Source organism: Pygocentrus nattereri, chromosome 18 (assembly GCF_015220715.1).
Source record: "Pygocentrus nattereri isolate fPygNat1 chromosome 18, fPygNat1.pri, whole genome shotgun sequence".
Classification (NCBI taxonomy): domain Eukaryota; kingdom Metazoa; phylum Chordata; class Actinopteri; order Characiformes; family Serrasalmidae; genus Pygocentrus; species Pygocentrus nattereri.
Genome location: NC_051228.1, coordinates 1945803 through 2016847, shown reverse-complemented (window position 1 = coordinate 2016847; position 71045 = coordinate 1945803). Strand labels below are relative to the sequence as shown.

The window sequence follows — 71045 nt, the reverse complement described above, 5'->3', positions numbered from 1 at the left end:
TTTATTGTTGGATGCACTGCAGGAGTTTCCGAGCATTTACTATTGATCTATTTCATTCATGTGTTTGCTTGCTCAGAGTGGTAGTTTGTGAAAAAACAAGCTTACAAATGTTTGTAAACAGAGGGATTCAGAGGGTTTGGAGGGAAGCGGTTCAGACGTCTTTACAGTGGTGGTGATGGGAACCAGGCGTCGCCATGACTACAACACAGATATAGACACTTTATTTACCATCCAGAACCACCAGAGAACCTACACGAGTCTTCTGAGCTTATATGGAATGTCGATGATGGAAAACAGTGGAAAATCTGGAATAATGAGTTTTCTTTGGGGACTATTTTGCCGCACAGCGCCCTGCATGTCTCCCTCCACCATGAATGGAGTTGAAGTTCTCTAAACTCTCATAAAACAGCGTCTCAGTCATCAGGCAGTGAATTCAGAACCAGTTCATGTAGGAACTTTCTGTGAGGAGCTTTTAGAGGGACGTCTGGTTCCCATCACCACCACTGTGAACGGTTCTGACTATCTAGAACAGAGCGTTTCACACCAAACCGCTCTGATTACATCTTCCCCAGAAATTCTGAGGTGTAAAACGCACTGATCTGAACGTGGAGACTGAACTGCCTCGATCTTGGCATGTTTTGGTTTGATTGTGTAGAAAATAAATGCGCTAAGAACATTTACTGTTTATATTCTACTGCTGTGTAAACGTTCTGTGCTTTTTAATTTTTTTTTTTTGTTTATCTGCCTGTTTTCTCAGTCTAATGCATGAGAAAGGTGAGGACTCTCACGGCTGGTTTTATTTTTGTAAATCTGGTTAAAAATAGCTCGACTGACAGTTTTGTCACCCTCTAATTTGCTCCTTATTTAGAAGTGTGGGGTCGTGGGAAACGGGGGGGGAAATTGCGAGGGAAATTTTCCAGCCAAGGGAAAGCAAACTGCAGATGTTTCCCATAATGCCCTCATAAGTTTTGTGCTTTTTTCCCTCTTGCTTTCTTCTACAATCGTTCACATATGACTGCGGGTTAATGCAGAACAGGAGGCCGCTGATTGACCGCAGATACGAGAGCGAGAACTGGAGCGATACGTCGGTGAAAGATTGAGATATGTGTTATCTCCCGAACGGCTCCCGAGCACCTCCGATTCCCTCGCTGTCCTGAACGTTCCCGACAGCAATTTCTTGCTTTGTTTATCTAGGTCATTACTCGCGCGCGCCTTATAATGCACGGCGTTAAAGCGTAATTTGCGAAGGCGTGAGAGTGGAATATAAAGCACGACTCATTTATCTCACAAATGGCACAGCATAAAGGAAAACCGCTGTCGCCGGGACGGTAATATTTCAGCCTCCTTTATTCATACGGCCTCATACCTTGCATTTCAATGAGCCTCCAGAATGTAAATGTCGTATTTCTTCCACTTTCCATCTCGGCTTTCTCCTCAGGACAAAAGCCAGGCCTTCAGGCTCGCTCCGTCAGCCTGGCTGTGTCTGATGGGAGCATGTGTTGGTGGCACTTAGAGGTGTTGCTTGAGAAGTTTCCAGATAAAAAAAACCACCGTCACAGCTGTCAAGGCCTCGTCAGCTCTGCTAGTTTAGCGCCCCTCTTCCCCACAGTGCTGTCGAACAGCGCAGTGTTGATCCACAACCATCTGCTCTCCTCCGCAACCTCATAGGCTGTTGGCGTGAACTCGCACGTCCTAAAAACGCTGTGACGAGGCGACGGAGGCAGCTCTGTAAAGGTGATTATATCCACCCAGGCAAAGTCAACAACATGTGTTTTCACCATTCCGTCGTATGTGGGTCGTTCTCCATCTGGGGTGGGAATTCAGGTGGATACACCTTTTAAAAATGCTCTTTCATCCCAAAACGAAATCTTAAAACATCTTCTGTTATCATACATGCAGTGAGGAGAGCGTTTTCTCTTATTTTCACTTCATCAGTACAGCATGTAATTTGATAGCACACTTTTGCACAACATCGTCACTTCACTCAAAGCTGCTGAAACCGCTTTTGTAGTGGAAGCAGTATCTGGCTAAGATGTAATCAGGGCGGTTTGGTGTGAAACGCTCTGTTCTAGATAGTCAGAGCTGTTCACAGTGGTGGTGATGGGAACCAGACGTCCCTCTAAAAGCTCCTACAGAAAGTTCCTACATGAACTGGTTCTGAATTCACTGCCTGATGACTGAGACGCTGTTTTATGAGAGTTTAGAGAACTTCAACTCCATTCATGGTGGAGGGAGACATGCAGGGCGCTGTGCGGCAAAATAGTCCCCAAAGAAAACTCATTATTCCAGATTTTCAACTATTTTCCATCGTCAACGTTCCATATAAGCTCAGAAGACTCGTGTAGGTTCTCTGGTGGTTCTGGATGGTAAATAAAGTGTCTATATCTGTGTTGTAGTCATGGCGACGCCTGGTTCCCATCACCACCACTGTAAAGACGTCTGAACCGCTTCACACCAAACCCTCTGAGTCGCTCTGTTTACAGCTCAGACACTGAACTATGCAGAAAATTCCTTTTCTAGAACATATATCTGAAACCAGGCTGGAGGCTTCTCTGCTAGAGCTTTGACAGGATCTATTGAGATTTACTCACAATATTCACCCCCAACATACAACCTTCAACACCTTCTGCTGTCCAGCTGGTCTGTAGAGTGAGTGACCAGGCTGAACTCTGACGCCTCCTCAGAGACGGAGGCTTAAAGCGGATTAAAGTTCGGGGTCGAGGTTTTTCTCTGTGTGTGTGAACAAGATGAAATCCTTAGAGGTGAAACAGAAATTTTCTCTCTCTCTCTCTCTCTCTTCTCTTTTTGTCTCTCTCTCTGTCTCTCTCTCTCTCTCTCTCTCTCTCTTTCCTCTCTCTCGCTTTCGCCCCCTCTCTCTCGCTTTCGCCCCCTCTCTCTCTTTCCTCTCTCTCTTTCTCTCTCTCTCTCTTTCTCTCTCCCCCTCTCTCTCTCTCTCTCTCGCTTTCTCCCCCTCTCTCTCTCTCTCTCTCCCTCTCTCTCTCTCTCTCTCTGTCTCTCTCTGTCTCTGTCTTTCTCTCTCTCTCTTGCTTTCGCCCCCTCTCTCTCTCTCTCTCTCTTCTCTCTTTGTCTCTCTCTCTCTGTCTGTCTCTCTCTGTCTCTCTCTCGCTTTCGCCCCCCCCTCTCTCTCTCTCTCTCTCTCCCTCTCTCTCTCTCTCTGTCTGTCTCTCTCCCCCTCTCTCTCTGTCTGTCTCTATATCTCTCTCGCTTTCACTCTCTCCCCCTCTCTCTCGCTTTCACCCCCCCCCCCCCCTCTCTCCCTTTACTCTTCTATTTCTCACTCGTTCATTTATTTTATTAAAGTCATTCAGGCATGACAGGCTATTTTCTCTAGTTTTAGCGCTGGAGCTACAAGGCTAATGCAGCTAATAAGTAATGGAAGCTTGTATCCCAGCAATTAGCATGACGCTAACCGCACACCTGAATAATCCCTCACCTCCCTGAAAGTGTGTGGAGCTGTTAGTTAATGTGTAATAGATGCGATGAGGTGGTTTGGGTCTCTGTGTGACTCCCTCTGATCTATAAACCTGACTGGAGTCAGATATCTGGTGGCTAATTCCAGAAGAAAGTGGCGAACTGTTCAGCTAAACTGATCGGGACCCCAGGACAGAGCCTGAGAGGCTGAGGAGCTTTAGAGACACATCAGCTCTTCGCTCCTCATTCCGGCACACAGGCAGTAGACAAAGCCGTGAGATCATCGCCCAGCGAGTCAAACTTTCCGGCCCATCTCCGGCCCTCAGCCCTGCCTGAGTAGAACTCCTTGAGTCCTTCTAAGGGAATGTTGTGTCTGGGTCCGTTTCGCTCCATGCTGTGTTACATGTCATTATTTTCCATCCTGTCACCTGCATCACTTCTCAAAGCGTTAGTTCAGTGAAAACCCCGAGTGCAGTCCTTCAGCCATGTTTATAAGCTTCCTTTACTTGTTAGCAATATTAGCCTCATAGCTTTAGTGTTCAAACTAACGAAGCAAACTTCAGACACCAAACGGGTCTTGGCTGATTGATTATATTTGGGGTAAGGAGGGAAACTATCGCTTTAAACTCTCTCTCAGACGGGCTTGTGAAAGGGTGTGGCTCAGCAGTTGTGCTCATTTTCAATCGGAATACTGGCCCAGTCTGGAGTCACGGCTCACTCGTTCATAAATTTACCCTAAATGAAAACAGAAAGCTCAGAAACTGCGTAAAGGGCCATTTCCATTTCCAAATCAGTCCTTTGAAAGCCACTCGTGCTCATTGAGGTCGAATGCCGCTGTTTTGAGCGCGCAGCTCTGTGTAATTGATTTTCAGGCCGTGCTGTGGAGAAGCAGGAGTGAAAAAGCTGAGGCATCTGAGGAATTCTGAGGACAAAAGCATTAGCCTGCTGGGCCAACAGGGGGCTAGTCACAGTCTGCTTTAGGCTGGACACTGGAAATCTTTTAGAGTTTTCAGCTGGGAAATGTTTTCATGTCATTCAGTTCAGTTATACAGCATTAAATATATGCTAAAAGTTATGACTGCAACATAAAAAATGTGCAAAAGTTATGAATGCAGCATAAAATATGTGCAAAAGTTATGACTTCAGTATAAAATATGTGCTACGTTATGATTTCAGTATAAAATATATGCTAAAAGTTATGATTTCAGTATAAAATATGTGCTAAAAGTTATGATTTCAGTATAAAATATATGCTAAAAGTTATGATTTCAGTATAAAATATATGCTAAAAGTTATGACTTCAGTATAAAATATGTGCTACGTTATGATTTCAGTATAAAATATGTGCTAAAAGTTATGAGCAGTAATAATATCAGATTAAAATCGAATACTGTGCCTTTAAGCACTGATCGCAGCAGCTTGGCAGTATTCACCCCACGGTGTTTCATCCTCTGGGGACTTACCTCCCTGCAGGCCGGCCAGGTCAGGGGAAAAAGTCTGCTCTCTTCAGGCTGAGCGGAATGCTGAATTACACATCGCTCAATCTTGCCAAATTGTTTGCAGCATGAAAGAGAATTCCCGATGAAATAAACATTCAGGATGAATAATTTACTCCCGCACACACTCACGCACTCCTTACTGCGCTCGGGTGAACTGAGATAAGCCAGATATCAGGTCCTTTTTCAGCGTCCTGCTGTAAAAATCTCTAAACTCTGTTATTTACATGAACGTCAAACAGAGGGAAAGCGCTCTCCTCTCGCGCTCTGTTTATCTCACTGATAAAGGATTTATTTGGAGTCACGAAGCATAAACAGCACCGCGGAAATGATGTACATAAAAAGTTTTTCTTCTTGTTCGGAGAAGTTTCCTGATGACAGAGATGGAATATTTACATACATGCATAATAAATATGAGACGTTATTATTGCATATACAGCACAAAAGCCAGAGACCATCATTCATTCATTCAATTTCCAGTCCAAATGACTATTAAATACACGTTATTCATTTTTCAGTCGATATTCCTGTGGATGCTACATATAAGATAATCCGTAAGGAAGGAGAAAGTCAAAGAACACAAAAAACTGGAGTTTAAGAAACTCATTTAAAGCCATGGAGAAAATGTGGCTCCTAACAACCACCTGAACGAGTCATGGCCATGACTTAGTAAAGCATAAGGTATCCTAGATCCTACTATGTGACCACGATTTAGTAAGGCATGGAAACGAGATCCAAATGCATGGCCACGGCTTAGTAAAACGTGGGAACGAGATAATTAAATTGTGTCTGTGACTTAGTAGCACGTGGGAACAAGATAACTAAGTTGTGGACATGACTTAGTAAGGCGTGGGAGCAAGATCCTAATGCATGGCCACAACTTAGTAAGGCATGGGAACTAGATAATTAATTTGTGGCCACGATTTAGTAAGGCATGGGATCGAGGTAATTAAGCCTTGACCACAGCTTAACAAGGCATGATCTTGTTCCCACACTAAGTCATGGGAAATGATGTGTTATGTTGTAAGTCGTGGCCATGCATAAGGATCTCATTCCCACATGTTGATAAGCCGTTATTTTTATTTCGACGTGATGTCCAGAAGCTCAGCGTTCCCTCCAGAGGGAGAAACTCTCTCCCACAGAACCCACTTATCTCAGCTGCCTGAAACGCCTCGTTGGAATTCCAGCCCTTTTCCTTTGTTACAAGATGACATCATCTCGTAACACAGTCCTTACTGCCCGCCTACCGACTAGCTGGGCCCCCTCACACAGCGCACAGCAGCTACTGGAGGAGGAAGAGTGAGTTCAGTGCTGTAGCGTGTGGAGTGTTTGCTTCACTCTGGATCAAACTCATCAGAACCGACGGAGCTCACAGCTGCTCAGGAGACAGGCGTCTGTCTGCAGACTGCAGGACAGGGGTGAAATGTGAGCGTTTCAGACAGCGGGTGACCAGGGATGCACAGTATGAGGAGAATAATGTGGTTTTGGACCATTGAAGTGTAAATCTGTTCTAGTAGAGCCCAAAAAAAGTGTTAACGTTGAAAATGAACATAAGACCCCTTTATAAGACCCGAGAAGGCATTAAGGCAGTTAAATCCCGGACTATGCTTGTATGTGCTTATAATTGCATTTGTCCAGGACTCCCGGTCCTAATCCCAGGATTACATCCAAAAATAATCATTTCTCTGCTTGATTCTTTCTTTATGTTTGCAGGTTTGCTGATTGGCTCTGGATGTGCCCTGTATCCTCTTGGCTGGGACAGTGAAGAGGTCAGACAGACCTGCAGCAACACCTCCAACCAGTTTCAGCTCGGTAAGAAGATCAAACGCAGGCACGAGCCTCTTTCTGCATGCTCTCTAGTGGACGTGGTGCCAGCATAGTGGATATTGATGCATTTTTTAATATAATAAAGTACCTTTTCCCTATAACTCTGTCATCAGATGAACTAGGACTGTCGTCTCTCTGTGTCTGAAATGTTCTGACGGAAAGCAATTCACACTTCTCCACGAAGACAGCTGAGCTGAGATAAAAACAGACTGCAGGTTTCTTCATATGAAACAGTCCAGTATAACAAAGTGCAAAAATGGGATAGAAACACAATAAAAGATGCTTTTATAAATGTTGACATACTCACTGACCTACAACAAAGAAGAGCCGTTTTGTCAAGTCAAAATGAAACCACCTTTGGAGCCACAACATTTTACTGAACATTTCACCATCTTGGCTGTAAATAATATATTGACAAAAGTTTTCACTCCCCCATCCAAATCACTGAATTCAGGTGTTCCAGTCACTTCCATGGCCACAGGTGTATAAAGCCGAGCCCCTCGGCCTGCAGACTGCTTCTACAGACATTAGTGAAAGAATGGGTCGCTCTCAGGAGCTCAGTGAATTCCAGCGTGGTGCCGTGATCGGACGCCACCTGTGCAGCAAGTCCAGTCGTGAAATTTCCTCACTACTAAATATTCCACAGTCAACTGTCAGTGGGATTATAACAAAGTGGAAGCGATTGGGAACGACAGCAACTCAGCCACGAAGTGGTCGGCCACGTAAAATGACAGAGCGGTCAGCGGATGCTGAGGGGCATAGTGCGCAGAGGTCACCGACTTTCTGCAGAGTCAATCACTACAGACCTCCAAACTTCATGTGGCCTTCAGATCAGCTCAAGAACAGCGTAGAGAGCTTCATGGAATGGGTTTCCATGGCCGAGCAGCTGCATCCAAGCCTTACATCACCAAGCGCAGTGCAAAGCGTGGAATGCAGTGGAGTAAAGCGCCGCCACTGGACTCTAGAGCAGTGGAGACGTGTTCTCTGGAGTGACCAATCATGCTTCTCCGTCTGGAAATCCGATGGACGAGTCTGGGTTTGGCGGTTGTCAGGAGACTTTACTTGTCTGACTGCATTGTGCCGAGTGTAAAGTTTGGTGGAGGGGGGATCATGGTGTGGGGTTGTTTTTCAGGAGTTGGGCTCGGCCCCTTAGTTCCAGTGAAAGGAGCTCTTAAAGCTTCAGCACCAAGAGATTTTGGACAATTTCACGCTCCCAACTTTGTGGGAACAGTTTGGGGACGGCCCCTTCCTGTTCCAACATGACTGCACACCAGTGCACAAAGCAGGTCCATAAAGACACGGATGAGCCAGTTTGGTGTGGAAGAACTTGACTGGCCTACACAGAGTCCTGACCTCAACCCCATAGAACACCTTTGGGATGAATTAGAGCGGAGACTGTGAGCCAGGCCTTCTCGTCCAACATCAGTGTCTGACCTCACAAATGTGCTTCTGGAAGAACAGCCAAAAATTCCCATGAACACTCCTAAACCTTGTGGAAAGCCTTCCCAGAAGAGTTGAAGCTGTTGTATCTGCAAAGGGTGGGCCGACATCATATTAAAGCCTGTGGATTCAGTCAGTCCAGTTCATATGCGTGTGAAGCCAGACGAGTGAATACTTTTGGGATATAGTGTATGTCTCAGTGTGTACTCATGTACCGAAAAACACAGACTTGCTCTGCTCTGCTTTAATTTTCAGCTCAGCTGTAGCTGCTTTTCTCACATCTCCAGCAGGAAACTTTTCCCTGTAAAACGTCTCTCAATGTTTGACTTTTTACGAGGCTGAAGTCGCTTCTCATTCGCCAGCTTCTTGTTCGAATTTTCCCATTCCACCTCAAATGGTGCCTGAGGTGCCTGAATGTAGCTAACTGCTGCACCATTTAAGGTGGAATGGGAAAATTCTAACAGGAAGATGGCGAATGAGAAGCTTTGTGACTTTTTAGTGATAGTGACAGATTCTCGCTGCAGATTAAACATATCAGGAAACCAGCTGGAGTGACTATAAATGTAAATAACTTAATTTGTCTACTAGCTGGGCGAGACTGTTGTCTGCGTTGCTATGGTGACCAGCCGTCTGCGCTGATCTTCAGGGTTAAAGGGTGAATCAGTAGTTCTACATTAACTCCAGCGTTTAAGATCATTTACTGTTAAACTGTGTTGAAGGATCAGCAGAGCTTTATTTTACTGTAGAGGAGGATTATTTTATTATTACCTTGATTCAGCTGTGGAGCCTCAACAGTACAGCAGAAGAATTCACAGCGTGTTTGTGTGTTTGTATGTAACTGCAGGTTCTTGTGAAATCGGCTGGGCGTTTTACTGCACGGGTGCCGGAGCTGCGGTTGCTATGCTGATTTGTACGTGGTTGTCCTGCTTTGCCGGGAAGAAGCAGAAACAGTATCCATACTGATGCTACACCAGAACCCACACCAGCAGGAGCAGCTGCCGTCAGGGACTAATGAGAGACCAGACTTCACTTTACGGCCTCTGAGTTTCCTCATGAAAACATAAGCGCCATTGTTTCATGACTGTCCGTTAACGTTTGACCTGCCCTTTGGGATCCAAAGGGCATACGCCAGTACAGCTCACCAAACCACACACACGGCTTAAGGCTGCATCATCAGCCGGATAATCCTTCAATCTTAAAGCTAAAGACTCTTGTTTATAATACCCGTTTTATTTTTCGCATTTATTTGGCGTACAATAACTGTTTGTCCTCACTATGTAACTGAACCTACTCTGCTACAGTGTGTGTTGTTTGTTTTTTATTATAATGGACGTTATATTCTGTATTTATATTAATATCTTGTTGTTGGCCTTAAATATCTCCACATGCAATAAACATCGTTTGAACTGGAGGGTTTGTTCAGAACAGAGAATAACCTCGTCATTATGTACTGTAACGTCTGAAACAGCTTCGATGTTTGTTTTGAAGTATTTATCCTGGCGTTTTGCCTGAAAATAAATCACCCGTTTTGTTGTGTTTGTAAATAAATACGGTTACATGACCAAAACGCAGTGAGCGGAGAATCACATCCCCCCAGTTTGGTTATTCACAGAAGAAAGTGCTGGATTGAACGTACTTGAATTAAATGTGTACATCAGTCCTACATTAATAAAATACATCATCACAATTACATAACTAAACTGAAGGGCTGTCCGTCTGTCTGTCTGTCTCTCTATCTATCTATGTCTGTTTATCTATCTGTCAATCTGTCTGTCTGTCTGCCTATCTATCTATATGTCTGTCTGTCTGCCCATCTATCTGTTTGCCTATCTATCTGTCTGTCTGTCTATCTATCTGTCTGTCTATCTGTCTGTGTCTATCTATCTGTCTGTCTATCTGTATGTCTATCTGTATGTCTATCTGTCTGTCTGTCTATCTATCTATCTGTCTGTCTATCTGTCTGTCTATCTGTCTGTCTCTCTATCTATCTGTATGTCTGCCTATCTGTGTATCTATCTGTCTATCTGTCTATCTGTCATTCTGTCTATCTGTATGTCTATCTATCTGTCTGTCTGTATCTATCTATCTGTCTGTCTATCTGTCTGTCTATCTGTCTGTCTCTCTATCTATCTGTATGTCTGCCTATCTGTGTATCTATCTATCTGTCAATCTGTCTGTCTGTCTGCCTATCTATCTATATGTCTGTCTGTCTGCCCATCTATCTGTTTGCCTATCTATCTGTCTGTCTGTCTATCTATCTGTATGTCTATCTATCTGTCTGTCTGTCTGCCTATCTATCTATATGTCTGTCTGTCTGCCCATCTATCTGTTTGCCTATCTATCTGTCTGTCTGTCTGTCTATCTGTCTGTCTATCTATCTGTCTGTCTCTCTATCTATCTGTATGTCTGCCTATCTGTGTATCTATCTATCAATCTGTCAATCTGTCTGTCTGTCTGCCTATCTATCTATATGTCTGTCTGTCTGCCCATCTATCTGTTTGCCTATCTATCTGTCTGTCTGTCTATCTGTATGTCTATCTATCTGTCTGTCTGTCTGTCTATCTGTCTGTCTATCTATCTGTCTGTCTCTCTATCTATCTGTATGTCTGCCTATCTGTGTATCTATCTATCTATCTGTCAATCTGTCTGTCTGTCTGCCTATCTATCTATATGTCTGTCTGTCTGCCCATCTATCTGTTTGCCTATCTATCTGTCTGTCTGTCTATCTATCTGTATGTCTATCTATCTGTCTGTCTGTCTGTCTATCTATCTGTCTGTCTATCTGTCTGTCTGTCTATCTGTCTGTCTCTCTATCTATCTGTATGTCTGCCTATCTGTGTATCTATCTATCTGTCTGTCTGTCTGTCCATCTGTGTCCATCTATCTGTCCGTCTATGTGTCTATCTACCTGTTTGTCTGTCTATCACTCTGTCTATGTGTCTGTGTATCTGTCTGTCTGTCTGTCTCTCTACCTGTTTGTCTGTCTGTTTGTCTATCAGTCTTTCTCTCATTCCTGCAGCGGTGTGTTTTAATCCAGGGGCTCATTTATCTCATCATGCAGTGATTCCGAGGTCTCAGCGTTGCTGTGGTTGACGGTGTAGAATTCTGGGCTGTAATGTTGAGCTCTGTAATTACCAGCGGAGTTCAGTGCTGCAGACAGATGTCAGGAACGGTGGGAAACTATCCGGAGTGTGACGTTTTCATTTAGCGCCACATGCAAACGCTGAGGAGACCAGCCGTAACTCGCTTTTCTGTTACACAAGAAATGCCAACTTGAGGATTTAGAGCAGATTAAAACAGGAATAGTTTGAACAGTTTGTATGGCACCCGCTGTGCAGCTGTGCAGACGAGCTGCTAGAATGTAGTTATTAAATAATTATAATTATTTATTAAAGTATAAATTCTACTAATGCTCACTTTTTTTACAGAAAATGTCTGCAGCATGTAATTATACCTGTGTGTGTGTTTGTGTGTGTGTGTGTGTCTGAATGTGTCTGTGTGTGTGTGTGTGTGTGTGTGTGTGTATGTGTGTGTGTGTGTATGTGTGTGTGTTTTTGTGTGTGTTGGTGTGTGTTTGTGTGTGTGTGTGTGTGTGTGTGTGTGTGTGTGTTTTTGTGTGTTGATGTGTGTTTTTGTGTGTTGGTGTGTGTGTGTGTGTGTGTGTGTGTGTGTGTATGTGTGTTTTTGTGTGTGTGTGTGTGTGTGTGTGTGTGTGTGTGTGTGTGTGCACGCACAAGCCAGGTGCGTTGTTGTGGTCTTTCAGAAACGGAGGGGACGCTATGAAATCAGACACCTCTGCTCTACACGTCTGAATATATCACATACCTGCATTTGCCGCTTCAGCTTTGCTGTAGTAGCATTCAGCAAGTAAAGGGGCGTGTCTTCTCATAACTCCTTATTCTCAACATAACCACCGAAGTGGGTGTAGCATTAACATGGAGAAGGACGTTGCATAAAATAGAAATAGAAGTAGTGTAACCCTGGAAATGGGTGTAGCATAGTAATGGAGAAGGCTATAGCATGTCATAAATAGGTGTAGTACAGATACCATAGATATGGAAACTGGTGTAGAGTAACCATGGAAACAGGTATAACATAACTATGGAAACTGGTGTAGTGTATCCATAGAAACAGGTGCACCATAACTAAGGAAACTGGTGTAATGTAACCATAAAAACGGGTGTATCATAACTGTAGAAAATGGTGTATTGTAACCATGGAAACAGGAGCAGCATAACTATAGAAACTGGTGTAGTGTGACCACAGAAACAGGTGTAGCACAACTATGGAAACTGGTGTATTGGACCCACAGACATAGGTATAGCATAACGTAAATGGGTGTAGCGCAACCATAGATACTGTAGTGTAAGCATTGAAATGGCTGTACCATAACTATGGAAACGGGTATAGCATCTCAATAGATTTGGGTTTAGTCTAACTATGGAAACGGGTATAGCATCTCAATAGATTTGGGTTTAGTCTAACTATGGAAACGGGTGTTTTTCATTTAAATTGTTATGCAGAACTTTTTTTCATTTGAAATCTTCTTTTAATAGAAATCTCACTTGAAATGCTCCCCCAAAGAGAGCAGCGTCGAAATGGTCTGATCTACATGTTCAAGGGTTTTTGGATTTCCAAGCCCTCACGTCATGCTGTGACCCATATCAGATAGCACATGTGGGAAACTCCCTTATTTATGGGAATCCACCCAGAGATCACATCTGGGTTTGATCAGAACCATGTGATTCCTACCCAACAAACCAGCAAGACCACAGCAGGCCGTATGAATAAAGGAGCAGCCAAGATGGTCCCTGTTGAGTGTCCTCAGCATGTACGAAAACAAAAAAAGGTCATTTTCTCCTTACAGTGAGTCTCATTTAGAGCCGAAATGAACATTTTAATTTGATGTTTCTTGAGGCGATGCCTAAAGGGAATGAGATTTGTTTGATGTTATGAAGATGTGAAAACAAGGAGACAAAGAAGCTGATAGCAGCATCTGCGTCCATTACCTGCTCTCGCAAAGTAACAGGGCTGATCCAGCATTGAAATAGATGGATTATGAGCCAGCGTCCTTCATCCAGCAGTGAACACGTGCCTGGAAAAACAGGTACAGAAATTCATCTCACCTTGACAAATAATAGATGTGTGTGTTTTTGTGTATTTCAACAGCTGCTTGACTATAAAAGAAAATGTTCTTAGTTGTTTATGACTGACAGCCTGAGTGTCTTTATCTCTTTATAGTGTAACCGTAGATATGGGTGTAGCGTCAGCATAGCAATGAGTGTGGTGGAGTCGTAAAAACCTGTTGCCATGGAAATGAGTGTAGGATGACTATGGAAACGGATGTATCTTAGCAATACAAATAGAAATGGGTGTAGGACGGGGGTCGGCAACCCGAGTGTTAAGAGGAGCTGTTTTGTCAAGTTTCAACAAAAATCAAACCACTTTGGGAGCTACAACGCTTCTCATTCGCCAGCTGACTGATAGAATTTTCCCGTTCCACCTTAAATGGTGCCTGAGGTGCCAGAATGTAGCTAACTGCTGCACCTTTTAAACAGCCTCATGACTTTTTAGTGTTTCAGTTTCTCTCTGCAGATTAAACGTATCAGGAAACCAGCTGGACTGACTATAAACACTAATCAGTCCATTCGTCTCCAAATGATCAATATTCGTCTTAAATCTCTCTCTTTGCCGTTTCGTAGCTACTAGCTGGGCGAGGCTGTCGTCTGTGTTGCTATGGTGACCAGCCGTCTGCGCTGATCTTCAGGGTTAAAGGGTGAATCAGCAGTTCTACATTAACTCCAGCGTTTAAGACCATTTACTGTTAAACTGAGTTGAAGGATCAGCAGAGCTTCATTTTACTGTAGAGGAGGATTATTTTATTATTACCTACTGATCTGATTCAGCTGTGGAGCCACAAGGGGGCAGTAGAAGAGCCGCATGCAGCCCCTTTTCCTCTGTAACAGCCCTTTTTTAACCTTATCTTATCTAATTTGATTAACTGTCCTAATTATATTTCTAATTTGATTTATAATTTAATGATATTCTCTTATAAATGTGTCGTTTTAATCGTGTCTGACTCTATAATTTCACTTTGCCCATTGAGTGACTGCAGTGTATGAACGGTGCTGTATAAATAAACTTGCCTTGACATACTCAAGTACTAAAATGGGTGTAGTGTAACTACGGAAACTAATGTAGCGTAATGCTGAAATATAGCCATAGGAATGGGTGTAGTGTAACCATAGAAGGGGTGTAGTGTAGCCATAGGAATGGGTGTAGCTTAACCATAGAAGGGGTGTAGTATAGCCATAGAAATGGGTGTAGCTTAACCATAGAATGGGTGTAGTGTAACCATAGGAATGGGTGTAGCTTAACCATAGAAGGGGTGTAGTATAGCCATAGAAATGGGTGTAGCTTAACCATAGAAGGGGTGTAGTGTAGCCATAGGAATGGGTGTAGCTTAACCATAGAAGGGGTGTAGTGTAGCCATAGGAAAAGCTCAGCTACTGCTTTTATTAGAAAAAATCAAGTAGGCCAGCACTGATCTGCTGGTTGGTTTAAAGTCAATTAGGTGGAGTACAGCAGCATTAACACACTCACACACACTCACACACACACACACACACACACACACACACACACACACACACACACACACACACACACACACACACACACACACACACACACACACACACACAAACACACACACACACACATGTTTATCTTGCTATATATATATGAGGTCGTTCAAAGGTTTGTATTGAATTTTGTGCTACTGTAGCTAAACAATACTACACCTAAACCTAAACCTAAACCTTAATCTTAACCTCAGGATCCAAAAGGCATTTTCTCTGCTCTTTTAGTTTTCAAATAAAAAAGTAATTCTGGTTAAAACTTCACATGCTAAAGTGAGGACCAGCGAAATGTCCTCTTGAGCAAAAATTTCATAATCCTATCATAGTGAGGACATGGATAGTGAGGTCCTCACAAGTACAGCACTACAAGAACACACACATACACACTGTAAATGTACATTTGTGTGTGTGTGTGTGTGTGTGTGTGTGTGTGCATTACCCATGAAGACTGTCAAAAAGCGAGAATCACACATTACGAGAGTAAACTTGATTCTGCTTGCTGTGTATTTATGCAGCAGAATATACAGCAGAGCAAATGACCCACATAAAAGCCCGAACTTTAACACACTCAGCAGAAAACCTCATGAATTAAATATTGTATTAATTAAACTGCCGAGGCAGAAAGACTCTGAAAGACGATGCTGCAGCGCCACAGCTCTAGCAGGCCTGATTTTCAACACCTCACTAATTCTACTTTTCCTCTGCGAACGCAAATATAACAAACATGTTTAATAGGTTTGCTGTAGGGTTTAATGCAATGGCTGAGTGGTTATGGAGTATAACACCATCTAGTGGTACAAAATGCCAATTGTGCCACCCCATTTCTCATGTATATGTATGAGTGTTCCCCTAGAATAAGAGGCGGTTAGCTGTCTTTATTCAGGCCCTTCTGACGGAAGGTTACATAGAGAACCATTAAAGGGTTTGTTTTATGTATGGAGCCCCGAAATGATTCTATTTATTAAAATATTCAGTATACACAGAAAAGATTCTATATCGTCGCTGTCGGGACCTTGTATCTCCACTTTTTCCCTATGGTAACTGTATGAAAATGTGAATATTTCATGAGGAATGAGAAGAAATGCTTGAAAATTATATTATCTTAGAATAAAATAACTTTTTGGAGGTTTTGTTTTAATAGCAACAATTAAAAAACCTGAACCCTAGGATTTTACACAGCAGTCCTCTGCAACAGCCCCCTGCCCGCCGCCCCGTCCCCCACCTACACAAGTCTTCTGAGCTTATATGGAATGTTGATGATGGAAAATAGTGGAAAATCTGGAATAATGAGTTTTCTTTGGGGACTATTTTGCGTCACAACGCCCTGCATGTCTCCCTCCACCATGAATGGGCTAAAACTTTAACGCAAACACACTGTGGGGGAGCTTTTAGAGGTGGACGTCTGGTTCCTATCACCTCCACTGTGAACAGTTCTCGCTAAGCTTCTCTAGAACGGAGCTTTTCACACCAAACCGCTCTGAGTGACTCTGTTTACATCTAAAATTATGTTGAAAATGTTCAAAAAGATGCTGGAGTTGCCCTTTAAGGTGCTGGTTTGTGCTCTGACCAAGCCAGGGCCTAGACTATATTAATAAAACATCTTCATAATGTGTTTATATTGTTTATATATTATAATGCTGAGTCTCACAATCAAAAAATCAAAACATACTAAGTGTGAGAGGCCTCGGTTTCTCTGACCGCTGCCCTGAGGGATCAGCAAGGGAGGAATTTTATTTTGGTTCAAAACTAAAAGCGCCTAACTGCCGGTTGGTGGCGGGAGCGCCCGCCCATAGCGTCACGGCGCACACCATTGGTTGAAACGAATGAGTGACAAGCGGCGAGCACCAATCCGGAGGGAGAACCGTAGCGCGAAAGTCAAATCTGTTTGACTGTTGGAGGCGGAGAGGCAGGTTTGCAGAGACGAGCTGCGGGATTTCATCTGCACTCTGAAATATTTTTCATATTTTCGGACGCCAGCTAGACACTACAGTCGGGGTAAGTCACCTATATGTTTTAAAATCCAGCCGTATCATCACTTTAATCATAAAAAAGCTATCAAAACTTCCCGCTTAGCTTAGCCAGCCGCTCACGTCAGTGGAGAATAGCGTTATGGTCAGGAACTTTAGCTAAGCTAACGTTAAATGACACAAACATGACTTTTACTGTAACGAACAGAGCATTAAAACTTAAATTTACCTCGCACAAAGTTGTTTATTCGTAGTATATAATATTATAAGCTGAAGCTGGTTTCCTAACCGCCAGCTAACTTACACATTGGAATTCCCCGCTCCACCTTAAATGGCGCGGCAGTTACGTTCTGGCGTCTCGGGCAGCAGAGTGTAACTGCTGCGGCATTTAAGGTGGAACGGGGAGTTCCAATAAGAAGCCAACTTCAGCCTCTTGAATGAGCCGTGGACTCTCAGTGAATTCATACTGTCGAGGTGAAACGTGTCTGTTGCTGATAACGTTGGTTTTATTCTGTTTCTTTCATGGGCAGGTGATCATTTAGGTCTGTAAAGAGCGGCTACAGAGACTCCACACGATGGACACGGCAGTGAAAAAGGTATATTTTACTAACATAAAATGCACACGATTAAGCCCAAACGTGAGGTTTAGTGTGTTCACTGGGTTGGAGAGAATAACTTGCATTGAAAAGGTGCTGATGGCTGAACGCTGAATACACTGTGCTGAATGTGTTCAGTATTCACCGCCTGCTTTGGTTCACTGCCACTCCCATAGTCTCGCTTTAATTCAATTTCAATGAGGTCCAGTTAAAGAAAAGTTCATAACGGCTAACCGGCATCATGGCTCAGTGCCATGTACTGTTTACTGAAGTAGCCGAGTAGGAATATCAGCGTCTTAAACAGCCGACAGCTGAACATCAGATCAAATAAAGTCCAGTTCGGTCAGATTTCACCAACATTTACTGAACATCAGATCAAATAAAGTCCAGTTCGGTCAGATTTCAACAACATTTACTGAACATCAGATCAAATAAAGTCCAGTTCGGTCAGATTTCAACACCATTTACTGAATATCAGATCAAATAAAGTCCAGTTCGGTCAGATTTCAACACCATTTACTGAACATCAGATCAAATAAACTCCAGTTTGGTCAGATTTCAACAACATTTACTGAACATCAGATCAAATAAAGTCCAGTTCGGTCAGATTTCACCAACATTTACTGAACATCAGATCAAATAAAGTCCAGTTCGGTCAGATTTCAACAACATTTACTGAACATCAGATCAAATAAAGTCCAGTTCGGTCAGATTTCACCAACATTTACTGAACATCAGATCAAATAAAGTCCAGTTCGGTCAGATTTCACCAACATTTGCTGAACATCAGATCAAATAATGTCCAGTTCGGTTACATTTCAACACCATTTACTGAACATCAGATCAAATAAACTCCAGTTCGGTCAGATTTCAACAACATTTACTGAACATCAGATCAAATAAAGTCCAGTTCGGTCAGATTTCAACAACATTTACTGAATATCAGATCAAATAAAGTCCAGTTCGGTCAGATTTCAACACCATTTACTGAACATCAGATCAAATAAACTCCAGTTTGGTCAGATTTCACCAACATTTACTGAACATCAGATCAAATAATGTCCAGTTCGGTTACATTTCAACACCATTTACTGAACATCAGATCAAATAAACTCCAGTTCGGTCAGATTTCAACAACATTTACTGAACATCAGATCAAATAAAGTCCAGTTCGGTCAGATTTCAACAACATTTACTGAATATCAGATCAAATAAAGTCCAGTTCGGTCAGATTTCAACACCATTTACTGAACATCAGATCAAATAAACTCCAGTTTGGTCAGATTTCAACAACATTTACTGTCAGTTTCCTCTTTTTAGATCACGTCATGTGGAATAACTTCCCTCTGACTCACTTTCTTCTCTGACTGCTGTTTCTCTGCATAGGGACTCCGGGCTTGGACCGTGGTCCGCCTCTTAGTGACCTCTGAGCCAAGCGAACATTTTGCCATATCCCAAAAAACACAATATTGCACATGTGATTTTTCAGTTAACAGTACATGCATAACTTACTGGGAAATGGATGCACGAATCCAGCACAGCACAGATTCTTAGCATAGTACTTGTGAAGTTCTGTCATCTATCAAAAAACGTTTAGTTATGCTGACATTAAAAACTGATCACATTGGTTTGTCAGTCTACTCAGGCTTTAGCATGAATTTCTCACGCTGTGTGCTTCTTTTAAAGTAGTTAATGAACATTGATGGTGTTTCTCATAAATATGGTAGGTTATGTTGTTTTATTTAGTGGGTAAGTATTCTAAAATTACTCTAAAAAGTTAAAAGTAACTGTTTTCTGAATACTGATTTCTGTTTTCATTCCCAATGCTTGTATTCCAATGCATCCCAACCTTGTATGTTGATTATATTTTGAAAGAAGAGACTTTGTGTACTGTAAAACTGCTGATTCAACTCATCAGGTCTTTAATTTAGCCCTTCATAAAGTTAAAAAGGAGGTTTTACAACAGAAAAGCAGCAAAATGTTCAGTGAGCTACAGAAGAAGTATGTTTTTTGCTTTAGATCCACTTCAGTTCACTTCCAACTCTTGATCTAGCTGGATTTCCATGAGCATTACAGTCATGTGAGTTTTATCAAGGTTGGACCTCTAATTAATTTAGGGCAGTACAATCTCAGTGAACAGGGTGGTGTTTCATAGAAATATGCACGTTGTTGATAAATGCATATACAGTTGGAATATATAGCTGTTTTTAATTTTTGAGAAAAGTAAAGGGAAACTATTATATACCATACACCCCCCCCCCCTTCGCTTGCCCCTATGTATATAAACATTTACACCGATCAGGCGTAACATTCTGACCACCTCCTTGTTTCCTTGTCCATCTTATCAGCTCCACTGACCGTTCAGTTCCACTCTGTAGTTCTACAGTTACAGACTGTAGTCCATCTGTTTCTCTGATACTCTGTTACCCTGTTCTTCAGTGGTCAGGACCCCCATGGACCCTCACAGAGCAGGTACTGTTTGGGTGGTGGGTCATTCTCAGCACTGCAGTAACACTGACGTGGTGGTGGTGTGTTAGTGTGTGTTGTGCTGGTGCGAGTGGATCAGACACAGCAGTTCTGCTGGAGTTTTTAAACACCTCAGTGTCGCTGCTGGACTGAGAATAGTCCACCAGCAGCGTCCTGTGGGCAGCGTCCTGTGACCACTGATGAAGGACTAGAGGATGACTAACACAAACTGTGCAGCAGCAGATGAGCTGTCGTCTCTGACTTTACTTTCACTGTCCACTCTATTAGACACTCCTACCTTGTCGGTCCACCTTGTAGGTGTAAAGTCAGAGACGACAGCTCATCTGCTGCTGCACAGTTTGTGTTGGTCATCCTCTAGTCCTTCATCAGTGGTCACAGGACGCTGCCCACATGACGCTGTTGGTGGTCTATTCTCAGTCCAGCAGCGACACTGAGGTGTTTAAAAACTCCAGCAGCACTGCTGTGTCTGATCCACTCAGACCAGCACAACACACACTGACACACCACCACCACGTCAGTGTTACTGCAGTGCTGAGAATGACCCACCACCCAAATAATACTAATAGTACAATAGTAGTAATATAACAAAATAAATACAAAGAGCTATAAACAGTTTAAAACTATATAGGATGCTTTTGATTGTTGACAGTGGTCTCCAGGAAAGACCTTCAGTTCGGTTTTAATTTTGATGTACTGTTTTGATGTGTTTTGATTGCTATTATGTATATCTTGATATTATATTCTGTGATTGTTTTATTTCAGAGCAATAAAGAAAACACCAAGCCGCTGGCTGGTCAGAAAAGGCCCGAGTCCAGAAGTGTCATATCAAAGCAAAAGCTGGTTAAAGTTGCACCTCTGCAGTCCAAAAATGACCTTAAGAAAGAAAAGAAGGAGGAGACCCTGGAAGAAAAGCCTGAGGCGCAAGAACAAGTCAAACCGGTAACCAAGACCAACACGTCGGACCCTAACAAGCGGAAAACGCTGAGCCAGGCTTTCCGCACCGAACAGTCCGTTAGACACAGAAAACTGGTGGTGGAGGCACAAAAGCCCCCACCAACGGCGCCCCCCAAACCCATCCTGGGCACCTACAAGGGCAGAGTGGTGAAGTCTAAAATAGACTGCTTCAGGAAGCCCCCCAGTGGTGAAGAGAAAGCGGCTGAGGCAACAGCCGTCGCTAAATTCGCTAAACCAAGCGTGCCTAAACCTAAACCTGAGCTGGGAACTTTGTCCAAAATTCGATCAAAGAGTGTCACCACTTTACCTGGTGCCTCTAGACCACCACGACCTCAGCCCAGTTTGCCCAGCAGAGCAAAGTCTGTGTCAGATGCGCCGCTAAATGTGGCGGAGAAGCCAATCCAGAGGTCCATCTCTCAAAGACAAGTCCCAGCCAAAGCTCCAGCGCCCGCTCGACCCACCGTGCCTCGCCCAGCAACCGTCCCACCAAGGCCGGCTGCAGTGACCACAGCTCGTCCAGCTCCCAGCAAGATCACCTCGTTCATTAAAAAGAAGGAGCCAGCAGTGCAGAGCGTCAAACCCAAACCTGCTGCAGCTGTCACGGAGCAGAAAGCCCAGAGGCCAGCCAGCAGCACCATCAGCCAGTACAGAGTCCAAGTGGAGACCGCCGAGGAGAGGAAGTGCGTTCATCTCTGACCTTCGTTGTTGAATGATAGCTAAATCACCTTTTACCTTCTGCCTACCCTCGTTGGTCATTTCATCACAACCACTTGCTGTATCAATGCGCTTTTAGTAGAGGCGGCCGATGTGGTTTAAAGTTCATATCTCAGTGTTTTCCAGCTTTTTGATGACTTCTGTCGTACGTTCTGTCAGTGACTGATTGTTTTCTTTAGTTGGAAGATTCTTTATTTGAAGTAAGCAGCCTTTATTAAATGCTCTGAGATGCAGAGTTGGAGGTAAACAAAGCGTCGCCAAGTAGATTCAAATGAAATGACTTCAATAAGCTTTAAATCTGGGTTATATATTGGAGTAGATTGTTTCCTTATAGTCCATATTTCTGCTTTAGTTTCAGCATTAATAATCCTATTTAGGCAATTTTTAGGTTCAAAATGCATCCATGAATCTGAAGGAGCGATTTTCAGAACGTTATAATTGATTTAGAATAATTATCAGTAAATTAAACTTGTTTTTAAGTACGACTCAGACTATTTTCCAGCGCCCTGTGTTGTTTTTGTTGTCAATATTTCACTCCAGTTAACGCTGTAGGCTATACTTCCCTATAGTTTCCTTATAGTTATAATATTTACAGCGTAGTTTCATCACTAATTGTGCTATTTAGACCATTTTTTTGGGTTTGAAATGCTTTGATTAATCTGGGGGTGTGATTTTTAGAATAATAATTCTAAATATTCTATAATAATGCCGTTGTGTGTTTCAGATTTATTCCTTAATCGTGCCAAAATAATCAAATGGAATTCTTGAGGTGATTAGTAATAATTCGATAATTAAGTTTCTTAATTAAAGAAAATTAAATCTAGGGTCTTGTCGTCAAGAAATTTAGACAGTAAAATAAGGAGAAGATTTGATTTGTATGTCAACTGGGCTGTTCAGCCGTTAAGCAGCGTCATAACCTCACATGTAAATGTATTTCTTTGTAGGGCAAAGTTGGCAGAATGGTTGGCGTCAAAGGGGAAGACCTTGAAAAGACCACCGATGACCGAGAAAGCGGCTCCACCAGCAAGCAAACCTGCTCCGCCACCCAAAGCTACGCAGGAACCCAGTAAGGTAGCACAGCTCGAGCCTCAAGCAGAACCTGAGGAGAACCAGCCTGGCTGTGAGGGGACGGGTAACAATCGGCTTGAGCGTGATCTCGTCCCTCAGAGCGAGCAGGTGTTTTCCAGCAGCCCGAGCCACATCATGAACACCACACTAGACCTACTGGACAGTTCGGATGTGGATCTTCCTGTAGATCCGGAGATCAGAATGGAATCGGTACGAGACATATCATCTTAGTTTTTCCGTATTTGGCTTTATGGCAGAGTTCTTCTAAAGGTTCTTCTAAAAAGATGGTTCTTTATTAAAGCCATTCTGTGTATAGCCGAGAACACTCAATGACCCGTTTGCATGCTTAAAACGTTGTGTGGTGAAATGGTTTTTAAGACTGATGGAGAATGAGTTGTATAGGGTTCTAGATTGAACCAAAAAGGGTTCTGCTATGTTATGATGTCACGCTTTTTCAGACATGTTGGTGCTATATAGAATCATACAACACATTCTCCATCAATCTGAAGAGCCGGTTTTAAGCATGCAGATGGGCTGCTGAGTGTTTATGGTTCTATATAGAATCATTGTCTTGACTAAAGAACCCTTGAAGAACCATGATTTTTAAGTGTGCATTAGCAAAAAGGTTGTTCTGAGGTTTTAAGAGGGGAAACCGAACCTAATAGGGTTTGTGATCTGCCTGTAGGCGAGTTAGACCAATCAGAGGCAGCCAAACCTCCGTGTGTTGTGACGTCACAACCACAGCCTACTGGCAGTTGGGCACGCTGCGTTCAGGGGTCGAACCTCAAGCCAGAAAAGATGGATATTCTGGTCTTTCTGGCCAAAATAAACCAGGCTGCAATCATTATTTATAAAAATCGCAATTTATTTTGCAGTTGCAATGAAAAAAAAATCGCAATTCGATGTTTCCCCCCCCGAATCGTTCAGCCCTATGTTTTGAGTTTATTTCAAGTTGAGGTTTATTTTAAAAATGATTTCAATCCTAAATAGTAAGCCTGTAATTTTAAAGAGTTACATGTGAAATATCATGTTTGGTCATTAAGCAAATACACAGAATGACTAACTATAACAAATTAGTGTCTGTTAGTGTGATCACACCTTCTGTCCTGTCCTCTTACAGCTGGTGCTCAACTTGTGTGACAAGCTGGACGCGATGGAAATCCCTTCTTCTTGTGAGAACGGTGAGGTTCTCATCTCTAAATAAATATCATTCACTTATCAGTCACAGAAATGGAGTTTTCTGCTCTTGAGTACTGAACTACACTTGTTGTTGCCGGTTTATTAGAAGCCATTACCGTGTAACTACAGTCACTGGACATTTTATCAGAAACACCCACCGTATCGGTGTGAAGTTAGACTGTAGCCCATCTGCACAATTTGGCCCAGTCCCATTTCTCACTTTCACCCCGACCCCTTGTTTTGGAGCGCTGCCCCTTGTTCCTGAGCTACAGGGCAGTGGTTGAGATCTTCCCTCTAATAAAAGAGCATCACTTCATTATCAGCTACTAGCGCCGCTCTGTAGGCGACCCTGCCCGTCTGCAGGGACAGCAGAGGAGGGGAAAGTTCAGCTCCTCACTGCTGGGCTTTAGTTACATTTAGGGATCATACGCCTTCAAAGAGGGGGGCAGTTATTTATTATCACCCCCCCTAATTCTTCAGTGATATGAAGCTGAAGTCAGAGATTCTCCAGATTCTCATTTGACTTTTCCCGTTCAACCATTTAAAGGGGAACTCCACTGATATTTCCAAGATTGTGCATAATTAAATAGCAGAGATGTAAACAAGGTCATTCATAGAGGTTTGGTGTTCTGGAGAAACTTACCGAGTCAGAATTGTTCACAGTGGTGGTGATAGGAACCAGACGTCCACGGCTAAAAGCTCCCTCACAGAAAGTTCCTACATGAAATGGTTATGAGTACATTCCCTGATGTCTGAGACAATGTTTCATACCATCATCTGCATTACATATAAAACTCAGAAGACTTGTGTAGGTTCACTGATGGTTGTGGATGGTGAATAAAATGGCTATATTGACGTTGTAGACAATGCAAGCCCTGGTTCCTATCACCACCCGTGTAAAGAAATCTAATTGGCAGGTTTCTCTACAATGAACCATTTCACATCAAACCACTCCGAATGACTTTTTACATCTCACCGACTCCATATAGAGGTTTTAAAGTCTGTGGAAGGTTCATGGTAACTCTAGCTAGCTACTGATCCATCAGATTTTTTCATGCTTGTTATGAAGAAAAGGACCATAATACACAGAGACAACATTAAGCTAAGATAATATGATGGTTATTGTATTTTTTTACAAAATAGGGAAAATTCTCACGTTTGTGCATTTCTCTGGTCTCTTGTGCTCCGTCTTGCCAGTTTTTCTTTTTTTCTCATATCACCGCTTGGAGTCTCTGAAAAACCTCCGTCTGTAGCCCAAACACTTCGCCCCACCCCTCTATCTCAACAAGAATCGGGAACACCCCACAACCTAGACGAGAAGACACAAAACGGAGGGGTAGGGCTGGGTGGTGGGGGCGAGGGGTGAAATGGGACTGAGCCAAACTGAGCAGCAGCAGATGAGCAACAGTCTAACTGTACAGCAGCAGGGTGGAGCTACGAGTGACGGGGTTTCTGATAAAGTGGCCAGGGAGTGTATTCATTTTTCCACCTTCTCTCTTCTGCAGATGCAAAGACAGGTGATGAGGAAGTTGCGATTTTGTTTAATGTCAAGGTGGAAGAAGAAACGGTTAAAGAGTTTGAGATCCTGGAAGAGGAAGAACTGGAAGTAAAGCAAGAGTCAGCGGACGATGTCGCAGTAGACGGGCAGGAGGTCAAAGTAGAGCGCGAGGAGAAGGTTCTGGAGCGGAAAGATGTGAAGCCGTTTAATGATGAGGTCTCTGAGGAGGAGGACGATGACGGTGATGATGAGGAGATGGATTCCACACCTGCTGAGGTTACAGAAGCATCTGTGGTGAAGTACAGCGTGAAAACGACTCCGTTCCTGCAGAGGTGAGCGTGATGTTGGTGACCCTTATTACCACGGAAGTTTTTTCAGGTTGCCAATCACTGTTTTCAGTAATATGAAATGCTTTAGGACCAATGTGGAAAATTGTTCTAACATGTTAATCCTGTGCAGTTTCACAGCTTTCAAATCATTAGTAGTAAACTAGGAAGCTTCCAAGTGGAGAAGCTGCACTGGTGCTACAGGATTTTGGGATGATCCTCAGCTATCTGATAAGATATTGATTAGACGGAAAGCTTTTTAAACTGATTTTCGCAGGTCAGAAACTTAACCTTTTAGGTCCCGTAATCATAAAAATGCAAGGTTTAATAAAGATGCACTCACTTTATTAAGGGTTTCCCCACTGCACATTCAGAGCCCTGTACTGACCTAAACACGAACCAGCTGAAATTCTAGTAGTTCACATTCCACCTGCTGGATCCGCTGTAATAACAATGGTTAACGATTTAATTGACCTTGGAGTCGTTTTATGTCACTCTAAAGCATCTACTTTAGCTAATTAGCTGAAATCTTAAGTAAAGGAACAATCACAAATGAGAAAATCCTAGTTTGATATATTCTACATTGTGTAGGTTTTGATATAGGAAGTGATTCCAAAGATGAAAAACGGGATCAATGTCTGTGTTTGGGTTTATTCCCTCAGCGGAAAGCCGGAAGTGTCATTTGAACCGATTTCAGATGAAGCTTTTCTCCGGCCGTGACTTGGAAAGTGTTTGTTTTTGTCGTGCTAGTGTAAAGAAGAGGATGGAGACTGAAGGAGAAACAGCAGGCAGCGCCTCTCGCCGCAAGAGCACCATCAAAGACCTGAAATTTCTCACGCCAGTTCGCCGCTCGTCACGCATCCAGCGCAAATCCTCCCGTCTGCCGGACATGCTGACTGACCACGACCCCTGCGTCTCCTCGCTGGCTGAGCTGGTGCAGCTGGACGACGCCGACTCCAACGCCTACATCTACAGGAAGAACCCTGCGCTGCTGGACCACCTGCCCTACCAGGCTGGAGACTTGGAGAGGTTATCGGAGGAGAAAAAATAAGCTGAAGTGATGGAAAAGGTGCAGAGGTGTTTGAATGTTTTTACTAAATGAATATGCAAATTGACTAACTAGGCTCCGCCCACAAATCAATTCAGCTGTAGCTGTAATTGTTAATACTTGAGATGTAAACAGAGTGTTTGTGTGGAGGTGTCTTTACAGTGGTGGTGATAGGAACCAGGGGTCGCCATGACTACAACACTAATATAGACATTTTATTTACCATCCATAAGAGATCATAAATCATAAAACAGTGTGTCAGACACATCGAGCAGCGTATTCATAACCATCTCGTAAAAAAAAACTCCGTACCCCTCCAAATGCCTTTGTTTACATCTTCACTATTTAAATTGTGAGATATTGGTGGAATTTCCCCTTTTAAGTATTATGACAATTAATGATAAAGCTGGTCCAGCCATGAAAGAGCACCTTTGTGGGCGGAGCCTGGAGAGGGGAATTCAACTGCTCTAATGAACAAAGATGACACTGATGACTTATAATTTATCTAACACTGCTGGTGATGGATCTGCCTCCAGGTAAGCTAACAAAGCAAGCTGCTTTCCTTTTAACTGGTGAAAGAAGTATATCAAAGCTTTTACACGCCTCCTTTTAAGTTCTATTAACCTGTGGGCTGCCACAAGCACATTATTTACATCATTATTTACATTACAGCCATATTTACTAATATTGGGCAGGTTAACACTGTTGAACTGTATCCATTTACTCAGTGTGTATGTTTTAAGGTACCATCATTATGTACAACAGGGTTTCTTGACCATAAGTGGGCCACATCTGTAAAAAACATTAACTTAATAATAACAATTGAATTGTAGCCTCTTCAGCTCCTGAGGACCACCGGTGGTTCCAAACCGCACTCGGTCATGTTCTCCATAGCGTTCATACTCCATAAGCTCCATTCAGAAGCTGGGCGTCGTGTGAGGCTGTAGCTCCAGTCTAATAGACGGTGACGTCATTTTAAACCCTTATAATAAAAGAAGCTGAACTCAGTTTGTTTTTCTACTGAAAGTCGACCCGTTTTTCCCCAAATCTGGGCTCTAAACTATAAACAGACGGCGTCTCTTCAGTGATCTGCTCTGGAAACATCACTTTTAGAGAACAACACAAAGAGCATCTAGAACCAAAATACACACCCAGGACGCCTCAGCTGCTCCGTTGGGAGCGGCTGGTGTTAAATTATGTTGTATTATGCGTTTGAAGGGTAGGCACTCAAATATTTGTGGAAAATTTCCCGAAATGAAAATAAGATTATTTTATTTCAGTTTTTGGTCCTGTGGGCCTGCATGCTGGGTAGTGATGAATGTGTGAGCTTTGGGGTGGAAAAGATGTAAAATGCTACTACAGCCTGTATTAATGCTGCGTGAGTTCAGATTAACCTGAGAGTTGATGTCATTTTTATACTGCACTTTCTGATGGCTCATCTTTAGGAGGCTCGATTATGAAGCGCTGGTCATAATAATCTGTACTCGAACAGCGGAAGCCATATTTAAAGGTGATAAAGGTGAAACGTTTGCTTTGCTGTTCTCCTTGTATGTATTTTCTGTTTTCTTCCATTTCCTCTGATTTCTCCGCTGTGCTTAATGTCGACGCAGAATCCTGTCCACTCGCCGCTCCCACTGTTCTGACAATTGATCGGTCTTTGTAAAGACTGTGTTCAGGCCTTCGTTGTAAAACAGCCCTTTAAATAAATGTTCTGTCCTCGTTTTATTCTTGGCTGTTTGTCTGAAGTGATTTGTTTTCTTGCCTCCTCGGTCGCTGGCGGCGAACACGTGCACCTGCTCTTCGCCTGAAGACGCGCAGACTGAGTATCTGAATTTCACCCTAATAAGTCACAGCTTTGAGATACTAAGCCAGTGTGTTATTGTTATTGTTGTTATTATTATTATTATTATTATTATTATTATTATTATTATTATTATTATTATGAGAAGTCAATATTTTGAGGCGCAGACCCCCTGATATGGTATGAGGTGAGAGGTTTTGAGGCAGAAAGTCGTTTCTTTGAGATACCAAGTCAAATTCTTTGACCTACTACTGCCAAAAATGGAGAAGAGTAAAAAAAATGGATGGGCTTCCATAAACACAAAACCAGAATAGGGCATGATTTATTATTTTAAGCTGTTTTATGTATTTAAACAAAACTGTGTGTGTGTGTGTGTGTGTGTGTGTGTGTGTGTGTGTGTGTGTGTGTGTGTGTGTGTGTGTGTGTGTGTGTGTGTACATACTTCCTACTTTATATTTATAAAGCTAATCCATGCGTTAAATTTAGAAGAATCTCATGATTAAATGGTTCTTTACATGGTGAACAGGTCCTTCTGATTGATGGAAGATGTGTTGTGCATATAGTTCTGTATAGCACCGGAAAGGTTCTGTTGTATAGAACCATCTACAGCACGTCCTCCATCAATCTGAAGACCCTGAAGAACGTTCTTATGTAGCAGAAATAATGACCTGAAATTTTGACCTGTTGGTCATACCGACCCAGTGCAGCACGCGGTTCAACGTCAGCGCAGCAGCGTAAAACTTTGGGAGAGTCTGTTCAACATAAATGATGAACTAACCTAACTTTGTGTAAATAGAGCTCAATATAGAAATATGTCCACATATGCAGTCGAGACTGACGCGGCTTTTTTCTGAATTTCTACAAACACCATTTCATTTTATAGTAAATGAGTTTGGGCTGGTTTATGTTTATGAACAGACGCCTACAGATCAACATAGTAAAGGAGCTCATCTGTGATCCTGAGTTTAAAGCCAGTTTTTATTCAACTTAAACTTGGAACTAAGTTGTAAATAAATCTGAAACTGAAACTTTGCTTGTGTGTAAAAAGTGATTTCAGAGCCACTCGGTTCTCCCTGATGGAAACTGTTTACCTTCAGTGTTTTGTGCTTCTGATCATTTTAATAGACGTCAGCGTCACTAATTAATGACGTTCTATTAAAAGACTGGTTTACCAAGAGAGACGCTGGAGGACTTTCACCTGAAATGAGTTCATGAAGCCAGTCTGGTTATAAAAATGATAACAGGACATCAGAGCCAGAATTCCTCTTTTAGTACTTTTACTTTATACTTAAGTACATTTGAAGGGAAATACTTTAGTACTTTTACTCAAGTGGAGGTCTAAAGGGAGGAACTTCTACTTTTACTGGAGGAATATTTTATCTTGGGGGTCTCGACTTTAACTCCAGTACAGGGTTTGTGAACTTCGCCCACCTCTGTAAAATAGCCGTGACTTTTTTTGGGAAGGTTGGTTGGTGTAGTGGGTAACACCCCTGCCTTCTACTCTGTAGACTGGGGTTCAGTTCCTGCCTACACTGTACCAATAAGAGTCCTTGGGCAAGACTCCTAACACCACCTTCACCTTCCTGTGTAAAATGTAAGTCGCTCTGGATAAGAGCGTCTGCCAAATGCCATAAAAGTAAAGCAGGACCTCTCTTTAAGGGGGCGGTCGTGGGCCGGAGGTCAGGGAACCAGCCTCGTGACTGGAAGGTCGCTGGTTTGATCCCCAGAGCCGACAGTCCATGACTGAGGAGTCCTTGAGCAAGACACCTAACCCCCCACTGCTCCCCGTGCGCTGTGGATAGGGCTGCCCACCGCTCCAGGCAAGCGTGCTCACTGCCCCCTAGTGTGTGTGTTGCTCACTAGTGTGTATGTGGTGTTTCACTGCACAGATGGGTTAAATGTGGAGGTTAAATTTCCCTGTTGTGGGACTAATAAGTGTCTCTTAATCTTAAACTTTGCCCAAAAAGGGTATAAATAGCGTGTGTGTGTGTGTTAGTCGTGTCTGGGCCCACCCAAGCCCAACCACTGATGCTGGAAAGCCTTCCGCTTCGACAAAGAACTGCCCTTTAATGAACGGTTCTCATCCTTTCACAGGTGTTTTAGAGACATTTAGAGCTAGTGATGGATATTTCTGTGGTTTAGAGCAGAAAACCAACCCCCGTTTTCCCGCTGTACTCACACCAGAGTGTTCTGAGGGGGAGACGGACGGCTGGACTCAGACGTTCTTATTAACTTCTTACGACAGATTGGAAAGTAAACATCGTAAACCTGCCCAGGACTGAATTACTGTGGGGAAACGTCGTTCACATCAGTGGAGAAGGTCTGAGTGCCGGCTAAGCTACACCTTTCCTCCAAGGGAGTCAAGAATATAACACTGTATTGAAAAACGTGCAGCTAGAAAGCTAAAGGACTTATACGGGATAAACATACGGATTATGATCTGATTTAACCCTCTGCTGCACGGCGTACAATGACCATCGTAATTTCACTGAAAACATAAAATAACAAACACAGCAACACAATCTGTGGTTTCCTGTTTAGTTGGACAAATTGGACAAAAAGGGGTCTTTTACTTTGAAAGGACAAATGCCTCGTGACGTCACATGACCAGGAATCCTTACTGTGATGATGACATCACCGTACAATCCAGATTCCAGTTGAAACTGTACTCGTTTCCAGTGTTTGTAAATCCCGGCTCTACATTTCTCTGAGGACTTGGATTTGACTGCTTTTGTTTTCAATAAAAGGATAAAACGACATTTTATGCTGGTTTTTTTTATTTATTAGATTTTATATGGCGCTGTGGTTCCGTCGCGATTTACTGGAAAATTTTTAGAATTTATTTTTTCAAAAAAAAATTCTAATTTTTAAGCAATTAAAAAAAACAACCACGTTCAAACGTTTAAGATTAAAGAGTTTTATTGTCATGTGCACAGCAGAACAGGCAGCTACACTGTACAGTGAAGTTCTGACTTTGCTGTTCCTCCGTTCACCGAGTATAATATAAAGAGAATAAAGAGAGAGAGAATATAAGAATAACCCTAAAAACAGTATTAAAAAGTAAAAAATGTACAGCATTGTGTTTAATCGTGTGTTTGAGCAGTAATTCGTGCAGTAGAGGTTGAACGCGTATGGTCCGCCTCTGGTTGTTGCGCTTCGTGCAAAATATAATAATAATAATAATAATAAAAATAATAATACAATTTTTAAAAAGGCAAATTTGGTGGACCTGTCCTTCATGGGCGCCAAATTTATTCTCCAGGCCAAATCTGATTGGCTCGGCGGGTCAAAAACAACACGCAAAGCATTGTGGGGGCCCCTTCTGCGCGCTGACTCCTCCAGGCCGCGCAAAGCACTCGCGAGCGCCTCGGCCCGAGCTTCCCGAAACTTTCCCGATTCCCCGATTCCTTGTCCGGCGCGGATCCCGACCGGGAATGCGCCCCGTCTGACTGCGGATCACCTGCGGCGGGAAAATCCACCTTAAAACATGCCGAACTTCTGCGCCGCGCTGCACTGCTCGCGCATGAGCTCGCACTCCGTGCTGGCGTTCTTCAGGTTCCCGCGCGACCCGGAGAGGCGAGTACCGCCGCGCACGCAGCCGGGCTGAGCCGGGCGTTCAGGCGCCGCCGCGGAGCCCGAGGACCGTCCTAATGCGCCAGCTGCTCGCTCCAACCTCCCGTTCCACCTTAAATGCTGCAGCGGTTCCGGTCCGTGCGTCCCTGCGCCATTTAAGGTGGAGCGGAGGGTTCGTGTGAGAGGCTCCAGCTTCGTTAAGGGCGAACAGAGGAGCGTTCTCCGCACAATAGAACTGAATAGAATGCGCCCCAGAATCATTCGCGCCGTTTAAGGTGGAACGGATGGTTCGAATAAGCTTCAAGTAGCTTAAAGCGTCGTGTTATGGACGCTACGTAAACAGCGTAGCTGGCTACGCCATGAAGTATGTACTCCGTAAAATAATTGTAAATAATGTGCTCTGTGAGGTTATTTACACCGTTTAAGGTGGAACGGATAACTCGAATGAGAATAGATAATGTACTCCGAGGTTATTTACACCGTTTAAGGTGGAACGGGAAATCAGAATGAGAATAGACGATGTACTCCGAGGTTATTTACACCGTTTAAGGTGGAACGGATAACTCGAATGAGAATAGATGATGTACTCCGAGGTTATTTACACCGTTTAAGGTGGAACGGATAACTCGAATGAGAATAGATGATGTACTCCGAGGTTATTTACACCGTTTAAGGTGGAACGGGAAATCAGAATGAGAATAGATGATGTACTCCGAGGTTATTTACACCGTTTAAGGTGGAACGGATAACTCGAATGAGAATAGATGATGTACTCCGAGGTTATTTACACCGTTTAAGGTGGAACGGGAAATCAGAATGAGAATAGATGATGTACTCCGAGGTTATTTACACTGTTTAAGGTGGAACGGGAAGTCAGAATGAGAATAGATGATGTACTCCGAGGTTATTTACACTGTTTAAGGTGGAACGGGAAATCAGAATGAGAATAGATGATGTACTCCGAGGTTATTTACACTGTTTAAGGTGGAACGGGAAATCAGAATGAGAATAGATGATGTACTCTGTGAGGTTATTTGCACCGTTTAAGGTGGAACAGATAATTAGAATAAGAAGCTAACTTCGTGTCGTGTTTAGACGCTTAGCTGTCTACATTATGAGGAATCACGTTTGTTTGTTTGTTTGTTTGTTTTTATAGGTGCAAAAAGTGGGTGGAAAACTGTTGTCGCTCAGATTTGAGGGACAAAACGCCAGAACATCTGAACAAATACCACAGACTGTGCGCCAGGCACTTTGAGCCGGATCTCATTTTAAAAACGGTGAGTTTGAACGATAATCAGAATGATCAATCCTGAAGGAGCGAGAGGAACTCCGATGTGCTCGGTGTCTTCGTCCTCGCCGTACTTGGACACTTACTTACTTTATTGATCCCGAAGGAAATTTAGCAGCCCGTATCAGTCACACAACACAGGACAGTAATAGTAATAAGGATGTAAACAATTTAACAGGAAGAATAAATATAAAAAGATCGTCTACAGGCAGATATACAGCGATATAATGGCTATAACCCGAGATGATTATGGCAGCCCCCCCTACAAATTACTCACGTTATCCTTGAAATATTGGGAATTTATTCCTATAACTTTATGACTTTGTTCACTTGAAAGAGGCCCCGAATATTCTGTAATAACTCCCTCTAGGACGAACCAATGTGACCGAAACAACGTGTTTCGCCTATAGTGGGAGAGACCCTGACGGGAGTCGCAGGTAATCAAAATAGATTTCAGGAAACTCGGTTACTTTAAGTATTTAGCTAGTTTAGCTGCTGATAATAAGCTCCTTTAAATGAAGGAATACTGCCGTGGATACAATGGGGGGAGATTTGCTACAGTCAAGCCTTCGTCACTGTAGTAAAACCCCCAGCGCTCAGGGAAACGTCGGCGGGGTTTTGTGCAACGCCCCTTTGATGAGGGAAGTCCTACCTTTTAAGGTTCATGCTTGAGAGGAAAGACCGAAGCTCGGCCGTGCACGGAAGCCACCAACCGAGCAAACGATGAACACACAGGTTTAGTACCTGCATTTGATTATGAGAGCGTCTAGAACCCACTAGCTTATTTCACAATGCACTGCACTACAGTCCCCAGCATGCATTGCAATGTAATCTGCTTCAACTCTCCTACAGCAAGTCTATGGGACAGTGGTTACACCTCAATTCTGCACAATTCCACACCAGTCATATCACTAAAAACACACTGCATTTTAGCTGGTGTTCAACCAATATACTATTGAATATACATTATATATATGCATTATATACAATACACAGTATACACTTGACTAGCTCACTCGGCTCAGCAGCTCAGAAATTAAGCCCAGGTATTAATTCACCTTGCAACAAAGAAAAGATGCCAGGTGTCCAATTCATCAAATAGGTAGGTTTAGAAGACTGAGCTCTGATATCTACATTTTGAATATTTCAAGTATGTGTGTAATATTTCCAGGTCTGTTAGATACAGTTTTTGCATATTTTGAGTAAACCATGGTCAGCTCAGTTTATAGCCAACAAAAAAACCCGAAAAGAACAGGTTCTCTGGCCCACGGACTTGTTGAGATTTTTTAATACGGCCTTTTTAGTGGTTGAGGTTGACGCCCCTGGTCTAGAACATTTCTCCCCATTCGGTTCATTTTCAGAACGTATGCTTGCATGCAGTGCTTCACTCACCAGTACTTTCATCTTTCAGAGCCCTTTCAGGACGGTTCTAAAAGACACCGCCATACCCACCATCTTTGACCATCCCACCCGCAAACGGGTGAAGAATGAGGTTGGAATGTTTGTTTATTACGCCGCGTTCAGACAGCAGGTAAAAGTGGCCCAAATCTGATTTTCGTCTTGTTCTAGCTGTTCACGAAACCTTTTAAATGTGATCTGTGTGGGACATCAGGCTGAACGTATGTGCTCAATGCGGCTCATTCAGAGGTAAACAATCACAACTGCCAAAGAACGCCGGTCGCTCCTGGAGGTTCAGCTTCATCTTCACCAGCGTCTCTGGAACCATCATGAAGGTTCACTGACCGACAGCTGGGTCATCACTCAGAATGTGTTGGAGCTGTGAAAAGGGCGCGGTCACTTCTTTGGTTTGTCATCAGATTCTTTAGACTCTGAAAGTAAAGTCTAGCTGTTCTTTGACGCTGCAGCCTCGTTCTCCTGCAGCCGTGCTCGCATTTCTTTAGAAATCTCTTAAAACGTTGAGGGTTTTTGATGTATGTTTTCTAATGTTTGGACAGAAATATCAGCATAAACGTTTCAGCAGCATGAAATTATGACTGATGTTGAGCCGGATTGACATAAAAGTCGCACAGATTCCCATCTGGCTGTTCAGACGGAGTCGCCCTGCCGCAGATCGGATTTCAGTTCCACCTATGAAAGCGTCTCAAATCAGAATAGAAAACATCAGATCTTTGCTGTTCACACAGACGCACAGACACACATCTGTGCCACATGAAGAAAACGATCAGATTTTGGCCGCTTTTACCTGCTGTGTAAACGTAGCCTCAGAGGCTGTAGTTGGTCGTTTTGTAGAATCGAGTTGATTGAAAGCTTTACGACCGAGACTAGACAGAAGAACTTGTGTGTATGATGTTGATGTGATAATGTTGATAAATCTTATTTATAAATACCTGAAGTTATATGTAAATGTTTACCTGCATTCAAGCACACATTGGTGAACTGGCCACATTGTTTAAGTCTGATGAGTCTAGTGAGCATTTATTTATTTATTTGCTGCAGTTTCCTTTAGGATGAATAAAATCTGTTTTTTTTTTGTTTTTGTTTTTATTCAGCAGGCAGAAGATGAGGCCACAAAGGCAAAAGTGAGTAAAGGTGAGTTGACGTATGATATGCTTCTTTAAAGAACCATTTTTATCATGTTTGAAGAACTTCCACTTTGGGAGTCAGCAGTATGATGAAGTTGCATGGAAATATTGACAAACTACGTCACGAAATGCCTTTCAGAATACATTGTGAATATCGTCAGTACTTGTTTCGGAGGTTTCGGAACATTTCATTCAGTTTAACTGGGTTAACATTGTGTCGAAGTGTTTTTAAGTATTATATTTGTATTGCCTGCCCTCACACCACATAATATAAAAGCTCTATATGGACTTGGGCGCTCTTCCTAGCCCTGTATGTTCAAGCCAGGAGCCATTTAGAAAGTTATTGTAGGCTGTAGTTGCAGATTCTCACAAAAAAATGTCTTTTCGAGAAAGTTCTGCAGACGTGCACTCTCAGCCTGACATGCACCGCCAGCCTATTGACGATGTCGGTGACGCTCTGCCATGGAAAAACGGCAAACCGCATACTGCTGGGTAACGAGCTACACTGAATGTATAGTAACGTTGCCATACTAATAATAAGGTAATTAAATAGGGAAACTTTCAAAATAAAACCCACCACGACGTTCAGACATGAATGTTGGGTTTTATTTGAGTTTTGAGTGAATTTGAATTAATTTATTTTAGGGGCGAGAAAGGCACTTTTAAATTAAATTTATTATTATTATTATTTGCAGAATAAAACAAATCGGTTACGACTGAAACTTGCGAAAGCCAAGCTGAAGACGATTAGAACTTTTAAAATAGAACGTATTAAGGATTCTAGGAGGTTGTGACGACGTACACTCAACATAGTACCAATTACTTTTGCTGTCTCATCGACGTCGTGACGGCCTCCTAGAAAGTTGCCAGACAATGTTCGTAACTTTCTGGGGAATAACGCAGACGACGCTGTGGGCACTGAAACAGGGACATTGTCACAGCGTAACTGTTTGCTGGGCAGTTAGGAATAAAACCTGATGGTTTTGCTCCCTAATGGAAATTGGCTTGATGTTTGCCATTAGAGGCCATTAGGAAACAATCAAATGTATGTGGAACCAGTTCCAAAACACCCGATTAAATAATCAGAATCCCTTACACTGTGAGATCAACCCATCAGGAAAACATTAGCAACTACTGAAAACCACCAGGACCCAACAGACGTTTTTAATGGGTTCTATGATCGTTTTCATCAGGAAGGTACATTAAATGTAGCTCTCTGGCCGCAGCCAAAACTTACCGTGCCATTGGGCGGCTGCTGTGGCAGTGTGCGCATGTGCATGTGACGCCACTGGGGCTGAGTGCATGTCTGCAGCCATGGGTTTAAATGTTTGGGTTGTGGATTTTCTAGTAAGCCTTCAACTAATTGAACCTGTCTGTATGTTGTCTTATATCTAGTGGAAGAAAAAGAGGAGGCACCGAAAGATCCTGCCGAGAGCGCCAATGGCCAAGAGACCGATAATGGCCCTCAGGTATCAGACGAGGAGAGAGAACACAAGGAATATCTCCGGTCACTGTTTGATGTTGTGGTCATGATGGGACGGCAGAACATCCCTCTGCACGGCCATTCTGACAAAGAACCGAGGAGCAAAAGCTTCACGCCCAGCAATTTCCAGGCCCTGCTGGAGTATCGCATCAACGCCGGCGACGAATTGCTCAGAAAGAAATTCGAAACAGCGGCCGTGAACTTGGAGTACTGCTCTTCCACTCAGCTTCAGCAGATGCTGGAAGTGAGCGAGAAGTGCATTCTTGAAGATTTGCTTGCTGAAGTGAAGGAGGCTCGCTTTTTCTCCCTAGTCATGGACAACCTTGTGGAGATAACGGGAGAGAACCACCTTCCTTTGTTCATCCGCTTTGTAGACCAGATCAGCAGCTTGCGAGAGGAGTTTTTAGGGTTCTTGCGCTTTGAAGGAGACGTGGAGGGCATCGCTCAAAGCCTTGCGGTCGAAATTTCGGAGAAGTACAGCCTGAACATGGAACAGTGCAGAGGACAGGCGTATTTCTGCACTGGCATCTATGCTTTCAAAGTCAAAGCCGTGGCCATTAGACTTAGCGAGCAGTATCCGTTAGCTGTGCTCACACCAAGCTCTGCTCATTCCTTAAACATCTGCCTGGCCAACAGCATGAACTTCACAAGCGTGCAGCTCGTCATGTCAACCCTGAAAAAGATTGATGCGTTCTTCAGCAAGTCACCTTTGCTGCAGAATCAGCTGGACAATGCAATTTCCATCTACTACCAGGGCAACGAAGAGAAAGCGGCTGCTCTCAAAGAAGTTTGTCACACCAACTGGACTGAACAGCATGATGCCTTCGAGTTGGCTGTTGACCTCCTGGAGTCTTTGCTCCTCTGCATGGACAGTGTCCATGACAACGAAGAATTCAAATGGAGCGACGATGTTGCGCACAATGCGTTCGTTATATCCGAAGCGTTGTCGGATTTCGAGTTTGTCATGGCGCTGGTTGTGCTGAAGAACACATTATCCTTTTCCAGAGCCTTTGGCAAAAATCTCCAAGGACAAACCAGCGAGGTCTTCTTTGCCGCTAGCAGTTTGACGGCCGTCCTCCATTCAGTCAATGAAGTTCTCGAGAACATTGAGGTCTACCATGAGTTCTGGTTCGAAGAGGCCATCAACCTGGCTGCTGCGTTGGAAATCCCGATCAAAATCCCCAGGCTTTTCTTCAGAAAGCAACGTCCGGATGCCGGTGAGGAGATCCAGCCCGAGGCCTACTACAAAATTCATCTCACTTTTCCGGTGGTCAGCCACGTTATTAAGGAGCTCAGCGACCTTTTTTCCGAAAATCACCTCAAGGCTTTGCAGTCTCTGTCCCTGGTGCCTGCGATCATGGGCCAAATGAAGTTCAACACGGAAGAAACGAGCGCAGAAATCTACAAGGATGACCTGCCCAATCCAGACACGTTACCCACCGAGCTCAACTGCTGGAAGATCAAATGGAAACATGGCACCAAGAACGTTACCTTACCGTCCACCATCTATGAAACGCTTCAGCTGTCTGACGTGAAGTTTTTCCCCAACGTTTGCGCGCTTCTCAAAGTCCTGAGCTGCCTGCCAGTCCTTTCCCTTCCAGATGACCGATGCAGCACCGCAAGACGTCGTCTAATGGCGTACCTGCAGGACACGCCTGCCAAACACAGAAACAAAAGTCTGGCCATGTTTAACATCGGCTGTGGGCATGATTTGGACTTGATGGTTGAGACGTACCTGAAAATGTATCCCGACAAAGAGTCAACAGAGACACCTGCTTGATTTTGTGGACGAGTGTACAGGCGTATAAATACCTGTAGGAAATGCTCAAAAATGAATTCCAGTTTTTGCAGCTAAAAATAAGCAGACATGGTTGCTTTGGTGTACAGTGACCCACTACAGACACCTGGACTGTGGATCCCAGGCTCAGATTTTGCTTTATTCGGGTGGTGTGAATGTATATAATGAGAAACTGTCGGACATTAAAATGTGTTGTTTGGCCAAACATTAGAAATAATTTTGTCAGTTACACTTCAGTAAAATACTCTTTTGTGAAATTGCAATGTTCTCCACAGTTGTTTCCATGTCAACTTGTAAAATAAACATTTCCGTTTCCTCTTTGAACAAATGGACGTTTTACTTCTGACATCATTCCTGTTCTCCTTGATCAAATGGAGCAAATAAATAGCTGTGCGTGTTTCTTATAATGTGGCCAGTAAGTGGAAGCACAAGGTGGGTGTTTCTGATAAAGTGGCCAGTTAGTGGAAGCACAAGGTGGGTGTTTCTAATAAAGTGGCCAGTGAGTGGAAGCACAAGGTAGGTGTTTCTAATAAAGTGGCCAGTGAGTGGAAGCACAAGGCAGGTGTTTCTAATAAAGTGGCCAGTGAGTGGAAGCACAAGGCAGGTGTTTCTAATAAAGTGGCCAGTGAGTGGAAGCACAAGGTAGGTGTTTCTAATAAAGTGGCCAGTTAGTGGAAGCACAAGGTAGGTGTTTCTAATAAAGTGGCCAGTTAGTGGAAGCACAAGGCGGGTGTTTCTAATAAAGTGGCCAGTGAGTGGAAGCACAAGTAGGTGTTTCCAATAAAGTGGCCAGTGAGTGGAAGCCCATGGTGGGTGTTTCTAATAAAGTGGCCAGTTAATGGAAGCTCAAGATTGGTGTTTCCAATAAAGTGGCCAGTGAGTGGAAGCCCACGGTGGGTGTTTCTAATAAAGTGGCCAGTGTGGAAGGTGTGCAGGCGCTGACCTCGATACCGGCTCGTCGCGGTTCTCACCTAGCACGACAAAAGAGGTGTGCGGGGTCACGTGGGCAAATGAGCGCGCGCGCGAGGGGAGGGGGGATCCGTGGCGCCTCGTGGTGAAGTGGAAACTGAAAGGAGGGCGAACCGCAGGACCGACGCGGCTTTTCTCCGGCGTGTTCATGCGGGCCGCGCGGTGCCCGCTGTACGTGCTGTAGGCGTCGGCGCGGTCGGCGCTGCTCGGCGGGTCCCGGCGGTGTTTGGGAATCGGAGCCGGTGCCGCTGCAGCCTTTCGCGATCCTCGCTGCGGTGGGAGTCCATTTCCGCTCCACATCGGTTGTTCTTCCTGGTGGAGGAGGAGGATAAAGTAGCAGCAGCAGCAGCGCCTCGGTCTCCAGCCCCCGAGCTCGTGGCATGATCCCCCCCAGGAGATAACAGCTCGGCTTCAGGCGGTGATCCAGACTGCGGCGCGCGCTGTCGTCGCCCGGCTCGCGCCCCTCGGCCGCGGGAGACGTTTGCGCGCGTGCATTTTGATGCTGGTTGTTGGGTGAATGCATGCAGTCCAAAATGCCCGACTGCTGTGCCGCAGCGGACTGTGAGCAGAGCGCCAACCAGCCCGACATCGCCTTCTTCGGGTTCCCTCTGGACCCTGAGCGGTGAGTGCGGACCTTCTGCCGTGTTCGGGGGGCGCGTGTCGACCCTCGCTCGGCTTATTTTCTTCCACAGAGCCCAGAACGGACCGTGCTAGCCTCGCCTGCTAGTTAGCCAGCTAATTCCCCCTCTTTGATTCATTGAAGGCAGTGCCTCCTTTCCTCCTCGACCTGCCTCACGCCCGAGCCCGGGGTCACGGCACCGACCATTTACACCTCTCTAATCGAGGTTTGCAAGCACCAGCCGGTCACTCTCGTGTGCATAAAGTCATTGATTTTTAGCCTTAACTTTTTTTTTTTTCCCTGGTTTTGGTTCTCGCTCGCCATCATCAGGCCCTCCTCAAAATGGCAGGGGCTTAAAGGAGAACTCCGCCGGCTTTTCAGAGCCTCCTGTGCAGTTGGGTGGCTCAGATGTAAACAGAGCCGATCAGAGCGGTTTGCTGTGAAACTCTGTTCTAGACTAACTTACCAAGTCAGATCTGTTCACAGTGGCCGTGATGGGAACCGGACGTCTGCCTCTGAAGGCCCCCTCACAAAGTTCCTACAGGGGGTGGTCATGAATGCTTTTCACGGTGGTGGTGGTGGTGGAGGTTTAGGCCAAAAACGTTTTGTTTCAGATTATCCACTATTTTATCATCGTCAGTATAAATATGAAAACCCAGGAGACTCGTGTAGGTTCTCTGGTGGTTCTGGATGGTAAATAAAGTGTCTATATCTGTGTTGTAGTCATGGCGACGCCTGGTTCCCATCAGCACCACTGTAAAGACGGCTGAACCGTTTCACACCAAACCCTCTGAACCTCTCTGATCATCTTAACTGTTTAATATGTGGAACTTTTGAGTTCCCCTTTAATTTTGAGCACTGTTTGTAATGCAAATCTTCTCCTGGGTTTTATGTGGCACCTTTTTAAATTGGAGAGCTGTGATAGATATATGATATTTAAAAATATATATATAATTTTTATATATAATGTTTATATATATTTGAATATATATATATTATACATTATATATATATATATATATATATATATATATATATATATATATATATAATTGTTATATATAATGTTTATCTTTATTTTAATATATATTATACATCATTTATTTTTATATATATATATATATATATATATATATATATATATATATATATATATATATATATATATATAATCACAGCTCTCCAGTTTAAAAAGGTGCAACAAAGATTTGAAGAAGAAAAAAATGGCACAAAAAAGGGTGCTTTTGTTTTTTACAAGTTTTATTATATATTATAACGTTTTAAAATATAATATAAAGAAAAGCTTTTTTAAAAATTAGTGTGCAAATATTTCTATACAACTCATGGTTGTAAAGAACCCTTAGAGAACCGTCTTTAAGTGTGTACAGTGTGTTGAAACAGCATTGCTCCAGGTCCTCTGGGCAACATGCTCATAAATAGCGTGTAGCGCAAGTAGAAGATTCCAACTACAGTGGACATCAACAGTAAACAACAACGAATGAATACGTTTTTCTAAATCACTCCACGATAAGCAGAATGTTAGAGAGGCTGTTTTTTTGTCCTGTGTAAATAATGAGGTAGTTTAGTAGATTAACTATGAATATTGCTGCATGAATACTGCAACTCACATTGTTTAGCTCGGAGCACGATAGCAGCAATATAGCTGTTCGTTTTTCCCCATTCAGAAAAATTACCTTGTCCCGAAATTCCTAATATGGGCATGGCATGGTCTATCGACACTCCAGGGAAAGATGTCATCTGCTGGATATCAGTGCAGTTTTGGGTTATTTGAACCAGACAAGCCTTCCGAGATAAATACAGGGTGATTCAAAAAGATTGATCTGATTTCAAAAGATTCATTTCATTTGTAAATGGTTACAGATCAGTGCAGTGAGCTGTAAACGGTTTAAATGAGCTGAAGTTTATTATGTAGTTCTACAAGGTCTCAGTCTGAACCTCCTCCAGCTGTACGGATGACATCAACACCACAGTCAGACTCATCCCAGACTGGACTGAGCGTGTCGGGCGTCGCTGCTCTCACGGCTCTTTCAGTGGGATTTCGGAGATCATCCAGTGCTGTGGAACCAGCGCCGAACGCTCTGAGCTGCTGGAGCTTCACTGCTGATGAAAATCCCGCTGCACAGTTCTGACGGATTCACTCTTATTGACGTGGAGAACGCAGAACGTTCTGCTCTGGGGTCTCAGCTCCTCTCAGACTGAAGGAGCCGGTCAGAAACTCTATGGCCCACTCTTTCAATTGGGTTGGTTCCTCGGCGCCTCTCGGTTGTAAAAATATGACGTTGTAATTGGATGAATCCTTTTGATGAATCACCCGGTACATAAAAACGGCATCAAACGCTGGCAAATTTATTTTCGACAAGAAAGTAGAACATCAGCACAATAAAGCTGAATTATGTTCTATCTGTAGGACACATTCCTTTAACTTGTGCCAACTTCAAAAAGAAATGAAGGGTTTTAAGTGTAAATGGGGTGAGAGTCTCATTGTTTACTTTGGGGGTCTTCGTTGTAACAGCTAGCTAACTGGACTAACCCCCTCAGGAGGAAGCTGTACTTTAGCCTGGCTCGTCCTCAGTGTGAGCTGTTTATTTGCAGGGCTGTATTCTAGCCACCAAAGACGGAGGTTAAAATGATGTGGAATTGAGTTCTGTGACCTGTTAGCCATCGAAGAATAATCTTCAGGGTTAATCTGGAAACGCATCTGCCAGATTGCTGCCGAAATTGACTTGTGACGTGTAGGGAATACGAGAAGGTGACCAGAAGCATTTTCTGCTGAGCTACATAAAATATCCTTGTGATGTTTTATCCTTGCCTTCCGTCCGAAGACTGCTGGGATAGGCTCCAGCACCCCCCTGTGACCCTGAGGGAGAAGCGGCTTAGAAGATGGATGGATGGATGGATGGATGGATGGATGTTTTATCCTGTGTTAAAGTGGCTAGAGTGTGAACGAAAGCTGACCAGTGTTTATTTTCCCCCTTTATTTCCAGATGCAAACAATGGGTGGGTAACTGTGGCAGACCAGACCTCCAGACTAAAACACCTGAATACTTGCACAGAAACTTCAAACTTTGCTCGAAGCATTTTGATGCATCTTTGATACTCAAGGACGTGAGTACTCAGTTAATTAGCATTCAGTTTTTTTCCCTCAGGAACCAGGCAAGGTCATGTCATTCCTGGATCTCTGTGAATGGAGGAGAACTGAATATGTGCTAGCTAGTCAACTGTTCCTGTTGTTGTGGGGTGCTGTTTTCTGCTGTTATTTTGTTGTTTATGTCCTATTTGCGATGTGTACCTTATGATGTTTCTGAAGGCCAGTTAATGCCACCGTATGTTTACGTTTTTTTTTTGTTTTTTTTAGAACGAGCTTAAGTCTATTTTGAAGGATGATGCAGTTCCAACTATATTTAACTTCACAATCAACAAAGACGTCACACAGAGGAGCAGCAGAAAAAGAACAAAACATACGGTGAGTTCAGTAGAATCTGTTCGGTCATCACAGTGAAGTTAGAAGTACGCTCCAGTTTTAATATTTGCTTAATGAACTTACCTGCTTCGCTGTTTCAAATCCAATTAAATTCAAGCGAGACTTCAGTGTGTACAGGAAGGTACAAACATGACACAGCAAGAAATGTGTTCTAGGACACTTCCACGCCTGCCTTGTTTGGTGCGGATCAATTTAAGCTTCTTCTAGTTTGGTTTCTTATGACTGGTGAGCTCGGGGCACTTGGGGGACGTTTCGCAAAAAAGGACTTCTTTGTCGGCCAGATAACTTCAGCCCAAAGATGAGGACTGTCCAATAGGAATGTCTCTTGGCTCTTTTTCCCTGGACAGACTTGACTTTGGGCTTAAGTTGATAGCTACCTGAGAAATACTGCTTTGTGAAATACCCTCCTGTACATCAAACAGCTGAACTGTGGTCTGCAAAAAAACGGTCAAAATCTGATTGAGTTTACTGCATGTGGGAGTGTCCATGTAAGCCAGACCAGAGAGTGGGAAGTTCTAATTTGATGAGTTATGCTATTCTAAATATATTTGACCTTTTATTTCATGAAGAATTCACTAGTGAACTCTATGATCAGGTCTCAACAATTCATTACAAAGTAATACAGAAGTGTGGCTGCATATTTAAAGCTCTTTTCTTCATGTTTTCAGGTTGCTGAGGATCCTGTCAAAGCAAAGAAGACAAAAGGTTGGTAATGCAAAATTTGGTCACAGATTTTTTGTGCATGAAAAAAAAGACTAAATATGTGCTCCTCTTCAGGTAATATACAGGCTGCGGTTCCACAGCAGACAGTGGAAGAAGACACAGGAGAGAACAGTGTGACACAAAATCCTCCGTCGGATGAACCAGAGAAGGATGATCCCGCTGCTTCTAAAGCCAAGGAAACTTTGAAAGTTTACTTCAAGGAAACCTTAGCTTTCACCGGCTTCAGCATTGGCAACAATGCTGCAAAGTCGATGGGGAGTGGTCCTGTTGGACAGCTAACAGTCAACCCTATCTGCGCAGAAAAAATTGATTCAAAAGACGTGCTGAAGTTGGGAGAGGATGTGATGCGCGAAGAGATTCGTAACAGTTTGCGTTTGGCCCGCTTCTTCTCCATTCTTCTTCAAGATAAAACAAACATAGAGGGCAAAGATCAGGTCCCGGTGTTCATACGCACTGTCACCAATGACGGCTTTCCACAGAAGCACCTGATGGGATTTCTGCCCTGTGACGTAGACTCGGACAGTCTGTTCCACATGCTAGTGTCTGAGATTCGCAGCAAATGGGGGCTGCGGATGGAGCACTGTCGAGGTTTCACTTACTTGACGACAGGCGGCCTGTGTCAGAAGCTGAAAGAGCTTTCTTGCAGAATGCTGAGAGATTTCCCGCAAGTCGTTCTTGCGCCCAGTGACCCTTACGCATTCAACATGTGGCTAATTCGTTCCCTGCCGGTGCTTCCCATACAGGATGTAGTTGATACTGTAGAAGAAGTTGCTGCCATGTTGAGGCAGTCTGAGACACTGATGAAAAAACTACATGCCAAGATATCAACCACATATGGTCACATCAAAGGTGAGGTGGATCGTGTAAAAGAGGCCTGCCAGAACAACTGGGAATATGGCACCGATGCCTTCCAGACCATGTTGGACATTTTGGAGCCACTTCTGAACAGCATAGGAGAAATGTGCACCAGCGCTTTGTCGGAGGCCGACACGGCTATCGTGGAACAGCTGCTCAAGCTGAAGGACAAGCTAAAGAATTTCAACTTCATCATCTCCCTAGTGGTTCTGAAGAACACTCTGTGTTGCGTGAGCATTCTGAACCCTAGCCTGAGAGGCATAATCAGCATCAGCAGTACTTTGCAGTACACTATTTCCAATGCCTTAAAGCTGCTCAACAAACACTTGCAGGAGATTCCTATATTCCACAGAAAGTGGTTCTCCGACGCAGTGGGTCGGGCCAAGAAGTTGGGAGTGCCAGTCACTCTCCCGGTGGACACTGCCACTAATGGAGATGGTGAGGCAAAACCCCAACCCTCAGCAGAAGATTACTATAGAGAAACACTGAGTAAGATGATCCTGCAGTATCTCATCGATGAGGTCAAGAGGGTCCTGGGCATTGAGATGGTCAGAATCTTGAGATGGCTGTCTTTAGTGCCGTCGTACATGGCTGACCACAATTTCAGCATCCGCAAAGACAAGGTGGCTGATGCTAACCTGAACAACCTGGCACGCCCGGACTCCTTCTATGATGAGCTGGGCTGCTGGGAGGTGAAGTGGAGGCATGCCAGCAAGCGGAGAATCCTGCCCACCAGTGTCTTTGCCACCTTGAAAATCCCAGACATTGGCTTCTATCCTAATGTACAGAGCCTGCTGAGAGTTCTAGGTTCGATTCCTTGTATTAATGCAGATGCAGATGTCTATGGACAGTATGACATGGTGTTGGACAGATATCATTCCTACATGAAGGAGGTGCCAGTGGAGAAGCGACTGTGCAACATGGCATTTGTTTATGTCAATCAAGATGTACACTTCAACATTGAGGATATGGTGCAGTCATATGTGGAAAATCATCCAGACATACTGCAGCTGCTTTGTAAGGTAAATAGACTGTTATTCCTCAGATTTATAGTTTATGAAGTAGTAAAACTGGACCATTCATATCAGATGGTACTAGGGTGTCTTTCCACTGCTCATTCAAAAACAAGAACTGACCCAAGCAAATGTTGTAGTTCCTTGTAGTGGATAAGTGACCGTAGTGTAAACTGTAAACTTAAATGTGGCTCTATGTATTCATATAATTGTTGATTGACTGAGCCAGATATTCTTGTTTTGGGGAGTTTGATGAATATAGACCAGTGATGTGTATTTATGTGACCGTTGTTTAATTGTTAATTGTGATTTGTTAATTGCTCACTTATTGCTACTGTATTAGTCACACAGTGCAGGATTCATACTGAAGCTTTCTTATGTGTTCTCAGGACGAAGTGATGGAAGTTCAACCTTCAGGTAAAGCTTATCATTATTAAAAAAAAAAAAAATAACTTGCACCATCTAATGTACCATTGGAATGGCACTAGCTCTAAATGGGGAGGTGGGGGTCATGTCATTTTACCACAGAGTGTCTGTAATGTTTAAGACCAATTTGTGTGGAATAAGAAATCTTGGTATGTTGGAAAGTCAACTACTTAAGCATGGCTACTGAATTTATACACTGCCATCACACCAGAAATGTTTCATATGGATGCTCACAAGTACAACACACGTCCAAATATTTAATTTAATAGTGCGTTTGTTTACCCTAACAATCTACCTAGCATTATTGTTAATGTTTATGTTTAAGGACACGTTGTACATTGGCTTGATCCACAGAGAATACAAGTAAATCCGTTAGCAAACAAGACAGCAGAAGCTTCTTTTCCACCGGATATGGTGGAATATTTACTGACAGGGCAATTTACACTGGATAAATATAACCTATATACTGCCAGATACTTTACTGATACAAGGATGCGTAGTCTGTAAAAATTACAGACATGCTTGTTTTTGGATACCTGATTGTTGAGAAACTGAAAATAATTACATAACCGCCACCTCAACATGTAAAACTAATCCTTCTTAATAGTATTTTATTCTCATGTTGCTCACATTGTTTGGGGCAAAATATCTTATATAGGCTTATAAATATACGTATTTTTCTTTGCCGTACATAAAGGAACCTCTTTTTTTTTCCCTTTTCATGTCTTTGCATTTTTTTCAGTATCAGAAAACAATGCAAATGATGCTTCAAAGGAAGATTTGGAGGAATCAAGAGAAATGACCTTGGATATGGAATTGGAATTGGAGACACAGAAACCAGCTGATTGCACAGGGACTGATAAAGAGGCACTGAAGTCAGCTTTGCTGGCTGCGGTCACGGGAGCCTGCAACAGCCAAAGCAGGCAGTCTCAGGGAGGCCAGGAGGGAGAAGTAGAATATGTGACAAAATCAGAAATGAACGAAGTTTTGAAAGTATGCGAGGACGTGGTACGCGAAGGGGTTCTTTCTGAGGTCGGAAATTCTTTCTTCTCCCTGTTCATTGATCGGGCAGTGAGGTTAGGAGAAGGAGACTTTCTCCCCTTGTTTCTCAGGTTTGTGGACAGTTTTGATGTCATGCGGCTGGAGCTGCTGGGATTTGTCGATGCGAGCCTTGATACGGAATCTATGTGTGAGCGTCTTTTTGACGTCGTCACCAAAGAGTGGCGTCTTGATTTGAAATACTGCCGAGGCCAGGCTTATTTGGGTTCAGGTGAAGTCTCGTACAAGCTTAAGGCTTTTGCCTGCAAAGTACAAGAGATGCACCCTCTTGCAATATGCACTCACTGCTCTTGCTACTCTTTTAATACCTGGTGGTCAAGGTCTGTGCCTGTGGCCTCAGTTTGCCGAGCCATTGATACATTAGAAAAGATAGTGTTGTTTTTCAGCAGCATGCCTGAACTGGAAAAGGAGTTGGACCAGGTCTTAGCTGTTGGTCTAAGGGAGAGCTATGAGAAAGTCCACGAACTTCAAGGGACATTTTGTTCCTCTTGGTTAGAGAAGCATGACTCTTATGACGTGTTTGCTCTGATTCTGGAACCTTTAGCACAGTGTCTAGAGTCCTTCCAGAGCCGCAGTCCACAGAGTTGGAGTTTGTCTGTAATCACCCAAGCCAAGAAACTCCTGCAACTGATTCAGGACTTTGACTTCATTGTAGCTTTAGTTGCCCTGAAGAACGTCTCATCCTTCACCAGAGAATTGAGTGCAGCACTACAGAAAGATCATTTTAGTGCTGCCTCACAGCTCTGCCAAATCAGTGGCATTGTAGCCACACTCAACCGAGTCAAGACCAACATCAAAGTATTCCACCAAAACTGGTTTGATGAAGCCTGTGCCTTTGCTCAAAACTTGGGTGTGCAGATTAAAGTGCCTGATGGTGTAACCTTTCCAAGGGACAGCCTGCTAAAACCAGGCGGATACTACAAAGATGTAGTCAGCCTCCCTTTAGTTGACCACCTTATCAACTCTGTCAAAGATCATTTCTCTGATGACCACAAAGAGGCACTCAACTTCTTATCTCTTGTCCCGTGTTCTGTGACCGTCAGCTACACTTTTGAAAGCCTGAAGTCAAAGGCTCCTTTATATATCGGTGACCTTCCAGACCCTGACAACTTCTTCACAGAATTGTCTTGCTGGAAAGTAAAATGGAAGACCAAAGTGGTCTCTCCGACTATACCAGACACTATTTTTCAGACTCTTCGCTTACCAATCATGCAGTACTTTGCCAACATTAACACATTGCTGAAGATCATGTGTGTCTTGCCAAGCACTGCACTGGAATACTGTGGGGAAGTGAAGCGCCATAAAATGTTTCAAGACTACTTGAGGAACACCTATGCCAAGGACAGGTCTCCATGTTTAGCCATGCTGCAGGTGGGCGCAAACTTCAACAGGGATCTGGACAGGATGGTAACCCAGTGCTTGAAAGTCACTCCAAAAACACTGGAGGGCATCTGCCTGGTAAAGTCCTTTTTTTGTTTGTTTAACTGATAAACTAATAATCATAATTAAAGTAGGGATTGTTAAATGCTGTATTTTTTATTTTTTTCTTCAATACTGCTTCGACATTGTTTTTCACACAGGACAAAGAGTCTAAAAGTCTCCTGAGGAATTCTGAAGTAAAGGAAGGTTTGTTCAGATTTTGTCTCTTCTTTTTATAATTTTCAGCTTGCTGCACTTATTTCTGGTTTCAGAATTCTAAACAATCAAGATTGTATATAACTTCTACTGCGAACGATATGCAAGTCTTTAAAGAAGAAATGTTGTTTTCAAGGCATTTAGAGTTTTCAGTTCTTAATGTTTTATTTGTATGTTGGAGCACATTCAAAAAGTGATCCAGTAAATTTTTTGGTCTGTTGTTTTACAGTAGATAACCACAAAGATGAGGTAGAAGAGATGGACACTCAACAGGTTTGAAAAATTTGTTTTTAGCATATTTTTCTCTTTTGCTTTTGTAATGGTTTTGAGCAGTCATTAACTTTGTAACCTTTAAATTGTTTTGAAAACAGATCTTTCCCAAGGACAAAGCATCTGAAATATTCCCAGAACATAATGATGTGAAGGCAGAAGGTATAACCTCTCCCACCCAGCCCCCTCACAAAAATACCTTGCATGTATTTTTAAGATTATATTAAATCTTCACATTAATATGTATGCGTTCCTGTTCTGCAATTTAGCACATCTTTAAATGTTATTTTGCAGATAACCACAAATGTGCTATAGAAGAAATGGACACTCAGCCAGTGTCAGAAACACTTACGACGGAACAGCAGGTGAAGCCTTTGGATGAGAATGGCCACTTTGGCCAACCTGCGGACAATCTTCAAAGCAGTGAGAGAGTCTTTAGAGTGGCTGCCAGAATGGCCCGGAGAAACTGCATGTTTTTAGAACTTCCAAAGGAAGAACAAGACTGCATCATTCAAGAGCTTAGCACATGTCATTGGAGCCAAGGGAATATTAAGTGCTTATCAGATGGGGAAATACTGGAGAATTTTGTTAAGTCCATCAGGGAAACAATCCTTTTTGAAGTTCAAGAGTCCCCATTCTTTTCCATTATCACTGACAAAATGGTATCAGTGGATGACAAGAAGTACTTCCCTGTCTTTGTCAGATATGTTGATAATTGCACACCTAAAGTGGAGCTGTTGGGGTTCTTGCCCTTTGATGGCAGTGCTGAGGCAGATGTTCAAGCCAAGACTCTTTCAGACACTCTCAAAGAGGAATGGGGACTCCAGATGGCCTACTGTCGTGGCCAGTCCTTCATGTGTATGGGTGCTAGTAGTCACAGTCTTAGAAAAATGTCATTGGACTTCTTAGCCAGCTATCCTCTTGCCATCACCACGCCTAGCGAGTCCTGTGGACTTGCCTATTGGCTGGCTGTAAGCCTTCATAATGACCCCATCACTAAGGTTCTTGGTGTGGTTGAGGACCTGTTACTTTTCTTTGATCAGTCACCAAGACTGCATATTGAGCTTTCCCAGACTATGGAGGGTCTCTTGAGTACTCCTCGAGAAGCTCTTGCAGAGGTCCCAGAGACCTGTTTGTCAAGATGGAAAAAAGCTGAAGATTTCTTTGACATATTGGTGGACATGCTAGAGGGAGTTCTCAGTTGCTTGGACTCTGTTAGTAACAATTCTAATGGTTCGTGGAGTAATAGCATGTCAATACATGCCCTAATCCTCTCTACTGCCATTAGGGAGTCTGATTTTGTCATTCCTCTTGTGATCCTGAAAAATGCCTGTGCTCCACTACGTAATTGTAGCACGGTGTTCCGTTGTGGAAATCCAGCTGATATTATGTGTGAGCTGGAGAAGATCCCTCTTATAGTAGAGTCCCTGAGTAACATGCTGGAAAATATAAATGCGGTGCATGCTGTCTGGTTTGAGGAGGCAGCACAGATTGCTGCTAAAGTTGCTGGAGGATTGTCTTATCCAGAGGCAGTGGGCAACTATGAGGCACCAGAGGTGGGCTACAGAGAAACAGTCAGCATACCTGTCCTGAGTGGTCTGATTGAAGAAATGAAGTTTAACTTTTCTGAATGTCACCTGAAAGCCCTCAAGGTTCTCTCGCTGCTTCCAACCTGCAACCCTCTGCCTATTCTTCCGGAGGCAACAGATAAACTCTACACCATCTATCAAAGTGATCTACCTGAACCAGACACAGTAGATGATGACATAAATACCTGGGCTGCTGCTTGGCGAGAAAAGTATCAAGACATCTCACCACCAGCCTCCATCTCAGAGACTCTCCATCATCCTGAAGCTAAAAGTCATCCTAATGTTACCGCCCTCCTTAAGCTTGTGGCTGTGCTCCCCAGCATTAGCATGGAGTGTGATTTAATGAAGACCACTCTTAATTCTTTGAGATCCTTTCTCAGGAATGACATTGTCTGCAGGGGTAGTAAGACTGACACAGTAATGCTCCTTATGCATCACAAGGCACTGCAGACTTTGGAGGATGTGATTGACCAGTGTATGGAAAATGACCCAGAGAGTCATGAGTTTCTCTGTCAGGTGTGTACCTATGTTTGTACTGTATTGTTTGATCCATTTTTTTAAGTGCTCACAAGTGTGTTACTGGCGTTTTAAACTGACATTCCATGTTCAAAACTGCAGATGAAACGGAACGTCTCCACTATGAGAATGGACGGTGGTATGTTTTATTTATTTATTTGTATTTTTTTACATGTATAATAAATGTCGTGTTTATATTGGAAATGTGTTTTTCATTTTGAAGTCTAACTTTCCTCATTGTTTTGGTGCATTGAAACAGTCTTTAAAACTGTAGTGTGTGTGTGTGTGTGTGTGTGTGTATAGAACATACACTTTTGGATTTGTAGTGAAGTCTTTCTTCTGTTTTTCAGAAGTTATTGCGTTTGCTTCAGAGGAAATGGCCATTAAGACTAATGGTTCTGATGGTTCTGGTGGTCCAGAGGAAGCACAGGACACAGCTCCATCCATCACAGAAGATCAGCCTGAAACATCTCAGTGTGACAATAGAGGTGAGTGACAATCTGTCTTGAAACATCCTATAGTAAGAACATTCCTTTATTCTTTAGCTAAGTGAGTTTAGAAAAACTAAACTGTATTCACATTGAGCCAGAGCAATTCTGACTATGTCTGACTCTTATGGCTTGTTATTATTATTCTGTGTCTCCAGAACTCAGTCCTCCTGCACCATATACCACTGTGACTCCAGAGGATACTGCCATAGAAACAGAACATTCAGCTGCTCTAGAGAGGATGCAGGAGTCAACAACTACACTTCTAGATGGTATTGAAGGTTCATCTGCTGAGGCAGCAGGACTTCAGGATGTTTCAGAGGCAACAGCCCAGGATATCAGGGCTGTTGCACTGGATCTCACACCTGTAGAGCAAGGTGTCACAACAGAGACTGTACCAGAAGTGGCAGCTCAGAGTCACACTGCAGAGGCTCTAACAGAAGTTGCAGTCCAGAATGTCTCCACAGAGCCCATCACTTCAGCCAACGACATCAGAGAAGCAGTGCAAGATGTCCCCACAGAATCTTACAGAGCAGAGGAGTTTGTCACTATAAATCTCACACCAGTAGTGCAAGGTCTCACAACAGAAGTTCTAAAAAAAGTGGACCAAAATGACACTACAGAGTCTCCAACAGAAGAGACAGCCCAGGATATCCCCACAGAACCTGTGACATCAGCCAAAGCAGTGCAAGGTGTCACAGAGGCTGTAACAGTGTTGACAGCGGAAGAGGTTACCACAGGGCTTGTTACAACATCTGAGGTTGTAACTGTGGAACCTGCAGCAGCACAGGTTTCCACAGAATCTGTATTGGAACTGCCATCTCGGGCTGTAGACCCTGCAACAACAGCCCTGATTGTAACTTCAGAACCTGTTACAGCAGCTGCAGATGCCACCCTGGAACTCTCAGCAACACAGGACATCACCACAGAGCCTGTAATGGAAGAAACAGTCCAGGATGTCACTACAGATCCTCATGCTGCAGCAGAGGTTGTCCCCATGGAGCTCACCGAACCAGCACAGGATGCTGCCATGCACCCTATAGCGGAACTGGCAGCCCAGGGTGTAACTGCTGAGTTTGCAGTAGGTGACAATCTCACTCTGAACATTACAGAAACACAGGCCATAACCCCAGAGCCTGTAGTAGAACCAGCAGCTCAAAATGTTGCTGTAATCCCTGTGATGGCAGTCCAGAATGAAACCACAGAGACTGTTAAATCAGATGAGGATGTTCTGGATCTATCTGAGACAACCCATAATATCAGCACAGAGGCTACTATTGTTGCCAGTGTTTCAAAGGAACTTATAACGACTGAACAAGAAGTGACTAAACTGGTCACAGCAGCTCAGGGGAACACCATTGAGCCAGCTGTACCAGCAGAGTCTGCAATAGTAGCAGCAGTTCATTATGTAACCACGGAACCTGATACAGCAGCTGAAGATGCCCCCATGGAGCTCACAGAAGTAGCATGGAATCCTCCTGCAGATTCTGTAAAAGAACTGGCTGCCCAGTTTGTAATGAAAGAGCCTGAAACAGTGGCTGAGGATGCCCCCATGGATCTTACAGAAGTAGCAGAAGCTGCTGCCACAGAGCCTGTAACAGAACTGGTAGCCCAGGATGTTGCAGTAGAGCCTATTGCAGCAGTTCAGGATGATCCCATGGATCTTACAGAAATAGCAGAGGTTGCTGCCACAGATCCTGTTAAGGAAGTGGTACCCCAGGATGTTGCAGCAGAGTCTATTACAACCGTTCAAGATGATCCCATGGATCTCGCAGAAATAGCAGAGGGTGCTGCCACAGAGCCTGTTATGGAACTGGTAGCCCAGGATGTTGTAGCAGAGCCTATTGCAGGAGTCCAGGACGATCCCATGGACCTCTCAGAAGCAGCACAGGTTGCTGCCTCAGAACCGGTAACAGAACTGGCAGCTCGGAACATTAGCACAGAGCCTGTTGCATCAGCTTTGGATGTCACACTGGATCTATCAAATACAACAAGTACTGTCAATACTGAGGCTACTGTTGTTGCCACTATTGTTTCAGAAGAGCATGTAAACACTGTTTTGAAAGATGTCACAGAGCCTATAACGGCATTCCATGGGATCACCACTGAGCCACATGCAGAAGCAAGTTGGGGTGTTAGTGTTGCTTCCACAGTAGAAGTCCAAGATCTAACCCAGAAGCAAGTAAAAATGCAGGTCTCCCTGGAGCCAGTTAAAGAAGCACAGTGTGTCATTAAAGAATGTGTAGCAGAGGCACCAGATGTTACCATGAGACCTACACAGGCTCAAGATGTGGCCATGGAGCCTGTAACTTTATTCCAGGGAGGCTGTACTGAGCCCACTGCAGTAATTCAGGATGTCGACAGTGCGCCTGAATCAGAAAAAGTGAGCATCGCTGCTAAGAGCACATCAGCAATCCAAAATATCTCTGCAGAGCTCAGAGAAGATGTGCAAGAACCCACAGAACCCACAGCAGAAGCCCTAGAAATCCCCACAGAACTCACAGCAAAAGGCCTAGATACCCCAAGAGAGCCTATAGGAGAGCTTAGAGCAGATGCAACATTTTGTACAACAAAACTCATAGCAGGCACTCTAGATATCTCCACAGAGCCTAAAGTAGATGTGCAAAATTTCACCTCAGTACCCATAGCAGCTGCCCTAGATATTTCTGCAGAAGTCTTAGATGCCCCCATAGAACCTGTAGCAGAGACAAGAACAGATGTGCAAAATGTCACCACAGAACCTGTAGCAGCCATCCTAGATATCCCTACACAGTCTGAAGTAATCTCAGATACTGTTGCACTGGAATCCATAGCAGCACACCAGGGCAAGATTATTGAACCCAGTGTTCCTACACAGTATGTCACTGTAGAGCCTGTGTTAGAAAGCCAGGGTGTTTCAATGAAACCCATAACAGCAGCCCCAGAGATCACCACAAAGCCTGCAACAACCATTCAGGGTATTGTCATGGAGCCCACAGCAGCAGTCCAAGGTGTTAACATGGAGTCTCTTCCACCAGAGCATCTCAACAACATGGAATCTGTTGAAGTTGCTACAGAGGATGTAACGGCTACAGAGGATGTGGCCATGGATACCACAGAAGTTGTTCAGGATGTTGCTTCAGAACCCATAGTAATGGTCCAGGGTGTCCCCTCAGAATCCAGTGTAGTATCCCAGGATGTTACTATGATCCCTGCTGTGACCTCTGAAAATGTGACCATGGAACCTGCAACAACAGTACAGGATGTAGTTATGGAGCCTGGGATAGAAACCCAAGAGGTCTCTGCAGAACCCACAACAGTGGCACACAATATTACAATGGATCCTGATGCAGACATTGAGGATGTCAACAAGGAGACAGTCACTGAAATTCAGGATGTTTCCACGCATGCTACAGAAGGCCGGGATGTCTCTGTGGAGCCCATAGCAGCTGCCCAAGATACAGAACTAAAAGCTAAAGGTGAAGATGTTACCAATCAGGCTATTTCTTCAGCTGAGGATGACAATGGTCAGTCCAAAGTGCATGCTCCCCATGACTTTGATGAGGCCAGCCCTGTAGGTCAAGATGGCAAAGATAGGCAGCCTGTAGTTCACACTCAAGAGAGTATTTCTCAGGCTTCCATAACAACTCAGTTTGTGAGTAGTCAAGCATTGCCAATTAATATAGACAATAGTAAGACTGCAGGTGAGGGTGTTTCTAAACAGGCCGAAGTAACTGTTAAGGATGGAACTGATCAGTCCTGTCCAGTATCTCAAGATGGCCCAGCAGTAGGCACACAAGCAGCAGGTCAGGATAACCTTCACCAGCCTTCAATAGCTGCACCTGACAGCACTGCACCCCATAAAGCAATCTTGTCTTTCTATGATGGCTCTGCTCAAGTGGCGTTTCTCAAAGAACTTGCAAATTCAAGGTACTTTTCCATCATATTTGATCAACAGGTGGAGATTGAAGGCAATCCATATATTCCTGTGGGCATCTGCTATTTCGACGAACAGATATTGTATGAGGATACATTAGCTTTTGTCCCCCTTGACAAGGACATTAATGTCTTCATGGATTCTGTGACAACAGCACTGTCTGAAAAGTGTGGATTGAATTTGGCTTTTTGTCGAGGGCAAAGCCTACTGACTGTAGGTATTGCAGGTGCACAGGTGAGAGCAGTGGCAAAATTGTTGTCACAGAGGTATCCACAAGCTGTATGCACCATCAACTCATCTGTCTCTCTGAACATGTGGCTGGCCAGGTCATCTACAGTGACTGAGATAGCAGAGAGCTCCATGTGGGTGGAGAAAGTACTTTATTGGTTGACTGAGGATGCAGAGAAACAGGCTAAGCTACAAAACATAGTCATGTCTTTGTTCCAACAGGATGAAAGCAAGCATGGTGAATTGAGAGATAAGCTAACTAGAAGCCAATGGGAGAGGAGCCATGACATTCTGGAACTTGCAACAGAAATTCTAGAAGCTATCATGCTCTGTCTGAAAGACATTAAGGAAAACCATGACAACCAGGCAGAAATAACACAGGCTGTGGACTTCCTCTGCATTTTCCAGAACTTTGAGTTTATCCTGTCTGTTGTGATAATGAAAAACATCTTGAGCCTCACCAAAAAATTAAGTCAGAGTCTCCAAGGTGGACCACTGGATTTATATCAAGCTGTGAACAGCCTGCCTGATCTACTTTCCACTCTGAATGATGTGACTGCTAATGTTGACAGTCATCTTCAGACATGGTTCCAAGAGGCAGTGGCACTAGCTTCCAAGTTGAAAATCAGTGTTCACCACACTTTACAAGAACCCTTGTTTGTGCACTACAGGGAGGTTGTAAGCAAAGGAGCAATAGAGCACTCAATCAGTGAGATAAGAGAGCTTTTCTCTGACTATGTTCTATCAGCCCTTCACTGCATGCAGGTTGTGCCTTATGTCATTTCTAAGATGGAAGGATGCTGCACAGACACTAACCTTTTCAAGGTGTACCAGGAAGATCTGCCTAACTGGAGCTCTTTACAGGTAGAGCTACAGAAATGGCGGCAGAAGTGGCTGGAGAGCATATCTGCTCAACAACCCCTTCCCACTGGTGTTCTAAACACCCTCAAGGCCTCAGACATAAAGTCTTTCCCCAACATTGAGATGATCCTCCGGGTCCTTGCGGTCCTGCCCTGCTGCAGAGGAGAGGGCTTGATCAGACAGGGAAAGCTGAGTCTACGGGAGTTTATCCAACAGCCCCAGAGAACCGTACCTGTGCTGTATCCTTTGTAGAGGTTTCCCCCTCAACTGCTCACAAACTAGCTTTTCATTAGGGTGTCCTATACTGCTGAAGTCCTCAGAGAGTGACCCACTGTATCCACCTTTACTGTTCAAATCTGAGCATAGGTTTCAGTAGACTTTTTTTATTAGAGAAATGATGTTAGACTTGTACACTAAGTATAATCTAATAATTGTATGTTTTATTATTTTATTCTGTCTTTTTTTTTTCCTTGTTTTTGATGTGGAATAAGAAAGAGGACTGCCTGTTGGGACCAATGTCTTGCCAAAAAAAAAAAAAAAAATTGCCCTTGGAGGGCTTTAATGCTTTTGTGCCTTTATGCAAAACACCCTGACTCTTGGAACATGAGGCATAGGATGTCTGAAAAAATTGCTTTCAAGCCAGGCTTTTTGGAAGCTTTCCAGCATCTTCAGGAACTTTTAAGGATTTTTTTTTTGTCATGTAATTCCTATAAGATATATTACAAGCAAGGACACATTTAGGCAAGTTACCCACATTTAGATGAATAATCCATTAATTAAAAACAACGGCTGCATCATGTCACAATGTCATCCCATGGCACAAATTGAAATGCTACGTTCCATTGTTTGTCACTGTTTTAATTTGTTTGCAGTTTGATTTAGATGAACTGATTTCTGTAAACATTCTCTCCGAAAAACCCTCCTCAAGAAGGAAGCATTCATATATATTTGACTAAAATAAACAAATAAAAACAATTTAAATGAAAAATTTTGTTTGCCACTTGATTCAGGTTTCCAAGACTATGAGAGCATCTTGTGCATATGTCCACAAGATGGCAGGCTTGGCTTTCTGTAGTGTTACATGTTCAGCCGGCTGGAAGTCTCAGCCTGTGTGTCTCCAGTACACTGATTTTTATTCTTGAGACTTTTTTGTGAATCTGTTATTTTTGTGTGGTGCTATGTTTTAATTAACTTCTTTAATTTACTTGCCATCTCGTAACAGTAAATCTTGGGGACATGTCATATTGTCTGTGTAATAGCAGCACATTTTGGAGGTTACTGTGCCAGATTTTTTTTGTTTTTATCGTTTTAGGCTTTCTAGCTGTTCTTCGAGCACCAGGCTAGTCCTTTTAGCTCAATGATCTGTAACATCCTGGAGTGGTCAAAAGGAAGACATCCTTTCATATGGCACATGTGTAACCCATCTTAGTCTCATCGGGAAAGTCAGGCAATGCCACTGGCTATTTAAGTGATCCCTTTGTGTATCGTTATTATCTTTTCATGTCAGGGCTTCTCATAATATTTTGTTTGGGTTATAACCTGTAGATACTTAAAACAGGTCCCTGGGATTGGCTTCACATCACTGTAAGTGATCTTTCATGCTGCCTCTTGTCTTGTCTGACTGCAAAGGGCAGATGTAATTTTTGTTAATCTCGGCTAAATCTGGTTGCTATTTAAAGGGGAAAAAAATAAGAGCTGTAGGAACATCAAAGCAAAGCTGTTAAAAGTTTGTTTATAATATTTTATGCCATATTTGTTTTACCATAAATCTACCATAAGGGCATTTTGCTTCTGACATAAAGCCTTTATTTTAGAAACAACTGAATGTCTAATACGTTGCGTATGCAGTGTATCCACCTAAATGTTGAGGGGGGATTTTTCTGTTTGTGGAATTGGACGAGATGTTGGCCTCCAGGTCGAGGTCTCTTATTGAATACACTTGAGCATTATCTTATGATTATATATGTGCGGTGAAACTATTGTTTGCTCAAGCTATTTACAAGTAACATATGGGGAGTTGATCCTTGTTCATGCATACAAATGTTGTCATGGCAGTTTTCTCCTTTACAACCTGAATGGTTTGTTTGTTCTTTTTGAAAAACACGGGCATAAATCCTGCTTCAGTCCACCACTTCCTACCACAGTCCTCTTTTCTTCGCTTGAGTAAAAGAAAGTTAATTATTAATCCCTTAACTCTGAATGCTTGCTTAGGCTTTTTGTCCCTTGCTTTTCACAGAGTGGGCCTGGACCCCTGTAGCATGTCGATGATTTGCAGCAAACCCTTAACCCAAGACTCCTAGACTGCAGATCCATCACTGAATATTGTTTTCAGGGTTAGATCTTGAGATCTCACTGAGAAGCCATTAATCTTCCATTTTCCTGTAATCTTGGACCCAGGATCACTTTTAGGGCAGTGGCCTTTGATCTTTTTTAGGGTTTCTTGTGAGAAATGCAGTAGAGAAGGTTGGAGTGCAAAGTCATATAAGACTATTAACAAGACATCATTGTGGTACCCACAGCCACAAATCAGTCATAGTGGAGTTTCATAGAAGAACTTAATTGTAAAGTAGTGCATCCAAAGAAGAAGGTTGTTTGCAGAGGAGATTAATTTAAAAATGTTTCCAAGTGGAAGACTTAACAGTTTACTGGGAGCATCAGCTTGATGACTAAAATCAAAGTGGTTTATACATGTCCCTTCATTTACTGTAAACTTGTATTGTTGATTGGAACTCGATAGTTATTCAGGATTTACCCACATCAAAATAATGCGTGTTTTGTCTCTGGGGATGGATTAAATCCAGAAGAATAACCACTTAGATCAGTCTCAAACAATTGCTCGTTTGCTGCATTCCCAGAGGGTTGAATGAAGGGTTGGATACTACAGAGACAAGCCAAATTCTTGTCCCTCTGTCATCGGCCAATGCGTTTTCCATTCGACTATAGAATTTGATTCTGGCCCCATTTTCCGCAGAGCAATAAATTATTGTTATTTGTGTGATCTTCAGGCCAGATTTTTGTCTTCATTTTTTCTTACTTGCGACACTGAGATGAACATGTGTTCACATTTAAACATGATAACTGATGGGTTTAGGAGTTGAATTCCTCTCTGTGCAAGGCAGCTTAAGTAATAGATCCCTGTGCATATGATAAGCTCGCTATGTTAAAAGGCACTTTGCGAAGAAGGCAAACAGAGGATTTATTTTATGGAATGTTGCACAGTGGTTCAGGGGGGTTTGCTTCCAGTTGCTGGGTCATTCAGCTGAAACTATATCCATGGCTTGTAAGCTATATCATCTGAATCTGAATACTGGACATTAATATTTTATATTTTTATTGCTTTTGGACTTCAGAATCCAACGAATGCATCTCTTTTTGGCTTGTATAAATCCTGTGAACAAAGCCCTGAAGCTGCTAAACTTTCCGGAAATGTTGAAGCACCTTTCCCTTGTCTTTTTGAGCCTGGGATTAGTTTCTTTCCTGTTCCTCCCATATTCTCCAAAAGCACTCACTCTGAACGATGTTTCTCTTCGGCTGTTCATCTGGACCATCTTCTCCTGTGATCTTTTCCTGACGGTACCCCTGTACTCCTGTCTGTAAGCTGAAACAGTGCTGCCCTCTCCCTCCCCCGAAAACAAGGGCCCGATTGTCGATGCTCAAACTGGTGTGAAAGGAGCATCTCTCCTTGTCTCTGCGGCTCATCCCGTGAGCAAACGGATACATCTCCCTTGAGAGCCAGCCGGCTGGCAGCAGCCCCGTTTGCAGACAGGATTATGCCTCTGGGTTTCCTTTCTGCTATAACAGCTTTCAGTAGAGGAGCTTTAGTGCAAAAGTTAGGCTGATGTTATCAGCTTTTGTGGTAGCATTTCATGGTAGCTTCCTGTCCAAACTGTTCTGCTATGTATGTGGTTGGATTTTAGGTAGAAAAACGTTGCTTCAAATGGTCTTCTTTCCTAATGATAGTTACTGCATGACTCAGCGGTGCTGCTTATAATCTATCCGTACAAAAAAGCTCTGCGTGTTTGTATTTGGCGGGGGTGGGTTTCTCATCAATAAAGGAACTTCAGTGCAAAAGCTACTCTGTTAAGAGCCTTTGCCGCAAAATCTCATGGTGGCTTACTCTGGAAGTTCCTTATGAAGCAGAAGCGTTATAACCCTGAAAACAGGGAGGAATTGGGTTGCAGATTGTGAGAATGACTGAACAGTGTTGCTTGAACAGGTCAGGTTTATGTAATGTCGCTGGTTATTAGCTAGAGGACTACAATATTTCTTCCCAGCTGTTTTGCATGCAGGTCTATTCACACCATCAAATTTTTATAGACAAAAAGAACACTTCAGATTTCGAAAACACACGCATGTTGATGTGGTCTGTCATATTGGGTCCAAAACAGTCAGCCTGCTACAATGCTGAGTAAACTTTTTAAGTAGTTTCAGCTGACTAATCTGGCTGACTAATCAGAGCTTTGTTGTCTTGGTTGCAATCCATGAAAATGTGCATTGCGATAGGCTCCCTGAAGTTCGTCACTGGGGAATTTAATTCCTTGTCACATACAAAAATACCTTTAGAATGGCTCATTACAGCTTCAGGTCTTGTATGGAATTCCACCACACAAGTTGTAGTCATTTGTAGAATGGGACACACCCAGTTGTTACTACTATCCGATACACATGCGTTGGACTTGATGTGAAGTTTCCACTGAATGAAAAATTGCGCCCTTTTTTTGTCCAAGAAAATTGTACTTTGTGTGTATAGGCCTTAAGTCAAATATTTATGAATGCAATCATAGAAAAGAAGTTTGAGGTCTTTTTTTCTTTGTGTCGTGATATCACCGAATGTTTGCTGATCTCCAGGCCAAACTGAGAATTGCCCTAATTGAACTCTTGAGCTGGTTTCCTGCTGGAAGCCGTGGCCAGGCTGGACAGTCTGAGCTGGGCTTGTGTGTAATCGTGTCCACACAGCATGCCTTTAACTGCACTCTAGAGAGAGAGAGGCAGAGGGCTTAGCTGGATTTCATTTCAAGGTTTCCGCGCTGAGGAAAAAAGTCAGAGTCCATCTGCAGACTTTGAACCACCAACAAATAGCGCATTTGGTTCACGTTATTCCAATGTCAAGTGTGTTGAGCAGACCCGGAAACTTCTTTTTTATGTCTGCTGCAGGTAAAACTGGATCTGTAACATCAAGATCTTCTCTGCAACATGCACCCGATTGGCATTAACCTATAGGTTTCCGAGAAGGTTAAAGGTTTTCTCCCCCCCTTCTTTCTGCTGAAGATCTAACGTGGCTGTTTTCTTGCAGCAGCCTTGAACAGAAACTTTCCTGGGAGATTAATACGCCTGTTAGGATTCCTGAAATAACTCAACATTTTTTTTCAGCCCTTCTAATTTGAGAGTATTAAGAATGTGTGTCACTGATTAATTTGGTAACTTATGAAAAGCCGTGCTCTCTTGAGTCAGGCGGGTTTGAATGAGGCTCCGTCCTAACTGTGGGGGGTAAGTGGGATTACCTTGTGATTTGGAATGATTGGGTTACTGCTCTGGCAGCCGTTTCTCTGTGCAGCTTCGCTTTCAGGCCAGGGTACATATCCCCCCCGTCCTAATAACCAAACCACTGTTCTGATTTCTTTTCTCTAATCCTGCTGAAGGGTATTGATCAAACACAGATGTGGCAGCACAATTTATCTATTCTTCTGTCCCGTGGTCACTTTCTGCCCTTTAAATCTATGTGACATTAGTAGGTCAGTGTTCATCCCCACTCAAAACAGCCAGGTCAGTGCCTTTACCTCCCAGACAGTGTCCTGCATTCCTGCAATGATTTGTTATTTGCCACTACAGTTATGAAGTTAAACAACTGACATTTTTCTCCGATATGATTGATTTCCTTTCACTTTCTCTAGCAAATCTGTTTTAGTCTCACGGAAATATTTTGGCAAAAATTCTACAACATCCCCCACCCACACTTTAACCAAGGCTACAAGGCTGATGAGGCTAACAAGAACTGAGGCTGTTAGTAATAATCAAGGTCAACAGTCATTTAAAATAGTCACGATTAATCACATCAGTATGTGTAGTTAATTGTGATTAATAACATTTGGCCCTAACTTTGGCCCTAAAGAAAGATTAAGATTAAAAAGCATGTTAACACATTTTAGTTTATGACTTCTGCAGACATACAGGGAGAGCAACAGTATCTGTATGTTTCAACCAAAGAGTGTGCATATCATATCAAGAGTTCCCAAACTGGTCCTTTGGGCCCTCAGACAGTTCAGCTTTTCACCCTACCTCTGTGTTGGAGCAAAAATCTGTCTGGAGGTCCCTAAGGACTGGTTTGAGAACCCCTTGTATATACCGTCAATGCTTCAAGTCGTCTATGATTGTAGCGCTTCACTATCATTCATACCACTGGTGGATTCTGGTTACAGTGGAGGATCTCAAGGGGAACTGGAGCTCCACCAAGTTGCTGCTTTTGTCAGTGTGCTGCTTGTTGATTTATCTACAGTTTTTTTTCCTGTGCTCTCTCCAGTGTAGACTGCTGAAGGTTCCACTTTATTTGAATGAGAGTGGTACAGTCATGAATTCTATCAGAGCAACATGCAGTTGGGCTTCAGCCTGCACTACTACGGGTGGGTCAAAGGGTCAAACTGGTACAATATATTAACCGTGTTTAACAAATTAGTGGTATAAATAGTTCATGACAATAATTTGTTAGGTATGTTTGTGATATTGGACTACTGTGATGTGCTCTATAAAAATGGATGGAGGTATAATCTGCAACTAACGCTAAAGAAGCACTAAATAGCGATTTTAGCTGATGAGCTACATTTTGGGTAAAGGCGACAGCTTTGTTTTCCAAAACTGTCGCTTTTAAGAGAAGTAGGTGCCCCATCATTATATTACCCTGCATCCACCTTCTAAACAGTCTCCTTGGCAGATGAGGTGGGTCTTTGATCTTGTTATTTGGGAAACATTCAAATCCTCTCGACTGTGATCCAAAGCATATACACACAGAGGACTGTGCAGAAGTCTTTTTTGCTGGTTTAATTTTTGCTGTGGGTTTAAATTTTCTCCCATGTCTAACTCTGGCTCTTGAACAAGCCTCCATTGTTTCACTTTGTACATGTTCTTGTCTCTCCCACCTATTTGATCATTCACAAGTGGCAAGATCAAACATGGCACGGGAGCAACACGGCACTGAGCGTCCAGCGACTGCAGGAGGGGCGTATGTGTCTGCAAAACTGACAAGAAGCGAGTGTAAGTGAGACTTGGTAAACGTTAAACTTCTGTCGTTTACTCTGCAGAGATCCTCAGGACAAAAACGCATGTTTAATTTTTCAACATTAAGTTTAATCTAAAACATGTTTGAATGAACAGAAGTGAGGAGTTAACCCTTGTGCCTCTAAGGGTCTGGATGTAGATCTAGTCTCCTATAACTACAGAACCCAGGCATGAGGTTCATCGTTGTTACTGAATGATTGGTAAAAGATACTGAATAATCCATAAAAGACATCATGTGATCAAGTTATTGAGTAATTCATAGTAGTGATTGAAAATCTGTAGTAAATATTGAATCACTCATAATCACTACTTGATTACTGAAAGCAATACTGAATAAAGCATAGAATGTACTGAATAATTCATAGTAGATACTGAAGAATTCATAATACATACTGAATAATTTATAGTAGCTGCTGAGTAATTCATATGAGATACTGAATAAAGCATAATAGGAACTGCAGAATTCATACTAGGTACTGATGAATTAAGAGTTGCTATTGAATAATATTCAGTAACACTGCTTTGAATAATAATATTCTAAGTAGTTACCAAATACTTCATGGTTCCTATTATAATTTCTAGTAGGTACTGGATAATTTGTTGTCATTACTGAAGGTCCACTGTAGTTACCAAATAATTTATAGTACATACTGAATAATTAATAGATGTTACATTCATATTAGTTACTAAACAATTAATAGTAGATAATAAGTAATGCATCTCAAGTTATTTTATCAAAATTTGAGATTTTAATGTTAAAACAGAAAATAAATTCCAACCTGTCCATGCAGAATGCAAACTGAATAGTATTATTAATCCTGTAAATAATTGACTTTTTAATTTCTAAGTAATACAGTCAAGCAACAGTAGTAGACTGGAACTCTAAGGGTTAATATTACTGGCCTTCACTATGACCCTGTATGGACAACAGCGTGACCTCAGAACAGCCCAGAACGAGCAGGAGGACAGCGTTTTCTGTGCTTTGGGACGAGTCACCTGTGTGTCATTGAAGTCTGCATGAAATGTTTTGAGAAGTCCCTCCCATCTGCTACATGAAAGGATCCTTTGGCCTCAAAGAGGAGACAGAAAACTGCACTCAAACAAATGGCCGCTTCTGAAGAGCAGCTCCAGCCCGGCTTCTGAAGGCCCTGAAAGGGACGCTGAGCGTTTTCACTGCAGCTTCTCCTGCTGGGAGACTCTCTCTCTGCTCGCCTCATGTTTTCACAAGACACGAAGCCCGAGAACACACACACACACACACACACACACACACACACACACACACACACACACACACACACACACACACACACACACACACGCACGCACACTGGACTTCCCTCTGTTGTTTTTATGTTTAGTGTGTGTGCAGTTCTATATATTTGGTTGATTTTCTAAGTGAAAATGAGTTTATGTAATAATAAAAAAAATTTTTCTGCATGTTTTAGTGCACAATTAGTTCTTTAATTGATGTTTTACTTTTTAACATTAAAATCGGCAAAAAAGCAGGAAAAGTGCATTAAAACCTTGCGATGTGTGTGCTCTGCAGAGGATATGCTAACTTTTTGACTTTTGGTCAACTTGTCAACTTTTAATCAACAAAGAGGACTTTCGATTGGGGTGCCCAAACTTTTACACGCGACTGTGTGTCACTGCTCTCCAAAGAAAAACGGACCTCCGTTTTTTGCACTCTCCTCTTTTCTACAAGATTTGAGCACAGCAGCTGTTCTTTGCATTGTGTGAATATTTTATGATGAATTGACCAATAAAAAAGCAGCAAAGTTGCTTAGAAAAAATCTGCATTGACTAACATTCAGAGTAAAGTATGTTTTTTTTCCTTCTACTGTGAAGTTACCATTTTTGGGAGATACATGTTTTTCTTTGGACAGCGACAACATATCACTGCTGTCAGAAGAAAACCTCATATCTCCGAAACGGGAACTTTGCAGGAGAAGGAAAAAACATACTCCACTTTTAATAGAAGTCTGTGGAACCAGACGTCTTTGCAAGTCAGTTTGGGTCGTGTTCTTTAGTCCATTCTTCATTAGATTTACACAAAATGTAAAAAACAACTTTTCAAATTATGTCAAAAACTGAAAAAAACAACAAAAATAGAGATACGAGGTTTTCTTCTGACAGCAGTGACATGCAAGTACTTCTGCCTAATGTAATATGTCCTGTTTGTAGTTTAAGTACAGTGCAAAGGTCAGAGACCACCTTTAATGTGTTTAGTTATTCATTTTTTCAGAATTAGAAAATTTCCAGATGCTCCAACAAGTAGATCTAATATCAGCTGTGTGAGTGTCAGTGAGTCCCTCTTCACCTTCATGCCAGCTTCTGTTCTTCTCAGGAGCTTCACTTTCAGCTCCTCAGAGAACCTGCAGACTCGCCTCCAAAGCTCAGTCTGAGAAGCTGGTTGATGATTTTCTGAACTACTCAAACCCATTCAGTGGTGCTGAGGTCTGGACTCTGGGGTGGTCAGTGCATCGTCCAGCTTCTTTGTTTGATGTGTCCGTCTACTTTTCTCAGCGAGGTTCTTCTTGATCAGCTACACGTCCTTTCAGACCCACAGCGCTGAGTGGTCTTCTCACAGTGGAAGGATGGACAGAAACACCTGTGGATGTTTTCAGATCTGAAGCAGCTTGATCTTCTCCTCTCTCTCAAAGATCAAAGCTTTCAGTGCTGTTTATCTGATGGGGGCAGTTTAAGTGTCGACCAGCTCTTCCAGGTGGTTGTTAGGAGCCACCTTTTCTCTGTAGCTTTTAATTAGTTTTTCTTCAGTTTTGGAGAGTCTTTTGACTTTCTCCTTCCTTATGTAGGTGGATGATCTTATAATTAATAATTCTTTTTGCTCCTGAAGGTTAGAACTGTTGTTCTGCCTGGTTTTACAAAGTCTGCACTGGAAATATACACAAAACCTACACACACATACTCCACACTCCTACTGAAACAGCCCCGGCCCTCACCCTGAGCATACGTCAACATTTTTTCCCAAAAAAGAACGAAAGAAAAAAGGAGAGGAGAGACTAATGAGAGATCAGAATAACATAAATGCAAACAAAGCAATCAAACGTGGTAAGCAAAATGTCAGTTTCACTGTTTCAAGTCTGATAATGTATACAAACGTTATCAAAATAAAAGACTTCCGCAAAAATAATAAACGTTGATTTTTCAGGCAAGTTTGCCGAGTCTCTGCGTGGCCTGTTTATTTCATTAAATTCTTCAATACAAGAGTGATTAGGAAATTTCAAAAGCAAGCCCCCTCACCAACCCCCCCCCCCACCGTCCCAGCTTAAATAAACTGAGGTGGCGTTTTGTTACTGCAGCCGTAATGATGTATTTCCTCTCAGCTCAAACAGTCAGTCAGCAACAGCCTCTCCATCACCGTACACACACACACACACACACTCACACACACACACACACATACATACATATCGGGGGGGGGTGGCTGCACACATAGCTGCCTGACAGCATTTCAAGTCAAGATCAGTAGACAATGTGGTTTTATTTACGTATTAGTTCTTTTGATGTTTTTCCTGATGCCCTTTTTCATTTTCCTGTTCTTAATTTTCTGCCTGAATTTCATTAGAATAGAAATTCCTAAACTGGAGCCCAAAACAACCATTAAAAGCTACAGAGAAAATGTGGCTCCTAACAACCACCTGGAAGACCTGGTGGACCCCAAAACTGCCCCAATCAGATAAACAGCACTGAAAGCTTTGATCTCTGAGAGAGAGGAGAAGATCAAGCTGCTTCAGATCTGAAAACATCCACAGGGGTTTCTGTCCATCCTTCCACTGTGAGAAGACCACTCAGCGCTGTGGGTCTGAAAGGACGTGTAGCTGATCAAGAAGAACCTCACTGAGAAAAGGAGACGGACACACCAAACAAAGAAGCTGGACGATGGACTGACCACCCCAGAGTCCAGACCTCAGCACCACTTCAGAAAATCAACAACCAGCTTCTCAGACTGAGCTTTGGAGGCGTGGAAACATGTCTTCAGATTTCTTTAAAAACTAGCATTAGAGTTTTACTAATAGTAGAAAAATCCCCCATATTCATATATTTTTCAATAACTTTTCTTGTATGACTTAATATAAATGCACAGATCAACTGACCCCAAAAAGTGTCCACAGTAAAGATTCCCACAAATGTGGTCACCCAGATAAAATTTCGGAATTATTAAGACCAAGAGCACCAAAATGTCTTTAATCTTGGGCAAAATTTTAATTTGGCTAAGTGTCAAAATTTACAAGTGTAAAACATAATAAAGGCAAGTTTATTTATATAGCACCTTTCATACACAGCTGTCATTCAAAGTGCTTTACAAATGAGAAAATACAGAATTGTGACAAAATAGGATTAAAACAATAAAAGATTTAAAAGAGAAAAGCATTCAATTAAAAATCAAATTAGAAATCAAATTCAAAAAGTTAAAAAATGTAAAAATTTTAAGTTAGAATTTTAAAAAGCGCTGCTACAGAGGGGTGGACGCTAGAAACGCTTAGTGTTTTAAACAGTGTTTAAATGAAAGAGGTTCCAAATCATGTTTTTTTTTAAATATATATATTTTGCTACTAAAATACTTCAAAACGACAGTTTTAAAGAGCAATTTCAGTTGGACCAAATCAAACGCCCACTTTGGGAAGGCCTGGTTTAGACCGTAGCCATTCAGTAAATGTGTTGGAATTAGATTTGACCCCATCATCTTACCCTGGGGGGCTTACCCTATGCTCCTGGGTGGTCAGTTGTCCTTCATATGGAAAAGTACTTAAGCATTAAAAGTAGAACATATGTGGTCTATATGTATAAAAAGTTGTACATGACGTTACGTCTTTACTGCACATGTTCAGAAACCCGATGTCTCTCCGAGTAAACAGTTAACTTGACCGTTTGAGTGAAAAGCAAATAAAAGTCAGACGGACAGCAGCTCTGCGTTTATTTGACGTCTGTGAAAGAGTCTGTAATCATATATGAATGTTGGTTTATGAAAAAGTCCTTTGAGGTCCTTGATAAACGGAAAAACAAATGGCAGTTTGAATGACTTTCAGTAGAACTTTAAAGCATGTTGGTAAGATGATACAGTTTCTTTGGTCCATCATCCGTCCAGTTAATAAGCTCTGTTATTTTATTCAATAATAACTTAGACAATATAGACTGAAATATGATGAGCTCAACTCCAGAAAGTAGTTTGAGATGTTTTATTATTGTTTGGGTTTTGGGGACAGCGAGATGTTAAAGATAACTCATGTACAGTGATTACTCTGATCATCTCAATCTGCCAGTTGTAATAACCCCATTTCTTTCATGGTGCATTCTGGATGTAAATTTTATTATAACTTAATTTAACATAGTAATTATATAAAAACTTAGTTCAGGATGTTATTTTCTATTAGGACTTAATTCTTGATGGTAATTTTATTAGAACTTCATTCGGATTTTACTTTTATTAGAACTTCATTCTGGATTTTACTTTTATTAGAACTTCGTTCTGAGTGCTAATTTTATTAGAACTTCATGCTGAATTTTAATTTTATACACACTTCATCCTGGATATTAATTTTATTTACACTTTGTTCTGGATCTTCATTTTATTAGAACTTCATTCTGGATGTTAATTTTATTCACACTTCATTCTGGATTTTACTTTTATTAGAACTTCGTTCTGAGTGCTAATTTTATTAGAACTTCATGCTGAATTTTAATTTTATACACACTTCATCCTGGATATTAATTTTATTTACACTTTGTTCTGGATTTTAATTTTATTAGAACTTCATTCTGGATGTTAATTTTATTCACACTTCATTTTGGATTTTACTTTTATTAGAACTTCGTTCTGAGTGCTAATTTTATTAGAACTTCATGCTGAATTTTAATTTTATACACACTTCATCCTGGATATTAATTTTATTTACACTTTGTTCTGGATCTTCATTTTATTA

General features: G+C 42.7%; 4 protein-coding genes across 7 annotated transcripts in view; all 4 read left to right on the top strand.

The window, feature by feature from the left end:
* The window catches only part of lhfpl6 (LHFPL tetraspan subfamily member 6), a 50537-nt gene extending 40754 nt beyond the window's left edge, over window positions 1-9783 (top strand). The window contains exons 4-5 of the mRNA XM_017721989.2: window positions 6642-6740; window positions 9040-9783. Of these exons, the coding sequence (XP_017577478.1) occupies window positions 6642-6740; window positions 9040-9158 (218 nt within the window). The 3' untranslated portion in view covers window positions 9159-9783. The remainder of the gene's footprint in view (window positions 1-6641; window positions 6741-9039) is intronic.
* Window positions 9784-16697: 6914 nt separating this feature from the next.
* si:ch211-266i6.3 (cytoskeleton-associated protein 2) lies at window positions 16698-26920 on the top strand. The gene is made up of 7 exons (XM_017721998.2): window positions 16698-16831; window positions 17334-17399; window positions 20649-21520; window positions 22499-22832; window positions 23743-23803; window positions 25307-25631; window positions 26376-26920. The coding sequence occupies exons 2-7, from the start codon at window positions 17379-17381 to the stop codon at window positions 26674-26676; spliced, it is 1914 nt and encodes a 637-aa protein (XP_017577487.2). The 5' UTR covers window positions 16698-16831; window positions 17334-17378; the 3' UTR covers window positions 26677-26920.
* Window positions 26921-31773: 4853 nt separating this feature from the next.
* Window positions 31774-39487, top strand: thap12a (THAP domain containing 12a). Of its 3 annotated transcripts, none has more exons than XM_017721991.2 (5): window positions 31775-32050; window positions 33204-33324; window positions 34747-34827; window positions 35849-35885; window positions 37274-39487. In XM_017721991.2, the coding sequence occupies exons 1-5, from the start codon at window positions 31962-31964 to the stop codon at window positions 39139-39141; spliced, it is 2196 nt and encodes a 731-aa protein (XP_017577480.1). In that variant the 5' UTR covers window positions 31775-31961; the 3' UTR covers window positions 39142-39487. The 3 variants fall into 3 exon arrangements, with proteins under 3 accessions (XP_037403463.1, XP_017577480.1, XP_017577479.1); XM_017721990.2 differs by having other exon boundaries at window positions 31776-32050; window positions 35846-35885; XM_037547566.1 differs by lacking the exon at window positions 34747-34827 and having other exon boundaries at window positions 31774-32050; window positions 35846-35885.
* Window positions 39488-40053: 566 nt separating this feature from the next.
* si:dkey-250d21.1 lies at window positions 40054-58816 on the top strand. Of its 2 annotated transcripts, none has more exons than XM_017721993.2 (14): window positions 40054-40750; window positions 43753-43873; window positions 44124-44231; window positions 44918-44954; window positions 45027-46849; window positions 47230-47257; window positions 48009-49783; window positions 49906-49951; window positions 50193-50233; window positions 50332-50392; window positions 50525-52335; window positions 52438-52474; window positions 52686-52823; window positions 52982-58816. In XM_017721993.2, exons 1-14 carry the CDS (start codon window positions 40650-40652, stop codon window positions 58078-58080), a joined length of 11226 nt encoding a protein of 3741 aa, XP_017577482.2. In that variant the 5' UTR covers window positions 40054-40649; the 3' UTR covers window positions 58081-58816. The 2 variants fall into 2 exon arrangements, with proteins under 2 accessions (XP_017577482.2, XP_017577481.2); XM_017721992.2 differs by having other exon boundaries at window positions 50190-50233.
* Window positions 58817-71045: the final 12229 nt, after the last annotated feature.

Excerpts from the sequence above, each read along its gene's own strand:
- si:ch211-266i6.3 (XM_017721998.2), top strand. The coding sequence starts at position 17,379 with ATGGACACGGCAGTGAAAAAG. Across the intron at positions 17,400-20,648 it reads TGGACACGGCAGTGAAAAAG|AGCAATAAAGAAAACACCAA; the intron begins GTATATTTTACT and ends GTTTTATTTCAG. Across the intron at positions 25,632-26,375 it reads ACGACTCCGTTCCTGCAGAG|TGTAAAGAAGAGGATGGAGA; the intron begins GTGAGCGTGATG and ends TTGTCGTGCTAG.
- thap12a (XM_017721990.2), top strand. The coding sequence starts at position 31,962 with ATGCCGAACTTCTGCGCCGCGCTGCACTGCTCGCGCATGAGCTCGCAC. Across the intron at positions 32,051-33,203 it reads TTCCCGCGCGACCCGGAGAG|GTGCAAAAAGTGGGTGGAAA; the intron begins GCGAGTACCGCC and ends TTGTTTTTATAG. Across the intron at positions 34,828-35,845 it reads GCAAACGGGTGAAGAATGAG|CAGGCAGAAGATGAGGCCAC; the intron begins GTTGGAATGTTT and ends GTTTTTATTCAG.
- si:dkey-250d21.1 (XM_017721992.2), top strand. The coding sequence starts at position 40,650 with ATGCAGTCCAAAATGCCCGACTGCTGTGCCGCAGCGGACTGTGAGCAG. Across the intron at positions 50,234-50,331 it reads AAGAGATGGACACTCAACAG|ATCTTTCCCAAGGACAAAGC; the intron begins GTTTGAAAAATT and ends TTTTGAAAACAG. Across the intron at positions 52,824-52,981 it reads ATCTCAGTGTGACAATAGAG|AACTCAGTCCTCCTGCACCA; the intron begins GTGAGTGACAAT and ends CTGTGTCTCCAG.